The following is a 72089-nucleotide window of genomic DNA, read 5'->3' as shown; positions in this document are numbered from 1 at the left end:
AAGGTCATGATAGTACTCTTCATAGATGTTTAGAGTATGATAAAGCTCAAATCACATTATGTGAATTCCACAAAGGTATATGAGGGGCTCACTCTAGTGGTCCAACCTTAGCTAAGAAACTAATGAGGACTAGTTACTACTGGACTATAATGGAGAAAGAGTAGTCATACCAGTTTGTTAGGAAATCTAAGAAGTGTCATATTCATGGAGACCTTATTCATGCACTAGCATAGGAACTTCAACCAGTCACTACACCATGGCCCTTTTGTAAGTGCGTACTTGATCTCATGGGCAAGATTCATCCTTCAATGGCCATAAATTCATTATCACAACCATTGAGTATTTCAAAAGCTAGATTGAGGTCATCCCTCTCACCGAAGTCACCAATAAGTAGATTGTATCTTTCATCCATAATTATATCATTTTTTGATATGGTGTTCCCCTTTCCATCATCACAAACAATGTGCATCCCTTCAAAAATTAGGATTTTCATGAGCTTTCTGACCACTTCCATAGCCATCATCTTTTTTATACTCCATACTACCTCCAAGGTAATTGTCAAGTTGAGGCATCTAATAAAACAATTATTGGTCCTTAGAAAGGTAGTCGATGATGTTGGCCACAACTAGAACATCCAACTTAATCTTGCACTATGGAACTATCACACAAGTGTTCACACACCTATTGAAACTACTCCCTATATAGTTATTTATGGTGTTGAAGACATCTTGTCCATTGAGGTCGAATGACCATATTTAGAGGTCTCTCTACGTGAGCTTATCAATGACAAAGACTAGAGGGTCTTTCTCTTGTGATATTTGGAATTGTTAGATGAGAATCTATAAAATACTTTCAATCACCTAAAAACATATTAGTAGCATATGGTTCATAGTTACAATCACAAGGTGAAGTCTCACACATTTATAGTCACTATGATTAGAAATTTCATTTTTAGAACATGACTTTATTTGGCTTATTTTTTTAGAACATGGCTTTATTTGGCTTATTTTTTGCATTTGTAATGCTTGGATCTCTGTTTGGTTTTCTACATTAGTAATTTTAGTTTTATATATCCGAATTCAGGTGGTTGTAAATATTCAAAACAAAATTCCACTTTTTCTGGTTTTATAAGTAGTCATTTTACAAGCACTAAGTATAAATTTCCAAATCATCATTGTGTTGAGGGGTTCTTTGATTGAGGGAATTTTGGGGGTGTCTTGTGTCCTTGTGCTCCTCTCCTTTTGTGCTCTTTTAATTTTTAATTGTAGATTCTCCAAAAATTCCTCTTTTACTCCACATAATTATGCAGCTTGAAAAGTTAATGCGTGGGGTAAACTAATGGAAAAAGATTTAAAATATTATGTTCATGGAACAATTTTTGAACCCTCAAATCCTAATATTGATGCTAATATGAAAATTAAATGAATCATTAAGTTCTTTATGGCTCTTCGGGTCTTGAGAAAATATATATCTCGCTATTATCTTTCATATTGAGAAGTATAAAAGAATAAATAAAGCTTGAGATAAGCTTGGTCAATTGTATGGTCAAGTTGATGACATTAGAGGACATACACTCTAAAGTGATATCCTAAATTTACATCCCAATAATTTTGATACAATCCAAGACTATGTTACTAATGAAAATGAGCTGATAGTACAACTCAAGGATTGTGGCATTGAAATGAAGGATGCACAATTGTTCTTTTTTTAATTTCTTGGGGAAGCTTCCTTCCAAATATGCAACTTTTATTCTAGTTTCCACACTCATCAATTTATAATTGGAGGTGCCTATACTACACCATCCTTTTATTTATTCACTAATCTTTTGGTGCTTGAACAAGAAAAGTCGAACATAATTGGTATTATCAAGTCATATAAGTCGCATGCTTTGGTGGATAATTATGAGAAGGGTACCAACAAGAAGTAGAAGCAATCAAAACCAATGCCATAGAAGGATAGGGCATAATCTTCCTCTCCCCAACAAACAAATTCTATTTCCTCCCCTAGGAGAGAATTATCTAAGAAGGATAATATTTTTTGTATGTATTGTAAGAAGTCAAGATATGAAGAATATCATTTTTACAGTAAGGATATTGATGAATTGAAGCATCTTCTTGAGATTAATAGAAGCAATGTGCCTTTGAGAATGTCTATTTCAGCTTTTTCTTCCAAAGAAAAATAATTTGATAAGGGGAAGAGTCACACTTTTGGGACAAGTAAAGGACAAGCCCTTTGTGCTACTACAAGTCATGATTTAAGGAGATGGCTTCTAGATTCAAGGGCTTCTCATCATATGGTATCTTTATAGTCTATGTTCTCTTCATTTGACCCTTGTAACATACCATTGATTTTAATAAGATTTCATACATATATGAATGTAATTAAAAAGGGATCTATTGATATTAGGGTTTGGAACCTTAAATGATCTATTGTGTGTACCTCAATTGACAAACAATCTTATTTTCATATATATACAAGAGGCTAAGGCTCCACCACACTAGTAGAATTGGAAGGCAGAGGATTAGTAAAGATTTGAATATTTTGATTAGGAGGAGCTACGAATTTGTTTCCTTTGTCAATCACATCAATCACAGATATGGTATTATTATTAATAAAGTCTTGAATCCTACTCCTTAAGGAATAACAGTTCTTGATGTCATGACTAAATTGATGATGATATTGCCAAAAGGCTTTGGGATCATGATAAGGTAGAAAAGGTTTAGAATTATCAATTGGCTTGATGGGAGGAAGTTTCAACATATTTTCATTTATCAATTGTGTTGTATGCTATGAAAAGACCCAGAAACTGGAATAAAGTATTTTCTAAAGTATTTGGATAAAGCGGTCGCACCTAATGTCATGGTTGCCACTTGAGTATTGATGTAACCCATTTAATCTTCACAAAAGATTATTGAGCACTCGAGCATTCTTATCAACTAGAGCCATTGAGTGTAACCAAGGACTTTGGTACAACTATTGATAGGCATAATATTAGTGTCAACAATATCAGTTAGGCTAGGCAGAAAATGAACACCAATTTTATGACTTTGAACCATTATTTTTAATCCTTCAATCAATGTTTGATTTCCTCACTTTTTGGGTATTGTTGACTCATCCATTGTTGAATTTTTTTAAATTCAATGACAATGTTATCCAATTGATCAATGCAAACCATAGTTACTGATTCATCCACATTATGAGAACTATGAAAAGAATGAGGAAAATATGGCATCATTTGTTGGATTAGAGGAACCATCAATATTTTCATGAAACAAGTTATCTAAATTAGGCTCCATATTCTTAGTAATTAGACCTTGGGAGGCCTTAATTATACAACTTCTTCTCAAAGGAATACTATAGGTAGGACTAATGGTAGTAAAACTCATGCACAAAGTAGGGAAATTTGAATTTGAAATTAAAAATTATAATTAAACAATGTATTTTATTATAAAATTGATTGATTAACGAAGTATTTAAGCAATTAAATGTGTAAATTTGAAATAAAAATGCATCTAGATCATAAGATACATATCATAAATATCATATCTAAAAATTGATTTGAAAAATTATGCAACTCAAAAGTATATTTTAGAATTAAAAATTAGGGTCTTGGTGAAATCAACCACTAAAATTATGTAATTCAATTGAAAATTATATTTGTGAGTGCACCTTTGAATTTTAAATTCAATGAATAATCAAATCTGAAATAATTAATCCAAATTAGATGACCCCAAAGTTCAATTTTAGAATTAAAAATTAGGGTTTTTATGAATTTAACCTCTAAACCTGTGAAATTCAATTGAAAATTAAATTTGCAAATGTAAATTTGAATTTGAAAATACATGAACAATCATATCTAAAAGCATAAATTAGAAATTAATAAGCAAGTCATCAGGCTCACCAAAATGTAATATGGTGAAAAATTAGGGTTTCACCCAATGATGTAGCAAAACACCTAATTTTTGCTTAGGGACCAATTACATTAAAGAGGGGTGAATCCAATAGATCTAGCCTCAGTCCAACAAAGATAGGGCTAAGAATTCTGATTATACTCACTAGTGAAGAATTGATTCCCTCTTTTTAGGTTGAATAGTGAAAATGTTGAAAATAGGGTAAATGTGTTGAATTTAAAATAATTATGCATAAACAATGAGATACAGTTGTCGAATGGAGCTATGAACCTGGATCTGAGCAATATGTGAGTGTTTGGATCTATGTCCAAAAGGTCATCCTAAATTGTCAGGACCAGAATGTCTGTCGCTCTAGTTCTCCAAACTTTTCATCATCCAAAGGGGAAACTATTCATCTCTATGAATGATATCGATTCTGAAAATTGCATCTCTGTACCTATTCTTACACACAATAGAGAAGGTAAAATGGCTGGGAATAGGGGTTTGCCTTTTGTTAAACATCATTTTTTGAATTAACTATGAAATAGAATTAAAATGTAAATGATTTCTATAATGGAAATGATTTCCTTTTAAGGGAAATGATGAAAATTTCTAAGACACTAATGATATGCATTTTTATGAAGTTTTATTTGTATTAACAATGAATTAGGGTTTCATGTATTCATAAAACATAGAACATGAATGTCATCTCCAATTCTTGAATCTTGACTTTACTTGTAATCCAATTCTTGAAACAAGATTGATTACTTGCTCACTTAAATTTGAATGAATGCTTGATATGTGTGATTGATTGATTAATTAAATATTGATATCAAAATGAGAGGGACAAACCTCCTTTTATACATACTTGGTCAAAAAACATATTAATTTTTTGACATGAGCCGACATGGGATTTAGGCTCCCATCCATTTCAAGTTACAGTTGAGAGGCCCAAAACATGGGCCCTGGTTGGGAGACTAGAGTGAGGGCACTCTGATCTTGACTAATTAGGGATGCCAAAGTTTGGGCAAGAAAGTGTAGAGGTTGAAAATATTGAGTTTGGTGCATGGTGTGTGTAGAATCAAGACTTCAATCAGGCCTTAGAGGATGAACACCAAGGTGAGGGCCCAAATAAGGACAAAATTTTAAGGGATTATAGTTTAGGACACTACACGATATTCATGCCATGGGGCTTGGAATTGGTGTCAAAGAAGGAGGTCTTAAGAGGAATGTATGAATGTGTGAGGCCAGAATAGTATGGTGGGATGATGGTCATATTGGTGATAGTAGATCATGGTGTTGGTTTGTCAGTGCACCATGGAGACTAGAGGTAGTTTGGGTATGTTAAAACTAATGTACAACCATTTCTTATCTAGAGTGTGTTTGGGAATACTTGGATGAACATTGGGTGGAAGACCAAATGGGTTGGGTATCTTTGATGGAGTATTTGAATGCACAAGACTTGAAGCAAGAAAAAACATTGGTGGAGTGAGAATGTATGTGCAAAAAGAATCCCAAAGTTAGGTCAGGGCTTCAAGATCTGACAAGACTAGTGGTGAAGAAATAGAAGGAATGAATTATGGGGAGTGGCTACGCTTGCAAGTTTTTGTTGTGAATTTTTTATTTTAGGGTTTGTATATAATCCCTAGTATTCATGGGCTTTGTTTCATACAATATGTATGGGGGGAGGTTAAAACGTAATGTGGGTACTAGACAATGTCTCCAATTTTGATTATTCAGAGTCTATTTTTTTTGTCTAGGTAATGGTGGGAGTTAATGTAAGGGTTAGCAAGGGTGGTTCTATTTTTTCCATCTATTGAACTTGAATGTGAAATTAAATGATATTTTAATAAAATTATAAGGTTATTATCAATTAAAAAATAGTAATTTATTGTAGAACAGTTATTTTGGATATTGTTGGTCATTGTTGCTACTAGGATATGTTGTTGCCATTGATGTCAACATATTCTTGTGTATTGCTCCGGTGATTGCAGTTTGGGAAGATCTTATTATCCGATTTGTAGCGTTGTTTTATTTATCACTATTTTTTAGAATTTGATATATCCTCTGATGTATCCTGGTGTGATAAGATCTTGTGCTGAGATTTTACAATATTGCTTGGGATAATTTTGTATATCTTCATTTCAGATGGATCATGATTTTGTCCTCTACAAGTTATCTTTCTTCATGATAGTTGTTGATTAGTTGGATTCCTGACTTTCAGATGTTGATCGATGAAGATTTGATAAGGGGTATTGGTGAAGTTGTTCCTAATAATTATAACATGCTTTTAAGCATTTCCTAATCATGTCTTATTTGTTTTGGCAATCTCCATTTATCAATTTTACGAGTTTTTGGTGCTTTCTATAAACCAGTGATGATTTTCGTGTTATGTGATTTCACTGGTGGTGCAGCGTGTTGTGGTTGATCTTGTCATGATTTTTGGTGGAGTTGTGCATTTGGAAATTTGATTTAGGTCCATGCAATGCTATGTAAGTAATTATATTGGTCTGGTGATTGATCTTTGTATCATGTGATTTAAATTTGTAATTGAGGGTTGAGGCTTTAGCCGACCTTGTTATCAAGGTTAATGAATTGTATATATAGGTGATATATTCATGTAATTTAGGTGTCAATGTTGTGTTTTCATTATCAAAGAGTGGTATATGTGCGAACAAGTGATTCATCCTTTTGTATTGTGATTGTGGAGAGATTTGGTGTTGCAGAGTTGACATTTGTGATTAACTGGAACTATTATCAGGCATTTGGAGATGCTATTCTTTTAGTTCACTTCTTCTAGATTGTAGTTTGAATCTTAATGTAAGTCAGTGAGACTTTCCTGAGGGTTGTATCCTTCTAGTCCATTATATTTGAGTAGTGAGGTCTAGGTAGTGTGCCTAAATGCATGTGCATTCCCCATTGTAATATTTGAACATACTACTATAGAGTATCATCTTACTATGGGTAGGTTCCCACCATGGTTTTTCTCTTAACCCATTTTTCCATGTCAAAATCCTTGTGTTATGTGTTGTGCTTTCAATTTTCTTATCTATCCTATTATTGCAATTTATCAGATTTATTTTGTGATTAACTTTTCTTATCTAGTGAAGACTTATTCATCCCCCCACTGAGTCTTCATTCTTGGTTACTACTAATAATTGGTATCAGAGATAGATCCTCCGGTAGAAGCTTAGATATTTGAGGAGATCTAGGATGGAAACTCAAGGTGTTATCTTTAAGAAGGGCAATATGATGTTTGATGGAAGTAACTATGCTATATGGAAGCACCAGATGGAAGTTGTAGATAATATTAGAGCGAAGGAAGCATTTCTTAGTGCCTTGACTGATTCTAAGATGACAAATGTAATGGGACTTCAGACCACACATGAGATCTAGGAGAAGCTTGAGATCCTATATGAAGGTGATAAACAATTGAAATTTTCTAAGCTACAAAGTTTGAAAGGAAAATATAAGACATTGAAGATAGGAGATGATGCGAACATACACCCTTTCATGGCTAAGGTAAATGATCTTGTCCTAGGTATCATATGTACTTGTGGAACCATTGAGGAAGATGAAATTGTTGCTAAGGTGCTAGGATCTTTGCCTCTAACTTATAAATATAATATTGTTGCTATTGATGAGATCTGTAGTGTAACTACAATGACAAGAGATATGCTAGTTGGAAAGATTGTTGCATTTGACCTAAGTGAATTTGGAGAATCACATGGAATGTCTGAGAATATATTTATAGAATCTGCATTTGTATTCGATAAGAAGAGGTATGACCCTAATGAGTGCAGAATATCTAGATATTAAAGAGAGAGAAGAGAAATGAAAGAGTAAGAAAGAGAGATAGATGAGCTTGAAGCATTGATTGCCCAAAGATTTCATAAAGGAGCTGATCGTTATCATGGAAAGTTGCGTTTGAAATGCTTCTCTTGTAATAAGATAGGACATTTTTCTTCTATATTCCCAGAGAGAATGCTAAGTACAACAGACATGATAAATTTGATAAGTATGATAGGAATGATACATATGAAAAGAATAAGAAGTATGATAAGCCTTACAAGCCTAACCAAAAGTATAGGAATCAAAAGAACTATTATTATGTTGCTAACGAAGGTATTAAAAATCAAGAATCAGAAGTACATGAAGTTCTATTCCTTTCCATTAAGGAAGATGAACCTGTACCTATTGATTCCACTAGTTGTACTATTGAGAAAAAAGCTTTAGCTGCTAAGGTTGAAGAGAAAGATGAATGGGTAATTGACATTGGTTCTTCACGTCATATGACCAGTGATAAAAACAAATTTGTGAGTATGGAAAGATATGATGGTGGAATAGTCAAAGTTGGAGATGATGAATCCTGTGTGATCCATGGGAGAGGTTCTATTTCTTTTGATTATAAGAATAACATTGATGATCTCTTGTATGTTGAAGGTTTGATGCATAATCTTTCGATTGTTGGGCAAATGGTTGATAAAAGTTATGATCTACAATTCAAAGATGGAAAATGCAAGATCCTAAATGCCTCTGGTATAGAGATTGCATCTAAAACTAAGATTGAAGGTAACATTTTTCACTTGAATCCTGGTGCGAAATTTTTTTTGATTTATTATATTGACGAGAATTGGTTGTGGCATAGGAGAACGTGTCATGTAAATTTTGATTCAATGATTAAAATTAGTTCTACACAAGTTGTTATAGATATACCTAATATTGTTAAGCCAGCTAATCCGGTATGTAAGGAATATCAGCTAGGTAAGCAAACAAAGATTTATTTCAAGAGAAAATAGTATACATTAGATGGACTGCTAGATCTTGTGCATACTAACCTATTTGGACCTACAAATGTTAGAAGTGTGCAGATTGATAGATATTTTATACTACTAATTTATGATTGTTCCAGGATGATGTGCGTTGTCATTTTGAAGGAGAAATAAGAAGCATTGGACAAATTCCAGATATTAAAAGATAAGGTGGAGACTGAGTTCGGTTTGAAGATGATGTGTTTGAGATCTGATAGAGGTGGAGAATTATTTTCCAGTGAGTTTGATTCATTCTATAAGAAGCATGGGATTATAAGACAATTATCTGGTCCTACAACCCCTTAGCAAAATGGAGTCCTTGAAAGGAGGAACAAAACTGCTTTCGATGTTGTAAGGACTATGCTGATTGAAGGGACAATTCTAGAGATATACTAGAGAGAAGCTATTAGCATTTTTGTTTACACATTCAACAAAGTTCATATCAAAGGTGATACTGATAAGACTCCTTATGAGCTATGGTTTGGTCATCTTCCTACTGTGAGATATTTCAGAGTATTTGGTAGTAGATTTTATATCAAGAGAGATGAGGATATAAGAAAATTTGATGCTAGAAGTGATGAAGGAATTTTCTTGGGATATTCTACTAAAAGAAAAACCTATCGGTGCTACAATAAGAGAATGAGAAAGGTAGTGAAAATGGGAAATGTGAAGGTGGGTGAGAACCTTGGGAAGTAGATCAGAGCATGTGGTTATGATGATGGTCATCGTATTGTTTTAGCTCCCATTCAGACTGAAGAGCCTAAGAAAAATGATATGGTAGAGAAAGTTAACCCGGATGTTTCTATTGCCAATGAAGAGGTGCAAGAACCTGAAAATCAAAACAATTAGAAGACTCTAAGGTATGTAAGACTGAATCACTCTAAAAATCATATTATTGGTGATAAGAATAAAGGTTTAATGACTACAAAATGGTTAGCTACTAAAGAAGTATGTTTGATCTCTAAAATTGAACATAAAAATGTTGTTGAAGCCTGTAAAGAGGAAAATTGGATGAGAGCTATGGAAGAAGAACTAGATCAGATTGAAAAGAATAATACATGGGAACTTGAGCCTAGACCTAGGGATAAGAATGTTATTGGTAATAATGGGTATTCAGAAACAAATTGAATGAAGCCAATGAAGTTGTCAGAGATAAAGCTAGATTGGTTTGCATAGGATATTCTTAGAAAGAAGGAATTAATTATGAGGAGACTTTTGCTCCATTGGCCAGACTTGAAGCTATTCGGTTGTTGCTTGTGTATGCTGCTTATAAAGATGTCAAGGTATATCAGATAGATGTCAAATCTATCGTTTTGAATGGTGATCTAGAGGAAGAAGTCTACATTGAACAACCTAATGGATTTTCATTATCAGATGATGGGGACATGGTATATAAGTTGAATAAATTTGTTTATGGATTGAAGCAAGCCCATAGAGCCTAGTATGCTAGATTAGATAAGTACTTGTTGAAATTGGGATTTACTAAAGGTGTTGCTTACAACAACTGTACTTTAAGATAGAGAATGATAACATCCTGATTGTTGAAGTCTTTGTTGATGATATTATCGTTGGAGGTGATGATGACTTGAGCATGAAGTTTTTCAGTGATATGAAAAATAATTTGAGATGTCTATGACTAATGAAATGAAATATTTCTTAGGTTTGGAGATTTCACAGATTCAAAAACGTATATTTATATCTCAAACTAAGTATGTGACTCCAAACTGGTCAGAACTCCTTTGGTGACTGGTTCTAAATTGTCTAAGAATGATGAATCTCCTAAAGCTAATTAGAGCTTGTATAGATCTATGGTTGGTGGACTGTTATATCTTACTCAGACTAGGCTAGACATTATGCATGTTGTGTGCATGGCTTCTAGATATCAAGATGATTTGAAAGAGAGTTATATCACTATTGTGAATAGGATATTCATATACCTAAAGGGAACTATGGATTATGGTTTGTGGTATCCGAGGAATGATGATTTCATGTTGTGTGCCTACACTGATGCAGATTGGGTTGATGACGTTGATGACATGAAGAGAACTATCGACAGAGCATTATTTTTGGGTAAGAAGTTGGTTTCATGGGATATTAAGAAACAAGATTCAGTGTCCTTACCTACTGCTAAAGTTGAGTACATTGCTGCTGCTAGTAATTACACTCAACTAGTCTAGATGAAGCAAATGTTGGAGGATATTAGAGTTATTTATGATGAACCTACTATTATATAGTGTGATAATTCTAGTGCTATTAACATATCAAAAAATCCAGTGCAACATTCAAAGGCCAAGCATGTGTCAATCAAATATTACTACTTGAGAGGGCAAGTTAGTGAAGAAAATGTGAAACTAGAGTATGTATCTACAAAGGAACAAATAGTAGATATTTTAACTAAGCCTTTGCCTGCAGATACATTTGTCTATTTGAGAGACAAGTTAGGAGTATCCACCCCTCCTGATGAGAACTAGATGTATTGAGTTGCATCAATCTAATGGACTTCATAGTCTTATCCTTTTATCCAAATTGATGAGTTGGTATTGCTCCTCTTGTGGAGTAGTTTGTATTATAGGGGGAGAGATTCTTGTGATTCATGTTCCTATTTTGGAGAGAGTAGAGTTTGGTCTTTTGTTTTGAGATCTTTGGCATTGTTGTTGAAGGGGGAGAGAAATCATGTAAAAAATGGTTTTATCTATCTTGACGGTTTGCTAGTGATATCTTCTTCCTTTGCATTGATTGTTTTTCACATTCATATGTTGTCATCAAAGCCAAAGGGGGAGATTGTTGGTCATTGCTACTGTTAGCATATGTTGTTGTTATTGATGTCACCATATTCTTGTGTATTCCTCCAGTGATTATAGTTTGGGAAGATCTTATGATTTGGTTTGCAGTGTTGTTTTTCTGGTCACTATTTTGCAGAGTTTGGTATATCCTCTGATATATTCCGATGTGATTAGATCTTGTGCTGATATGTTGGGATATTTCTAGTGATGGTCTTATGTATCTTCATTTTAGATGGATCATGATTTGGTGATCAACAAGTTATCTTTCTTTGTGACAGTTATTGATTAGTTGTATTCCTGAGTTTTAGATGTTGATCAATGAAGATTTGATAAGTGGTATTGGTGCAGCTGTTCCTGATGATTCTAACATTCTTGGTGGTGTTTCCTAGTCATTCCCTATTTGTTTTGTTGATCAACATTTATCGTTGTACGATTTTTTGATGGTTTCTATGAACTGATGATGATGTTTATGTTATGCAATTTTCTTGGTTGTGCAACGTGTTGTGGTTGATCTTCGCATGATTTCTAGTGGAGTTGTGCATTTGGGAATTTGATTTAGTTCCATGCTATGCTATTAAATCATAATACTAGTCCGATTGTCGATATTTTTATCATGTGATATAATTTTGTAATTGAGGGTTGAGGGTTTAGCTGACCTTGTTATCAAGGTTGATGAATGGTATATATAGGTGATATATTCTTGTAATATAGGTGTTGATGTTGTGTCTACATTATCAGAGAGTGGTATATGTGGAAACAAGTGATTCATCCTTCAATATTATGATTGTGGAGAAATTTGGTGTTGCAGAGCAGACAGTTGTGCTTAACTGGAACTATGATCAAACATTTGGAGATGTTTTTTTTCAATTCATTTCTTTTGGATTGTAGTCTAAATTTTACTGTAAGTGAGTGAGACTTTCTTGAGGGTTGAAGCTTTTCAGGCCATTATATTTGAGCAATGAGCTCTAGCCAGTGTGCAGGAATGCATGTGCATTCCCCATTGTAATATTTTTACATACTACTCCAGAGTATCCTCTTACTATGGGTAGCTTCCCACCATGGTTTTTCCCTTAACCGGGTTTTTCATGTCAAAATCTTGGTTTTGTGCATATTACTTTCAATTTTCTTATTTGTCCTATTATTGCAGTTTGTTAGTTTTGTTTTGTGATTAACTTCTCTTATCGCATGAAGACTGATTCATGCCCCCCTCTCAGTCCTCCTTCTTGGTTGCTTCTAACAAGTTATATTTTGAATTTTTATTTTAATTTATTTCTCCATCACTCTCTATCTCTCTATTTACCTTTTCCCTCTTGTGAGATTTTGCAAAGATCTAGAGGAAATGGAAAGCACAAATAAGAGAGAACAAAATAGATGATAGGAATAAAGTGTATTCTATTAAGATGCAAAATATGATCAACTAGATCATCAAAAGATGTTCAATGATTGCCCATACAAACAATGTAGATGAGCATGCTTATATAGGCAAGGCTATGGATATGCGAGCACACAAACATGACATGTGGCTCAATAAGAAACAAGGGTAGGTAGGAAATAGGTGTGGGTAGGTAGGAGACACAATATAATATTCCACATGAGGTGGATCACCCACTGAATGCGGAGTGTAACAACAAGATAAGTCCATGAAAGGTGGAAATTCTCCTACACACACTATCACAATGTTGGCACAAACACCCAAGTGTCGCATACCCAAACTACTATGAAATGCATTTCCTAAGTAAACTTAAGTAATGTGTAATAATATCCATGATGAATAATTATTTACACCAACACCTCTTTCTCTCTATCTCCCTCTCAATCTTCACATTTCTCTCTCTCTCTCTCTCTCTCTCTCTCTACATTACCCTCTATTTCTATATCTCTTTATTTCTCTATCCTCTATCTATATATCTCTCAAAATCTTGTTCACACACTCCTTGTTACTCATCCCCATCTCTTTCTTAATATCTCTCACACTTTCACACACACTCCATGTTTCTCTCTCTCTATCTCTATGTCTATCTCTCCCCCCTCTCTCTTCTTCTCTATATTACCTCCTTTATCTCTCTCTAGCCCCCTCTAGCTCTATCTTCCCATCTCTTCCTCTCCCTCTCTATCTATATCTTATTATCTGTATCTTTTCATTATTCACCCTATCTCTACTATTATTTCTTTATATATATCCTTCTAGCTCTCTCTATATATCTCTTCTTGTATCTTTATCTTTCAATTTCTCTATCTCCCCCTCTCATTGTCTCCCTCTTTCTATCTCTATTTCTCCCTCTCCCTCATCTTCTCTCCTTCTATCTCCCTCTCTATCACTCCCTCCTTTTATATCTTTCTACTTCTCTCCTCTTTCTTCATTTCTCTCCTTTCCTCTCCCTCCCTCTGTACCTATTCATATATCTATCTCCCTCTCCACCCACTACAAACATAACATGATCCTGTTGGTAATGGAGTCTAGTTATCTTCTTGATTCATTTTTTTTTTAAAGTCATGTTTGGATCCCTATAACTAGATGCATAATTCATTTTAAGCTATCACCTCTTGATTGAGACCTTGTTTGCACAAACAACAACAATTTTTAAATGGCCTGTCAATTGAACCTACGCACTGGACAAAAGTATGCAAAATGCACCAAAATTTTCTCTAATTGATCTTCCACACCTCTTTAGCATACCTATTACACACCAAAGTCCAATTGCTAGTTATATATATTTTGATATATTAATAACGCATGTTAATATCAATTATGATTTATATTTTTAAAAATATTTATTGATATTTTAATATTCAAATAGAAATGAAAATATATTCTTTATATTTTAAAATATAAAAAAATGCCCTCACAATTATTGAAGATACATCGTAGAGATTCCTTGCGTCTATCACTAACCTCTTGTTTATAACAGGCTACTATTTTGTATATACGGAACCATTTGCTATGGAAACATGTTGACTGCAGCTATCATTGTCGTCCACCTGACCTGCTAGGACCTGTAAAGACCTTGGAATTTGTGGCACAGAAGCCTCCATCGTGCCTTCCAGTATCTTTATCACTTCACTCATGCTTGGCCTCTGATTCTCATCGTCTTGAATGCACAACCCAGCAATGACAGCAGCTCTTCTCACCTCTTCGGTATTTACCTCACTTGCTATTCTTGCATCCACAACTCCCAATATGTTTCCTCTCTGAATTTGAGATGAAGCCCAGGTAGGAAATTACATCCTACTGTCCTCTACTGTTAAATCCAAATTTCTTCGGCCTGATAGAATTTCCAAAAGCGTCATGCCAAAACTGTATACGTCCACCTTGGGAGTGATAGGAAGGCCAGAGATCCACTCGGGAGCCAAGTACCCACGAGTTCCTCTTGTGGTTGTCAGTACGCGGCTGAAATTTCTACCTACCAGCTTCGCTAGTCCAAAATCTGCCACCTTTGGGCTAAAGTCACCGTCCAGGAGAATGTTTACAGGCTTAATATCGCAGTGAATGAAGCGATCCCTGCATTCCTCATGGAGATAAACTAATCCTCGTGCAGTTCCCCGTATGATCTGAAACCGGGTCGTCCAGTCCAACAGCTTCTCCACGTCTTCCGACTTGGAGAAGAGGAAGGAATTTAGGGAGCCGTTGGGCATGTAGGCATACACAAGTAACCTTCGTGAATGTTCTACGCAGACCCCCACAGCCTGATCAAATTCACATGCTGTATTCTGCCAGTGGTGATTATTTCCGCACGGAATTGTTTTTCTACTTGCGTGGAACCCTCTAATCTTTTAACCGCAACAATCGTGTTGTCCGGCAGAGTTCCTTTGAACACAGAGCCGAATGCTCCGCTACCCAATTTATGCTTGAAATTCTCCGTTGCAATTCTCAGCTCTTTGTAACTGAACTTTTTGAGGGACATTGGCACCTCCTCTTCCACGTTTTTCTTCACCAGTCTTCGACGTTTCCACAGAATAAATGTTGTTAACAGGAGAGCTGAAACAACAAAAAAGAATGCGGCGGCCGAAAGTAAAATAGTAAGGCGAGAACTTTTGTTCCTTCGCTCTGACGTGGAGTGCCGCAACTCAGAAGAAGCCAGCCTAATGAAGACGGATTGGCCCCCTGATGAAACGCGCATTCCCCATAAATTGCCAAACCACAATCTACAGACGGGTTGATCAGAAATAGCGAGACCAAAGGCTGTGCAGGAGCAATTGTTGAGACAAGCATTCTGGCAGCCTTGCTGTGTCGGCTCGTTGTTGATTATGAGGGCTTCTTTTTCAGTTAAGTATTGGTTCTTGGCTTCGAAAAAGCCGTCGGTTGTGCCCTCTGTAGCAGAGCATTGCAGGGGTCTTCGCCGAGAGCACCCACTTGACCACCAACCTCGAGAGTCGTTGTAGGGCGTGAAGCCCTGGACACTGCTACACACATCATTCGCATTGCAAAGTCCATACGTTCCGCAGATTTCATAGTCACTGCATTGACCTCGATGCATCGACCACCTCATACTCCATCTACCATCATCCATCCAGAAGTACAGTTGTAATTCGCCGTTCTCATCTAACACGAATCGTCCCGTGAGGGTATGATCTATCGGGCTAATGCCAAAAGCAATGTATATTCTTGAAGGAGAAAGCCTCACAGAGGACGCTAGAACTTTCTTTTTGACTTGCAATTCGGGAACCTTAGTACAAGAATTCCCAGAGCATTCTCCACTGGACCAATATGGAACAGTGTTATTATAGAACATTATCATCTGTGTCTTTCCCGGAGACATGTCCATTCGGAAAGAGAAGAGCCCACTTGCAGGATCCAAAGTATTCTTCCAGGAAGTTATTGTCATGCCTTTCCACATCTTCATGCCAGGCAGCCATGTATCTGTCGGATGAGCGAAACTCTCCCGAACAATTGCAGATTTGTAGGTGTCCATCATAATAAAATTACCAGAGTCTGTTATTATAGCTCGTTATCCTTTCTGGCCAACAGCAGTTGACCAAACCGACCGGCCCTTTCCATCAAACAATCTGAGATGACCATTTTCTGAAAATCTGAGAACGCCGGGCATGTTTCTGACAGGATTTTCTCTGTTAGCCACCCAAACTGTGGCCTTTTGAGAGATTAGGGTATACCAGATGCCATCATGCCAATAGACCAATTATTTGTTCCTTTGGGACTGAAAAATCCCAAGGCAAACGTGCCATTCTTGGAAATAAGCGTCTGATTTCCAGTGAGCGAATCCCCCAATCGAAGCGTATCTCCACGATCCAAAATCACACCACTGGAATTATGCGCTGCAATACTCACAGTAATTACTAAGACCAAAAACTTAATCGTCATTGAAAAGGAGAAGATGGTCCTATGTTAGTGGTATATTTTCTAATTTAAATAGAAAATAAACATGCTACAGAATGGGCGACATGGCCAAAGTAGTGCCGTCAATCCTGCGTAAGTGAATTCAGGAATTTGAGTAAAGAAAGAGACAACTTGACAGCTCGCACAGACTCCGTTATTTCGCCATTCACAGGCTCTTTTTCATTAGTCATGATGACTGGAAGTCAAGTCTTTTTGTGCCGGGCGAGAGACGGACACGCTGCTTAGGCACCCTCCATCCGTTAGTTTTGCCAAATTTTTCGTTTATCATTACTAATCTCTTAAACTAATTTTTTTGGATTTCAAAGAACTAAACTTTAGAAGTTAATTAAACTTTACTACAAACAGAACAAATTATTATATCTTTCTAAAAAAAAAAATTTTAATTTTTAAATTTGTTATCATTATTCAAAAAAATATTAAAAACTAGTAAGTGCACCTTGGTGTGCAATGGGTATACCAAAGAGGGTGGAATGTCAATTAGGCAAAAAATCTAGTGTTTTTTTTTTGTATAAATTTGTGTAGTGTATGAGCTGAGTTAGTAGATCATTTAGAAAATGACACTGTTTGTGCAACAAGGATATCAATGAAGAAGTGATTGCTTAAAATCAATTATGCATCCACTTAAAGGTATCTAAACACAACTGAAACAAAATTTATGAATCGAAAAGCTAATCAGGGTCCATTATCAATAGGTTCATGTTGTGTTTACTAGGGAGAGAAGGAAGAGATGGAGAGAGAGAGAGAGAGAGAGAGAGAGAGAGAGAGAGAGAGAGAGAGAGAGAGAGAGAGAGAGAGAGAGAGAGAGAGAGATGACGATATCTAGCAAGAGATGAAGAGAGAAACAAATAGATAGAGAGGTAGAGCTACACACACAGATGTAGATATATGGGAAGAGAAAAAGAGAAATTTTCACAAATGAGAAGAGAAAGGGAGAGAGGGATAGATAAATAGATAGATAGGAGGGATAGTGAGTGACCAAGGGATGAAGAGATGTGTGTGTGTGTGTGTGTGTGTGTGTGTGTGTGTGTGTGTGTGTGTGTGTGTGAGAGAGAGAGAGAGAGAGAGAGAGAGAGAGAGAGAGAGAGAGAGAGAGAGAGAGAGAGAGAGAGAGAGAGAGAGAGATGAATGTTAGGGTTAGGGTTCAATTTTGCTAAAGGTTTGGGTTCGATTTGGTATAGGGTTTCAGTTTAATTTGCTATATGATTAGAGTTCAATTCTAATTACAATTCAATTTCTTTTAAAGTTAGCATTAAATTTGTGTTAGGGTTCAATTCGATTTAATCAAGTAGAGTTTATTTTAGTTTAGTATTAAAGTTAGGTTGAATTTTGTTTATTATTGATGTAAATATTAAAACATATTTTTAACATAATTTAAATATATTATTATTCTTATAATAGTATTATATTATAATTATATTAATATATTTGTAAATTATAATATGAATCTAATAATAGAATTAAAAAATATAATAATATAATACTGGTTGAATTTATGTCGGGAAAAAAGATGGCTCTGCATCTCGGCGATCATCATACTCATCAGGGCAAGGGTTGCAACTTTGCTGGAAGGCCTCCATCCGACAGGGATCCGTCTCCACATAATCAACTGTGGCAACTAGTGAAAGGCAAAAGAGCCGCTAGGGCAAAAAGAAGGGAGGCTAGGGCTCCTCTAGTGCTGTCAAATGTGTGGGTGATCCCTATCACCTCACGAATCCCTAGTTGCATCACCAATGCTAACCACATAACACTAGGATTTTGGCCGACAACATCTGGTCTTGGCCGCCCCCTTCAAAAGCCATAGTGAATTTGTTGCCCACATACCTATCATATGGAGGGTTACAGAAGACCTGGGAAGGATGGAGGAAAGGAATTGCCATACCAATACCCTAATTTAATTATCTCGAAGTCGGCTTCGAGGATGGGGAACTCACTTCACCATGAAAGCAAGAATGCTATCAAAGCGACAAGGAGCGAGGATGCCCTAACATTGATAGATCCCAACTCGGATTGTATTAAGATTTTGACTCACAGGGAAGCCATGGAATTGAGTAACTACTGCAGAGGGCATGAGCTCTTTGCAAAATGGGGAGGGAATGATCAACCTCTTGCGGGAATAGTTGAATGGTGGAAAATAACATTCCATGGGCAAGTAGGTACCACTACCTTAGCTAATAATTTTCTGTACTTTGAATGTTACAAAAAATCTCTGAAATCCAAGCTAATGCATGAAGAATATATTTTTTACAAATGTGCAAATTTCAATTTTATTGAATGGAAACCTAAATTCGATGCTAATAGATATGAATTCAAAACAACATCGAAATGGGTATAAATTCATAATGTTCCTATTGAATTAATGCATACCAAAATTCTTATAGAAATTAGGGATAAATTGGGCAAATTCATAGCCATAGAAGAAAATTGGTTGGATAAATCCGATAAAAAATTGTTAATAGAAGTAAATAAGGGCATGGAAAATCTAAAAAATATAACCGTAGATACAGTAGATGGTAATTACACCCTAAAACTGTTATGTTATAATGGCCCAGTCTCTGAAAATTTAACATTCTGCAAAAGATAGAACCCTAATTTACAAAAGTCTCAGGCTAAGGTAAGAGACAACTACAGAGTATCGAAGCACATAGTAGATATTCAATTTAGCAATGATAGGGGTGTATTTATTATAAACATTGGTCAGCAAGAGACTTTAATATCACAACACCCCGTCCTTCCTCGGTCTTACGTAACATTCCAGACAGAGCTGAACATAAAAATGAAACCCTTGCTTATGCTAATGAGGAACGAATCCAAACATAATTGAACAACATCATAGAAAACCTAATGGGGAAATTAGCTGAGGAATTTTTGGAGGAGGTATTCATTGATACTCCAACTAATGGGGCAAATAATGCCATCATCCCCAATCTAGAATATGATTAGACCCCCCTCAAAACTTGATCATTAAACAACAACCTGACTCAAGTTACTCATGAGGAAAACATCACATTTTTTGCCACTTTGGAGGAATCCCCTTTTGTGGAAGGATTGAATGCAAATGAGGAGAGAGAATTCATTATTAATGAATTGATCAGTATGTAGGAAGGGGAAAATAACATAATATTAGACAACAACTCAATCAACCCACAAAACAAAGGTATCCTCTAGATGGGAGATGAGAAACTAACTCCAGACTGTGGCAAATCCATTATCAACAAAAGTAGTCAGAAGTCTTTTTTAGACAAAAGAAAAATGGATGGGGATGCAGAGGGACACACCAAAATCACAACCTTGTTGGGTCAGAGAAAGTCCCCCCTTTCCCCCATAAAGGAATAAATATACTAACATGGAATGTTAGAGGTATGGGGGCCCCTAACAAACAACACTTGACTAAGGGAAGCATATTGAAATCTACTATGGACCTAGTTATGCTACAAGAAACCAAACTGGGTAAGACTGATATGATCAATTTTAGTAAAAAATTCACCCAATGGCCGATGGAAATGGTGGAGTCTATAGGGGCATCAGGTGGACTGGAAATAATGTTGAAAAAGAACTCGGTTGCATTTACATGACATACCAAGATGCAAAACTGGATGGCTAGTAAAGTAAGAGCCCTTAGCCTAAATCTTGATTTTATCATCATTAATGTATATGGCCCAATTCCAACAAATAAAAAGAGATTAGTTTCATGGGAAATTGAACACTTCTTAAACAATCAAGATGAGAAACACATCACCATAGGTGGTGAGTTCAACACCATATTATACTCAACTGATAAAAGCAGTGGGATAAAAACCATAAGACAACCACAAAGAGACTTCGCAAACTGGATAAATAACAATAACCTTTTGGAAATCAAGACTAAGATGGGTTTTCACACATGCAATTACAGAAGAAAAGGATTCTCCAACATTGCAGAAACACTTGAGATATTTTTCCTTGAAGGAGACTTGACCAACCTCAAAACAAAATTTAAAACTACTGTATTGTCATGGTCAGGCTCTGATCATTACCCGGTACTATTAGAACTTATGAGGGAAGCAAAGAAAACTGGGTACCCTTTCAAGTTCAAAATGGTGTGGTTTACACATGAAGACTTCCTCCCCAACATATAGAAATGGTGGAAGGAAATTGTCTTTGAAGGATCTAATATGTATTGTCTTGTCTCTAAGTTGAAAGAGATTAAACACAAACTGTTCAAATGGAACAAAAAGAAATTTAAAAACATCTTCGAGGAGAAGTCAAGAATCGAAAAAGAGTTGGAAACAATAAATAACGTTGTGATGCAATAGAGGATGACCCTTAAAACATATGAGGCTGAAAAAAAACCTTTTATGTGAATATGAAGGCATTATGGCCAGAGAAGAGATATACTAGAAACATAAATCTTGAGAGACATGGCTAGAAGATAGAGACAAAAACACTAAATTTTTCCATAACAATGTCAAAATGAAAAGGGTAGTAAATAAGATTACTCAGATCATCAATGATAGTGATCAGATTATTAAGAATCAAAATCTGACCATAGAAGATGCTACCACGTACTTTGAAAATATTCTCAATAACTAGGACCACTCGGACCTTCCTAACAATAGAACCTTATTGAATAACATACCCAAATTAAATAACAAAAGATTATAATCAAATTTTAAACTCCAAGATCACCCATGAAGAAGTCAAAACTACTCTGGCACAATTTGAAGGAGATAAAGCCCTTGGACCGGATGGCCTCCCTGCTAGTTTTTTTCGGAAATGTTGGCACATATTAGGGGACGAGGTTATTGATGCCTTGGAATCTACCCAAAATGCAGGGAAGTTCCTAAAAGAAATCAATAATACCTTTCTAGCCTTACTCCCAAAGGAGAACCCCTCAAAGTGGGAAGAATTTAGGCCCATTTCTTTATGCAACATGAATTACAAACTGCTAGGAAAAGTCATGGCTAATAGACTAAAACAACTACTACTTGCCATAATATCAAAAGAACAAACTGGCTTTGTACAAAATAGATCAAGTTTGGATGGGATTATAATAGTTTAGGAAGCTATCCATTCCTGTCAGTTTCAAGGGCAACCTAATATTCTGATAAAATTAGATATTAAAAAGGCTTATGACAAGGTGGATTGGTATTTCCTTTGTAGCTGCATGAAAGCCTTAAGAAGAAGCTATAAGTGAGATAAAATTATTAAATAGACTAATTATACTTAAGCTAGGTGTGAATAAGTCAATCTTAGAGAGGTGATTAGCTAACTAGGTGCATGATGACTCTATTAATACTAAAACCCCCTTAAGTACAACTTGGGGAGTAATATGCAATACGATGAGTCCTGCCTACTAGGCCATGTTCAGTACTCACATACAATTTTTTCATAAAATGGAGATGAAGTAGAAAAACTAGTAAAAATAAAACTCCTCAAAAAGATAAATGATGTATGAAATGAAATATACATCTAAATAAGACAAGTAAAATAAGAAAGGACCCATGATGATCCCCCAGGGACTACCACTATCACAAGGTATTAGAAGATTCCCCTAGTAAAAGATAACAAAGAGAAGGTTATGTTACCCCCAACAAATGTGAAGTAATTAACTCCATGTGAGGAAATGCTTCCTCCAAAACTTGATAAGATAAGAGAAACTATGCATCCTCCCCTTAATATTATTCCTATAGTATTTGTAGATGCTCAACACTAGATATTAAATATGATCCAAAAATATTGAACAACATTTCTCTTATTGAAAAGTGTAATGTAAATTGTATCCCATGAAATTTCACATCACGTACACCTTCCCCTTTAGTTATAATTAAGACACTTACGATCTCTAACCTTAATCTTGGTCCACAACATACCTTATCAGTCCACATGTTTGATTTCTTGATTATTAGGTTTTATTTTTACTCAGATGCATGCACACTACATAGCCCATGCAATGTGCATGAACAAACAAAACCCCATGATCGTGTTAGCCATTGGGACATTAAACTTTCCATGTTCTGATAGTATAATTCCTCTACTAGCTTTCATCAACTTATGGAGTCATTTTCCTTTGTCAAAAGATCTCCATTTTAGCTCTAAATCATCTTTTTAAACTTCATTCACAATGTTCTTTCATTCTACACCTTTGTTTTGGTACTCTCTCATTCAGGACTTAGTCACACAAGCACTCTTACTTGGCCATATACAAGAGATTTTTCCATCATTTTCATTGTTACAATGGTATCTTACTACATTTGTTGTCACCATATGAAGAGATCACTATCATCTTGTGGACTCCATTGTCACTTCTCTATTGCACTTGTAGGTTGCCCAATTTATTTGCTTGAGGAGTGCTAATTATTTGCAATTATTGAGCATATTGTCTTACTATTCCATTTATTTATTTTATTTTATGTTTATTACCATTATCTTTGTCTTGGTTTTTTATGGAGGTGGGAACACCAAAGTGGGGGTTTGACTTAGGCAAACACCTATATAGATGCCCAACATATTTCTTTGGTCTTTTGTATGTAGGTGTAGTTGAAGAAGCCACTTCGAAGAAGTCAGTGAACATTATCTATATTTCTAGTGGTATATGAATCTCCCTTTGTCATTTTAATTATTAGCCTTATTCACTACTCTCACTTTAGTCACTTATTCTAAAATGTAATCACATTTATTATCTTTTGATATTCAAAATTTTATATAGGTTATTTTTTGTTTCTTTGTGACAATCCTAATTTTCTATTTGTACAATATGTTAGGTGCACCATGTTGTTGTCCACACCCATGTACTTACCTTAGATAGAGAGATTTATAGGTTGTCTAAGAGACCTCTATGATATTTTGTTTTTGTTTTTGAAGTCCCCAAAACTTGGATCTTTTCTATACATGGTTAATAAAAATATTTGGTAAATTAGAAGGTAACCCTGAAGGTTCTAGGTACTTGAAGACCTCTCTGAGTGGAGGGTAGAAATTTTATTCCTAGAAAGATTGGATTACCTTTGTAATGGTTTACTTTTCATAATATAAGTAAACAAACAATACTAATAATGTGTTCAAGATGACTTACCATTATTGATATAACTATGTATGAAGTATTATGAATATCTCTGAATTCTACACATAATTGAAAGATTAATATGATACCCATGGTAGGAGATCCATAATATCCAACCTAATTCTATGACTTTACAAATATTAAGATGATGGATTAGGTACAATATAATATTAATGAACATGGACAATAGATGTATGGTGATAATTAGACCTATATGAATATGATATTGTAATCTACATATGATGTTGAGTAAGTCAAATTAAACTCATGGTGATTTGTAAAATATATTATGACATAAGTCGATATAGGTGAGCCATGAGAAAGATCAAAATATGACAATATAGTGACAACTATGTTTATGTAACTATCATCAAATAGAAGATCAATGTGCTTAGTGGCGCAATTCAAATCTACAAGGTAGAATTTAACAAACAAAGTAGATATGTTTGGTAGATATGCATCCCAATATGGTAGATATGAAAAGACAAATATGAAGATCCTAATGAAAATAATCAATAGAACTCATGGGTGACTGAACATTACATTCAAATGTACTAATAGATGACATGGGAGATGGAATCTCAATATAGGCCATATGTAAGCCATGTGACTACATTTTTCATCACCAAATGATGGTGTCTCACAAGATGTTTGAACAAGATTGAATGGAATTAAAAGTGCAGGTGCTAAAAGAAAAGAACTTGATATCTTGAGGCCTTGTTTATAGAACCCTTTATATTTTTCAAAAAATCTAAAAGTATACAAATTTTCTAGGTTTTTTCCACAATGATCATATTTTATTTTCACCATGATTACAAAATCATTGACTTAAATGTAGAAAAAAAATTAAATTCCCCCTTGATTAGAGAGCCACCACTGATTTGGGCACTTTATAACTTAGAGTATTTTAAAATGAAAATAGACCCAATTTGTGGGACATGGGAAAACATGAATTTTCATAAAAAATGGTACTAAATTTTGAGCTACCAATCAAAAGTAATTACATAATCAAGTTACCATAAACTAGGCCTATTTTAAATTCTACTACACGAAAAGTTGAAAAATAACAATAAGGTATGAGAATATCTAGTTGTGAAACTACTAATTTGAATAGAGATATAATGAGCTTTATATCAACAATCCACAATTGAAATTTTGACTCTCCAATTGCAAGTTATGGAAAAATGAAAAATTCCCCCTCCTTTGTAAGATTTAAAATACCTAGATAATTAACATAGAATTGACACTTTTATGACATCAATTAGATAGTTTAGAAAAATGTGACTGAGTTGATCAATTTGTTTTTATACAAATAAAATAATTATAATAGATGTGAATATGAATTGTTGTAAACTAATAGTTACAATAATCATTGACATCTAATGCTAAGAAATATATACCAAAGTAAGGAAAAAATCCCCCAATTTGGAGATTTGGTGGATAGCTATAGTAGTGGTCCATAATATAGAAACACCTCAAAAAACAAATTTTTTTACCCTCAAATCGATTAATTTTCATAAGAAGATACTTTTTATATGCTGACATGTAGGTATTGACAAATGAAGGTGTTAAAAAGGGATTTGATATGACCTCAAGAAAAGAGGAGATCTTGATTTTGAATGGGTTTGATGGTTTCATAGAGAGAAAATGAGCCCACTTGTAGGTTCACTAGAAGCCAATATAGGATGGACTATTTAGATATATTGGAGGAAGGTTGCTAGAAGAGGCCATCTCTACTCATGATACTGTCACAAGCAATAATGATTTCTAGGATTATTCCTATAATGGTAAAAAAATAGGGTTATGATTAAATTAAGATAATAGAACCACTGAATGACCTAATTAACCATCACATTAGGGAGGAGAGGATTATAATAGATCTAGCATTGAAAGACTAAGATTCTGATCTGATTCCAAGTTCCTTTGTAAGGGGTTTATCCTCCTTAAGTTGAATTGTAGAAGATTAGGGTAATATAGTAAATTGTTGAAGTAATCTAATAGAAATAGTAAGATATAGATATTGTATGGAGCCACCAGCTTTTAATTGAGAAAAAGAATATGTTTCAAATCTATTTCTTAAAGTTTGGGCTGATTCTCAGGAAAAGTTAGTATCAATTCACCATGGTCCTCTGAATTTCTCGTTGTCAAAAGTTGAACCTATTTGCCTCTATGAATTATGTCGATCCGCCTCACTACAACTCTATACCTATTCTTGGACATAGAGAAAAGGGGAAATTTGTTGGGAATGGGGGTTTTTCTTAGGTCAAACCCAATTTTTTGAATTAACCATGAAATTGAATTGATAAATGTAAATGATAGACTACCATAAATAATTTTATTTTGAAGGAAATGCTAAAAATGGTTGAAACACTAATGATACACCTCAATGAATTTTTATTTGTCTCCATAAAGGAATTATGGTTTCATGTAGGTTGTCTTTATAAAATATAGATCATGAATGCCATGTCCAATGCTTAAATTTTGACTTCACTTGTGCTCCAATGCTTTATGAAATACTGATTGCTTGCTCACTTGAATTTTCTAAAGTGTAATCGAGATCTTGAATGAGGTTAGGAATTGAATTAGGGTAAAAATAAGAGGGGTAAACCTCCTTTTATAATTCCTTATCAAAAATACAATTGAATTTCTATCACAGGCCGACATGGGGCTAGTTTTGCCACTCACCAAAGATGACTGTTAGAGGGGCCCAATTTGTGGCTAATTTAATCTATAAAAATGATTAAATTGTGAAATAGATGGGTTGTGTGAGAATAATTAGTATTGCAATTGGGCCTTGCAACATGGAATTCCAAAGTGAGGTCTAAGTGAGCACAAAATTATAGGAGAAATAATAGGCATAGGGTCTCTAGGCTTACTCAAAGATATGTTCATCTCATTTTTCAATTTTTTATAAGATAGAAAAAAGGGCATCATTTCGAGGCTTGAGAGGCTCGGGTTTTTTAGGCCAAAAGTAATCAATGGTGAAATTACCATGTATCACTATGGGTTGGTAAAAGCTATAATTAATTGCTATGATAGTGCCATTATGAGGTAATTTTAAATATATATGAATAGTAGAAGGGATAGCTTTCATGAAAGAGAGCCAAGGATGTCCCAACTTCACACGAAAATGATCCGATATCAGAATGATAAAAAAATTCACATATAAGAACCAAGTACAAACCTTAATGAGGAGAGTAATAGAGCCAATAGTAGGGCAAGATAAATCATCATGTAACTTGACCATAACATCTAATTTGTAATATGTTACTTGATGCAAAAGTAAAATGTAAAGATATTCTTTAGTTACCACATTCACCATACACACTAGATCAATGACCACCCCTTGTGAGATTTTGTCATTGATCTTCACAGTGATAAACAATGGGCCATCAAGTGCAACAATAGCATCACTAGGATCACTGAGCACCCCTCATGAGAGTTTTTCTTTTCACTTACTTGAGAATTATGGGTCTCTATTGCATTTTTGTTCAAGTTATGTCAAAGAGGGCTTGATTTTTTGTAATGATATTGAATAGTTAGTGAAAAAATATGACTTGTTGAATGGCAAGGGATGGGTGGCCAGGATTTTCCCAAGCAAGTTCTCAAAGAAGAGGTCTCATTATGTAAGCCTATACAATGCTATGAAAATAGGAATTGAATCAAACAATTGCATGATTTTTGAGAATGAGCTAGGGCTATTCTTGGAGCTGATTTCTTCGCCAGAGGCAACCTAGTTCTCAGATCTTTTTTACTTTGTTCATCATTTGGTACTTCACTAACCTCACCACAAGAGGGTTGAGAAGTTTCTTGCCATGGAAATGACTGTACGGGTACCGAAAGGGTTTTTTGTGTGCTTCAAGTTTGGAGATAATGCTCATTAGGAGAAAAATGCATGGCATGAGGTGACAGGAGAGACTTCACCAGAAACTTAGAGTTTCATGCAATATCTTTGATTGTTGAACGGAATGTATCTTTTTGGCTTCATTTGCTTAGATAAAGAATTTTTCTATTGTTAGAAGCTTTCCCTATAGTTATAAGTTTCTTAAATGTAGCTCGTATAGGGTATGTAATTAGAACATTCTAGGTCTGCAAATAGTTTCTTAGATCGAGCAATGCTCTTTGAGTTAGTTTTTTGTGGTTTTTGTTGAAGTCTTCAACCTAAGCTATGAAATGATTTAGGTCATTTTTGATAATATTTTCTGCTATGTATCTTTTATTTCTTATCAATAATACAAATTATGCATTCTCACTTTGCCCACACACACACATATATATGAATTTCTTATTTTATTTCATATAGAGATTACCCAAGCATCCACTTATCTTTGTGATTGGTTATTGTAGGATCGGATTTTATTTAAACTTTAAATAAGAAGTGTTTCAAATTAATGACATTTGGTAATAAACTCAATTATGATATTAAAAGAGTGTCTATGTATTAAAATAATTTTCATTGATAACATATCCATACACAAACTTTGCTAAACCAACAATATGTGATGTTAAATTTTGTGATACATTATGTTTAGTGTATATGTGATGTTATGATAAACCAACAATATACCAATAAAAAATTGATACATTAGATTTTATAATGTTTACATTCCTTTATTGCTAAGGGGTAAGTTGATGAAAGCTACACTTAACTATTATTAGCAACATGACTAAATACAATTAGAGGGAGAATCAATAAAGATGAAAAGTAATCAACAATAAAAATGACATATGATATGATGTAGATGAAATGTGAAAGGCTTAGAAGACAAACAAAGACTACAAAGTTACAGCACTGCAATACTCACAGTAATTGCTAAGACAAACGCTTAATGTTCACTGAATTGTTGCGTGGATGGTGGGCTATGTTTGTTTTATTTTCGACTTTGAAAAGAAAATAAACAGGCTACGCAATAGATAATGCAGTGACTCCCGCGTAGATAATTTTAGAAATTTCACTGCTTCGAGCACTAGAATGCCGTCAATCCAACGTCCAAGTCTGAGAGATAAGCACTAGAATCCCATAATAACTTAAAAATCTAAAATATTTCAAAGCATTGCATTCAACGAAGCACTACGAGGAATCAAATAAAGAAAGACAACAGATTTGACAGCGCACCGACACCACTCCGTTCTGTCGCAATTTTAGCGTTCCTTCTAGTTAGTCTCGACGACTGCGAGTCAGTCATGTTTGCCTCAAGGTGTGAATTGGTTAACTGAAGTCTTTTGTACCGGACGGGAGGCTAACATTAAACTCAATCATAACCTTAATTTGACCCTTACTTGCAATCTTAGTTCTAATTCTAATTCCAATTCTCGTCATAATCCTATTCCTAACTCTAAATACAAACCTAATTTGAAGCTTAATTAGTACTATCTTATCCGGATTCTAGCCTTAATCTTATAATTAGACAATAAATCTAACAAAACAAGTAATTATAGAATAATATGAATTTCAAATAATTTTCATTTTCTAAAAGAATTATATATATATATATATAATCTTATTTATATGTAAGTAATTGATATATAAGATCCAACAATGAAAAAAATTAGGAGCATTATATGATCATCGGAAGGAATAAAATTAAATTAAAATTTGAGATCCAAGTAAAAGAAACCAACAAAACCCATTTCACATACAATCCTTATCCTAGATTTTTGTATTATTGTGCATAACTTGTAGATACAATCATGAAAATCAAATATATAGACATAATTGATTAAATAGTTCATGGAAAAGGTCATGGATATCAATTGTAATAGATAAACTTGACAAAATCTACAAGAACGAAAAACTAAGTATATTGATTTGTTGGAATCAAGGAACACTGAGAGGGGGAAAAGGGGGAGGCGGAGGGGAGAGAGTGGGGGTAAATTAGTGTTCTGCAATTTTTAACATTCTTAATCTATCCTTTAAACCACTTGACACAAATGAATAAAAGTAAAGTGTAGAAACATAAAGGAAACAACAATAATACCATAACAACAAGTTTTTTACATGGAACCTAGTTAAGGAAAAAACAACAGTGGGATTCAAACCCACAATATTAATATGCTTTGTTAGAAGTGTAAAAATAATACATAAGGGGAATGCACATGCATTCATGCACACTGCCTAAAGCTCATTGCTCAATTACAATAAGAGCTACAACTCAGAAGGTTACAAAATGACTACAAGAGGTACAAGAAGGTTTGAAATAGTGAATAACATCAACAAATGCCTAAGTATAGCTCTGGTTAAACACAATACACATCATGTTTATCTAGTCTGGTATTCTGCATTATACCAAAGCACAAATCTTTTAATTATGTATTTGAAATTGTGCACAATTACTCATACACATATCACACATATCCACAATACCATAAATGGTCAAATCAATCGCTCATATATATCCACAACATCAAATTAGATATGTTTCATATCAACCCAAAAACTACATAACACATAATTGAAATGTGTTACCTAAGGTCAACTCAATCCAATCCGAAAAGCAACCAAATAGACCAAAATGAAATGTCCACACACTTCCCACAGGTCGGCTCAACAACCTTGAACACACAAAAAACCACCAAAATCTATCTGCAAGATCTGCACAATGAATATCCACATTCTATTGCTGATAAAAATTGTTTTACTAGAAAACTATCTACCGAATCTTCCAACTTATCAAAAACTTATCACCGAAGGCCACAATCCTTGAATAATGCATATTACACAACCACCATGTATCTCTGAGATCCATGACACGAAACACTTAACACAATTGGTCTGCTAACCAAAACACTATACACTCGGTTGTACTCACGGGACCTCAATAATTCTTCTGATATTAATGAATCATGAATTGCAGATTGGATATCTAACTTGAGTTGTCATCAATGACGACCTGTGATCATCAATGGAATATCTCATGCAAATATGATTACCATGAATACCATGAATTCAACATTTTTCTTACATTCTATACAGATATCTTTAACGTTAGAAATTAAATTGATAAATTATATATAGACCTATTCATCATAATAAATATTGTACTATGAAAAAGAGTGCAATTTTAAATGTAAAAAAAAAACATAAACATTTTAGTTTTTACATCTACCTAATGTGATATATGTAGACTATATCTACTAATTTACAATGTATTAAAAGCATTGTGCTGTGAGAAGAGTAGAACACCTTATGCACATACACTAAAGTAGCAACCATGGGAAACATTATAGCTTGAAACAAGGCCACAAAAAAATAGCCATTTCCATGTTGCATTTTGTATGAGCTTCTTTATCTTCATATTTTCAAAAGGATTCTTGTTTCTTTTTTTTTTAATTCTACCAAGATAAAGTATGTATAGCTTCACAATTAAAATCCATATAAATGATGACAACTAAATAAATAATTCTTGTGCTAAAAAATAGAGATTGAACTAGAACACGCCCTCTAGATTCATTGTCATGCAGTTGGGAGCTTACGGTAGTTCTATATTCTAGCATATATGTTAGAGAGTCTAATTTGAAAAACACACTCACAAGATGTTCAATATTTTATATTTCCTATATAATAAATTTAGAGAGTGATTTTTTAATGAATACAATATTTTCTTTAGAAAATAATTGGAACAAATAGAGATATTTAACTAGCCAAAAGAAATGAAGAAGCATATAGTAATAAGAACCATTATTTCTATTATGAATAACAAATTTCAAATTGTATATTATATTAAAAACCTTGTAAAGACCTATAACATATACTTCCACAGGGTTGTATTTAGAGAATATAGGAGATACTAGACAAGAGAAATGATATATCTAATTGACCTCTAACAACATGGTTCTAGATACATCTATATAATCCAAAGTATGATCAATATTATTGTAGCATGTAAATTCTTTACCTTAAAATTTTCATGCTCTACTTGGAAATTGATTTAGTTTGCATTGATATAGTTCATTTTAAGAAAATTTATGCTCTATTTTAGTCTAAAATTTACCAAAAATTCTACAATTAAATCATTGTTAAGCATGAAATTTGAGACTACGTCTTCTGCTAAGGGTCTCGACACTTGGCTCTTAAATTTTTAGGCCATCTTTTGGTTAGACCCAAGCACCCTCCTCCCCAATCCAACCAAAAGGGGTTCAAATTTGGGGTATTGTGAGTGTCATCATTTTTCTTTTGTGATCCAATCTTGATATTTGCATTTGATCATTATGTTTTGGCCTAAACCTGAAATAACCTTGTGATTTCTGTATAAAGAATTCTTTTTACCTTTCCTATCGACTATTGTAGTATAATTCAATCTAATCCAATATAAAACAATCCTTCAAAAAATGAGCTATCAAACTATAATGCAATAGACTAGAAGTACTCTACACTCGACTAGTGATTTGTGCTTCTCATTTATTGCTTTCATTATGTTATTGTACTAAAAATTGTAGGACTTTGAAAAGAGAATTTCATCACCACCTTTATGTGGAACTTCTTGCAATGGTTTCATACCTTCTGTATTCTTGTTATTTTTGTATCTATCATTTATTTAGCCTATTTCCTTGTGAGGCTATGTACTATATCTGATCATTTTGTTGTGTCTAGGTAGGAACCCCAACACAAGGTTTGGCATAGGCAAGACATATACATCACAACAAATTTTACACATTTTTTGTTTGTACAAGTAGAGATTCAAAATTTTGCTAAGACTTAGAATCCATTTATATTAGTCTTCCCTTTTCAAAACATAATCTATCTAATCAAATGAATCACACTTTTTGTACATATCACTACATAGTTGGCCATACCATTACCAAATATAAGACATTTAATCTTCATAATGATGGTATGATTCACATTAAAAGTGATAATAAGTTTCTTTTTTCTACTATCATCATCGATTAAAGTTCCTTGGCTACTATATTTTTCCTCAATATGTGACATTTGTATCTCTTTATGGGCACTCACTCACACTCATGGTGGCATGTTCTTATGCATTGCAATCGTACTTTATTCTAGGTAGCAAGATAACACTCTCTCCAGTATGGTTTTCCTTGTCTTCACATAGATGGGAATAGACAACTAGTGCTTGAGAGGTGTGTATGTTTTCTTGAGGATCCCTTCTCTTTGTTTTGAGAAGTGTGTATACTTGCTCAAAGACCACTACCCTTATTGTAAGATACAACCCTAATGAGGATCTCTTCTTTGTTTGGAGGTGTGTATATATACAAATAGGAGAACAACACAAGATAGAACATGAGAATTTTTTTTGTTAACAAAGCTAAAGAGACCTTCATATGGGAGGTTGTCATAATGCAATATTTCATCCCCAAAATATAAGGGAAACATAACATAGAATAATTCTCCAAAAAAAAAAAAATGTTATGATTAATCGCCTCAAGAAGAGAATGTAGCTAAAACAAGGAAGAAATCAGATGATAATGTTAAATCATAATTATGATCTAACAACTTGTATTATGCTAGATGATAATTTGTGTAAAAGATAAATTGGATAAGACACACAAAATAAAGGTTGCATTATTTTAGGTGGAACAATGATATAAAAGATAAATTTGATAGGTGACCCAATGATATGAAAGATAAATTTAAATAAGTGTTGTAGAGGGAAAAAATAGCTTACTATATAGCTAGGGATCATGCAGATGATAATATTAAAAATTGATTATGATATAACAACTTGCATTGTTTTAGATGATCATTTATTAAAAATATAAATTTAATTTTCATAGAGGGAAAATATAGATAAGTTTCATGTATGAATACACAAGTGAGAAGAGAATATGACCCCCTTACAATATTAGCGTATATGGTGTGTAGATATTTTAAATAAAATAAGACGATAAGAGAGAAGAGAGGAAATACTTATAATGGATGTACACGTCCAAAATAAGTTATCTTTGCCACCATAAATATTTATGAGAACAACCATGATGAAGGCATTTATGTTGTTACCATATAGAAAATTATTGTTTCTTACATATAATATTTGTACCACAATGAATGATAATGAAAAAGAAATGAAAGCTAAAAGTGCCACATGGTTGGTAGGAACACAATAGAAGAGGTCTAGAGGTGTAAGAACTTTGTGATAACATAATTATCATGTAGAATGAACTAGATAGATGTGAATCTTAATATCATTTTTTATGTGAAGACGAAAAAAGGTCATTAAATAATAGAAGAGTGATATCAACAAATTCAAGAAAGTATATTTTATCTTTCAAGGCTCAATACTCACTCATGAAATTCCAAGAACTCGATGATATGTACAAAAAAAAAAAAAAATTAGTAACGTTTAAGAGGAGGAAGTGTAGTGATTAAGTGAGCTTTGAGAATCCTCAACAAGATATGCTCTTATTTAAATAAATAATAAGATCTCTTATAAATCAAAATTTCTCTCTAATTTATAAATAAATAAAAGAATCCCCATGAGTACAAATAAAAAATCAATTAAAAACCTAAAGTAAAACACATGTTGTTCCATCAAAGAGAAAAAATCTACAAAACTACACAATATATAATTATATTGGTGTCACAAGCACACATGGAGACCATAATGAGGTTTGTGCTCCACTGAATCTCGCCCACTTAATAAATAGAATTTTTTCTTCATTTTAACAACTATGAGACTAGCTTCTTATTCAATTAAATAAGAATCAACTTGCTCCTACAAACAAGAAAAAACCTCGCGAATCCAAGTAGACATTATTTTAGGAGGAATCTAGGTTCAATTTCCACATGAAGATCTTACAAGAAAATTGGAATAAGGTAGCGCAAAGAGCAACAATGTAATAAGACAAAGCGAGTCCATTTTGTAATTTTCTACCTCTATCCACCTTGCCTCTTTGGACAAGAAGGAAATGATCTCAAACAAGATGAGTAATATATTTATATATGTTTCTTTTATATCATTTACAAATTTTACCTATTTATTATTATATATGTATTTGATCATATAATTAAAATATCTTATGGTTTTAAATATAAACATAAATGAAGACATTGAATAAGCTAAATGACATTTTTTATTTACATGATTAAACAAATCCTTTATCACATTTAAACACTTTTATGTACATCATAAAAATTGTTAAAATTTATAAATCATTAAATAATATTTTATCTATGAAAATGAGTAATCATTGCTTCAAACACAACTAAGTAAATCTAGAGTGATATTTTCTTTATGAAACAAATAATGAGGAGAGTAGGAGCCATATTTAATTCAAAGTAAACATGATAGAAAAATGAGTTGAAAGCCTTTAATCTTTATAAAGCCTATAATATTACATCAATAAAACTTGTATTTTGTTACAAAATGCAGTTATTGCTTTTAAATTTCTAACATTGTTCTAAAAAATAAGATTGTTTATTAAGATTTGTATATTACAATCAACATAATCTTAATATAAATATATTTTAAAACATGAAAAAAGACATATCTTAAAATATAAATGAGAAATAAAAAAATATTTTTTTTTAATCGGTAAGGGGCACTTTTTAAGGTGTTAAACATTATTGTTGTTCAAATATGTGAACACACCAATCCAGTGAAATTACCAAGCCTGAACACCAATCCAATGAATGTACCAAGCTTGCGAGCCTAGATCTCAACAAAAATTTGAACCTTGATGACGATTTCACCAAACAACTGCTTATAATACATGGATTACCTTAAAAACTAAATTAATTAATTAATTCAAAAAAAAATATTAAAAAGACTAATAATATACTTTTATTTTAAATTTTACATATATATGAAACGACTTTAATAGATTATAAATTATATCCTTTCTATATATATAAAGCATGAAAACACTTGAGAAAATATGCAAATAACTTTTAATGTACATAAATGGACCAAGATATAGGAAATATTTCGTAACCTCCATTCCTATTGTTCTCCTATTTAAAAGATGGGGTTCTAAATTAGAAAACATGGCAACAAGCTTAGTTTCTCCCACTATAAAAAAGGCTACTATTTTGCTGGTACGGAATCACCTGATATGGAAGGATGTTCACCATAGCTATCGGTGTAGTCGTCGTCTACCTGACCAACCAGGACCTGTAGAAACCTCGGAATTTGTGGCACAGGAACCTCAATCGTGCCTTCCAATATCTTCACCACTTCACCCATGCTCGGCCTCTGATTCTCATCATCTTGAATGCACAGCCCAGCCACCACAGTGGCTCTTCTAACTTCTTCGATATTTGCCTCGCTTGCTATCCTTGCATCCACAATGTCTCTTATGTTTCCCCTCTGAATTTGAGATGAAGCCCAGGTAGGAAAGTACAACCTACTTTCGTCTACCTTCAAATCCAAATTTCTTCGGCCAGATATAATTTCCAACAAGGTCATGCCAAAGCTATATACGTCCACCTTGGAAGTGATAGGAAGGCCGGAGATCCACTCGGGAGCCAAGTACCCACGAGTTCCTCTTGTGGTCGTCAGTACGCGGCTGAAATCTCTACCTACCAACTTCGCTAGCCCAAAATCTGCCACCTTTGGGCTGAAGTCGCTGTCGAGGAGAATGTTTTCAGGCTTGATATCGCAATGAATGATGCGATCCCTGCATTCCTCATGGAGATAAACTAATCCTCGAGCAGTCCCCAGTGCGATCTCAAACCTGGTCTTCCAATCCAAAACCTTCTCTGCGTCTTCCGACTGAGAGAAGAGGAAGGAGTTTAGAGAACCATTGGGCACGTACGCATACACCAGTAGCCTTCGAGAGCCTTCTACGCAGAATCCCCAGAGCCTAACCAAATTCAGATGCTGTATTCTACCGGTGGTGATTATTTCAGCACGGAATTGTTTTTCTGCTTGCGTGGAACCCTCTAATCTCTTAACCGCAACAGGCCTGTTGTCTGGCAGAGTTCCTTTGAAAACAGAGCCGAATGCTCCGCTACCCAGCTTATGCTTGAAATTGTCCGTTGCAATTCGCAGCTCCTTGTAACTGAACATTCTGAGCGACAGTGGCACCTCCTCTTCAAGATTTTTCTTCGACAGTCCTCGACGTTTCCAGAGAATAAATGAGGCCGACAGGAGAGCTGAAACAACAAAAAATGATGCGGCGGCAGAAAGTAAAATTGTAAGTGCAGGGGTTTTGTTGCTTTGCTCTGATATCAAGGGCGGGAACTCAGAAGCAGCCAGCCTAACGAAGACGGATTGACCCTGAGACAAAACGCTCATTCCGAATAAATCTCCAAACCACAGTCTGCAGACGGGTGGATCGGAATAAGCGAAAGCAAAGGCAGTGCAGGAACAATTGTGGAGACAAGCTGTCCGGCAGCCTTGCTGTTTTGGCTCGTTGTTGATTAAGACAGCTTCTTTTTCAGGCAAGTATCGGTTCTTGGCTTCCAAGAAGCCATCGGTTGTGCCCTCCGTGACAGAGCAATGCAGGGGTTTCCGCCGAGTACACCCAGTTGACCACCAACCTTGAGAGCCGTGCTTGGGCATGAAGCCCTGGACACAACTACACACATCATTAGCATTGCACAGTCCATATGCCCCGCAGATATCATAGTCACTGCATTGACCTCGGTATATTGACCACCTCAGACTCCACCTACCATCATCCATCCAGTAGTAAAGTTCAAATTCGCCATTATCATTTAATAGTAACCGCCCCGTGATCATATGATCTATGGGATTTAGGCCAAAATAAACATATATTCTTGAAGGAGAAAGCCGCACACACGAAGTTTTAACTTTCATCTGACCTTCCAATTCTTGAACCTTAGTAAAATAATTGTGTCCAATGTATCCAATGCATTCTCCACTGGACCAGTATGGAACGGTATTGTTAAACAACATCATCAACTCCGTCTTTCCTGGAGACACGTCCATTCGGAAAGAGAAGGGCCCACTTGCAGGATCCGAAGAACTCTTCCAGGAAGTTAGTGTCATTCCTTTCCACAGCTTCGCGTCAGGCAACAATGTATCTGTCGGATGCGCGAAACTTTCCCAAACAATCGCAGACTCGTTGTGGGCTCCCAGCACAATGAAATTACCAGAGTCCGTTATTACAGCCCGCGATCCTTTCTGGCCATTATCACTCGACCAAACGGAACGGCCCTTTCTATCCAACAATGTGAGATGACCGCCTCTCGAAAATTTGAGAACACCAGGCATGTTTGTGACAGGATCGTCTCTGTTAGCCACCCAGACTATGGCCTTCTGAGAGGTTGGAGCATACCAGATGCCAATATACCAATTATTCGTTCCGCTCGGATTGAAAAATCCAAATGCAAACGTTCCATTTCTCGAAATTAGGGTCTGATTTCCTGAAAGGGAAGAACCCACTAGAAGCGTGTCTCCGCCATACACTTCTACTGCACTGCAATAATTCGCTGCAATAATCACAGCAACTGCTAGTAACAAATACATCTTCGCCATTTCTTAACAATTATATTTTCGAATTTAAATAGAAAATAAACAGGCTACCAAATGAGCGACATGGTCGAAGTAGGGCAGTCAATCCCGCGTTAACGAATTCAGACATTGACTGCCTGTAGCCAATAATTTCAAACGTTCAAGTCTATGAAATTAGGATAGTGCCCGACTAAATTCTAGATGACCCATGGTTTTTCATCAATAGCTTTTTTTTTGGTCATTTTCTTCCGAGTTAAACAAAAGATCATGATAGTAGGCGTAAGATTTTCCCGGTCAGCTTTGAAAGATTAATTTCTTTTCCATAGAAATGAGCATTCACATTATTAAACAAAAAAATAATAATTTAATACTGAAGTGCACTTAATAATTATTTTACACATTAATGCATTATTAATAAAATAGAAAATTTTCTACTGTAGTGAGTGCACTGAATAGTTAATTTACAGTCATAATTATTTTCTACTGTAGTGAGTGCACTGAATAGTTTTCTTTGGCAGGTTGGCAATGGGCGACACATAAGATTTTGGAAAGACCCTTGGGTTTCTATTTCCCACTTGGAGCTCCACCTTGTTTGATCGACTATGGAGAATTCTTTGGTTGATAAATATGGGGTTTTTTGGGTTGACTATTTGGTTCTTGGTACCTTTCTGCCTGTTTGGAGATTCTCCATGTAGGATTTTGTTCCCCCCTCACAACTGCGATTGTTGAAATTCTTAGGATTCTCAACCCTCTAAAATTGTTTAGAGAGAAATTTGTTTATAGCTTAGTCAAGGGCCCCTCTAAGGATGGCCAATACACTAGTGAATTTGGATTTGAGCTCATTTCTCCTTCTCCTTAGCCATCGTTTAATTGGTTGTCACTATAGAATTCTAAAGTTACCCCTGAGATCTATTTTTTCTAGTGAATGGTCTACCACAGGAAGTTCCTAACCATTGATAATCTCTAGAAGAGGCAGTTCTATTTGGTGAGTAGATATTGTAAAGTTGTGAAAATTAGGAATTAGGGTTTCACCAAGTAAGTCCACTAAATAACCCAACTAACACCACTACATTGAAAGAGGACTGAACCCAAATAGATCTAGCCTCAATCCAAATAAGGAAAGGGCTAAGATTCTTATTGGATTACTGGTTAGTATTGGCTATTCTCTTTCTTAGTTTAATTTGGATTGTAATTGTGAAATTAGGGTAAAAGTATGAATAATAAAAGTGAATTATCGAAAATAGACTGTTATAGATATCCAAAGAGGCACAAATCGAGATCTAAGGAAAAAAAGATGTTTAGAACCTATTCCTAGAAGTTTGGCTTGATTTTTCAGGACCATGTAGCACAAATCTGCCCTAGTCATTTGAATTTTCCACCATCAAAAGCTAAACATATTCATCATTGTAGCATCCTAAAATTGTACCATTGTACAATTTTGACCGCATTGGGTCGCCACCTTAGCATTTGCACCCCTTGGCCTGATTGGGACCCGATCATGCTCATGCCTCTCATGAATTGCAAATCATTTAAGGGATTTTCTCATGCATTTGGCATATTATCCTAGCCCTAAAAATGCGGTAGGACCAGGGTGCCATGACTTTGTCTCCCTTAAACTGGGCCCCATTTGACCCCTTGGTCCTATTTCAAATTTGAGTAGGATCTCTTGCTCTATGTTCGCTCATGTCAGGAAATTAGTAATTTATCTGATGGGAAAGTATAAAAGGAGGTCTTTCCCCTCTCATTTCACATCTAACACATCTATGAATCATCCACAAGTATACAAACATGAAATTGCGCACATATGAGATAAAGCAATCAAGCATTCAAGAGCAATTGAGCATTAATCAGTTTTCATTGAAGCTTAGGAGCAGCAAGAAAGTCAAGAATCAAGCATTGAGGTTCACATCATCCATACTATTTTGTTGAAGACTTCATCAAGCCCTAATTCCGTGTGGAGACAAACAAAACTTCACAAGGAGGTATAGTACTTGATTTTTAGTCATTATTCAACATCTCCCTCAAAAGGAGAACCTTTCAGTACAGTAATTTCAATTATCTTTATCTCAATTTCATGGTTTAACCTAAGGAAATCCCCTATTCCCAACCTATTTCCCTTTCTTTTTGTGTATAGGAAATAGGTACGAAGTTGTACTCTTGATAATAGGCATTATTTGCCAAAATGAATCAACCCTCTTTGGCATGTGAAAAAGTAGGAGGACCATGATGGCAGGCACACTGGTCCTGATATTTTTGGAGCTTTTTCAAGGATCAGATCCAAATTTGCATATATTGCTCACATTCAGGTGCACACGAAAATACCACATTTGTAGTTCATTGTTTTCTTAGTTTTACCTTCATTTTTTAGCACTTTACCTTAATTCAACATTTCAACTCACAAAAGAGGAAACCCCTTGATCAATCCAATCAATATTCGGTCTTAGTATTTTTTTTAATTTTTGACTAAATCTATTGGATTCTCCCTCTTTTCAATGTAATGGTCAACCCAAGCAAAAATTAGTGGTTTTCATCCCTCTAATGGTGGAAACCCTAATTTTCACCATTATAGTCACTATTAAATCTACCAAAATTCTTAAGTACAAATTTTGTACCTATTCCACAAATATTAAAAGGATAGGAAATAGGTTGGAAATAGGGGTTTGTCTTAGGTCAAACCTTAATATTGCAATTGACCAGGAAATTCAATTGATAAATTATGTAATGAAATATTGTAATAAAATACTTTTCTTTTGAGGGAAGGACTGCAATGCTTGAAACAACAATGTATACCTTGATGAAGTTTTGTTTGACCTTCACACAAAGGTTTTAGGGTTTCGTGTAAAATGTCTTCATAAAACATTGACCATGGATGCCATGGCCCATCTTCAATACTTGAACTTGAATTCACTTCAGCTCCAGTGCTTGATGAATGATTGATTACTTGCTCAGTTGAATTGAATTTTTCTAGAGTATAATTGAGAACTTGATTTCGATTAGGTTAGCTTAGGATTTAAAATGAGAGGGGTAGACCTTGTTTTATACTTGACTGCCAGTAAATGAATTAAATTTACAAAGTAGGCTGACATGACAACAAGTTTTTTGCTCAACTGAAATGACTATTGTACAAGGCCAAAAAATAGGTTTTGATTAAAAGAAATCAGGACTCAGCATGAAAGGAAAAACAGGAAATTGTAAAAATGTAGGATTGGTAGGGGGTGTGTGTTGGCTTGATGATGATGTTTTGATGTAATAGGTTGATTGATGACTTGTTTTATGTTGTTATTGATGGTAACTATGTTTTGGTAGTCATCTAAGTCTTATAAGCCAATCGGTAAATCATAACCAATAGAGGAGATAGTTTATTAGTGAACCAACAAATAAGACTTCAACCGGTAAACAAGAATAGAGTTGTATTCAAGCAATTGGTATGAACGATCAATGAAGAGTTAGGTGATGCAGTTTTGTAGGAGTGTTGGAGATTGTATCAAGTAGCTATGTTTCATACTGTAGTGACAAATTCAATAGGATGAGGAAGTTATGATGTGTAGAGCAGTCAATAAAGAAGAATAACTAATTGGTAGAACAAAGTCACTAAGATCGGTAAACTGATACACATAATGTTTTATTTTTGGATTTTTATGTTAGTGGCAGACATAATTAAAGTGCATAGTGCAAGATTGACCAAATTCATTGAACGTAGGAAATTGTTCCAAGGTTCTTAGCCCACTAAGTTGATGCTTATAAAAAGTGTGATGAGTTATGAGATGATGTATGAGATCGTGAGCGAATATTGTGAGTTTGTTTGTGCGGTAATCTGAGAAGCTCTATATTGGTGTGTTGTTGATGTATTAGGTAGAACTAAAGAGGATCTTATCAAGCACATAGGTGCTACATGAAGATCATTTTACTATTATTTTCCTAACAATTGTACCAGTCAAATCTCTTAACTGGGTAGGTCCTAATACGCCTGAAATCATAAATCCCCTAATAGGGTAGCTCATTAACTTAAGTCTAAATCCTCTTGCAAGGTTGGTCCTAACAGGGTAAAGCTTTTAATAGGGTTGAGGTAGATCCCTTAACCAGGTGACTCTCAATAGTGTCTTCTCCTAACTAGGCATATTTGTAAGACCTTAACTGATCAAAGATTTCTATTCTATAGATTATGAATCTTGTGGGTATTAACTCCCATGGTAGTTTTTCACTTTTGGATTTCCACCTATAAATATTGGTGTTATGTGGAGGTTGATATATTGGGTGTTAGCTTATGTGGTGATATTTCTTCTATGTTTATTAAACTTTAAGTTATTTAAAGTGGCGATTAGATTTGTCTTATTGTTTTTGCTTGCACTAATTCATGCCCACCTCTAAGTTCCTTATATGTTTATCAATTGATATCAAAGCCTAATTACCTTAAGGCTTAACCTCTTTTGAAAGATCCCTAAGAATATCATGCTGGATATGAGTTATAGAAAGCTATCAAACTAACTTGTAGAATCTAAAGAAGCGCTAGATACATTGAAAGGAAAGTATAAAGCCTCACTTGCTAAGAGAAGACAACTTTCAGAATAATTGATGGAGTTTACTGAAAACAATTTTTTAGATGAAGTAAACATGGATTCATTAGTTATTGAAGGTGAAAAAATGAATGATAAGAAGGCAATTCTAAGGAGAGAGTTGGAAGCCCTATCCATCAGGATAAGTCAAGAGCTTGGAGCAAGGAGGACAACTAGAGACAAGTTCAAAGAAAAAGAACATGAGATCTTTCAGCTGAACCAGGAGGTTGGAACCCTGTATGCTCATCTTCATGAGGAACAAGAAGGAAAAGAAGAAATAAAGGATGATCTAGACATGGCAATGTCTCTAAGAGAAATTTTGATGAAAAAGAGAAGATATTACAAAGGAACTTGCTGATGCTAATGAAACACTTGCAAAGTTTAACAAGAGCTCTAATATGCTTGATGAGAAAATGTAGTCACAAAGGTAGAATGGAGATACAAATGGGTTGGGATACACTACTTTTGAGAAAGGTGAGCCTTCTAGTACAAAGGACAACATTGAAGAAGGTAAATATGAACCTAAGATCCAGAAATCTACTGGTAAGAAACCCTACAAACTGTTGGCATTATGGATGAATTGATTATGTGTTGCATTGATGTTTTGTCATTGATCTCAACACAAGCTATTATGGTTGGTTACTGACAGACAGGTTTTGGTTATCGACAAACAGGTTTTGGTTATTGGTAGAAGATCTAGTGTTACTGATAGAAGAGACTATTTGTTGGACACTTCTGACATGTTTGGATCAATGGAGTATGTTTGACTTTATGTTTTACATGATTCTGGAGCATGTTTTGGGTAGTTGGTATTGAATTGGTAATTGGATGCTATCACACACTCTTGTAAACCCTTACTAGCATGGGTTTAAGGTTTAACCGGCAGAGCTTTCATTGAGAAATCTAGACAGGATGCATAAGTGGTGTTGGTGCCGCTTCTAGATGGATTTCAGGATGCTGAAGACATTCTTTGATTGTGCCTCAATTGATTGAAGATATTTCTTAGGCATGATGGACCCAGATTAGATCCGGTTCCTATCTAGGTTATGGATCGGTATCATGTTAACGTGTTCTTTACAAGTTACCCGAATGATTTATGGATTGGTTATTGTTGTTCTCATCTTAAGACAACATGGCATATCATTGTAATATGGATGTATGTAATGATCTTATTGTAATATCTTTTAGGTGGCCGACCTAATTGGTTTAGGCCTTAAGGTTGGTAGAAATTGATGTAAGATCTCATTGTAGATTATATCATGGTCATGGAATGTAATATCATAGGCAAAGGAGATTTGGTCGATCATAGGTGATCAAATTGGGATTAAGGAAGAGGTCAAAGGCCTTTAGTATTGTTCTTAACTGGGACTATAATCAAACATGGTAGATGCTATCTCTGGAAGTTCATTATTTTGTATTGTTGTTGATTTATCTTGAGGTGGTTATAACCTCTCTGTACTCAGTGAAACTCTTTTGTAATGAGCAGTACACTCTAGGAAGTGTGCCTTCCTGCATGTTGAGGCCCCTCATTGTATCACATACTTTCTGAAGAAGTATCATCTAACTATGGTAGGCTTCCCACAATGGTTTTTTTCTTTTCGGTCCATGTGCAAATCATGGTGTTATGTGCTATGGTTGCATTGTGTTGATTATTTGTTTCATTGTTAAGTTGCTTTGTTTACCAATATTTGTTTCTTCTATTTCAATAATTAATGTTTATGTGATCCGGTTAAAGGTTATAAAGTGGTTTAATTGATATAATCCGTTAACAACTAATTCACCCCCCTCTTAATTGTTCACCAGTTATCTTACCAATTTGTATCAAAGCTTTTGTCCTCTTTTGCAGATGCTTAACCACTTGAGGTAGATCCTATGGTAGCTATCACTTCAAATCCACCGACAACTATTTTCAAAAGATAAATTCCTAAGCTTGATGGAACAAATTATGGGATATGAAAATTCGAATGGAGACTCATCTTAGATATCTTGGCAAGGATATTTAGGAGATCACTGAGAAAGGATACCCACCTTATGATATGGCATCTAGCAATCCTGCTCCTGCAGACCTGGACAAGAATATTGAAAATTATTGTAGAGCTAGAGAAGCCCTCTTGTGTGCACTTATGATTAGCAAATCATGGGATTGACTAATAAATCATCGACAATGGTTATGTGGGATGAATTGAAAACTCTGAATGAAGGTGATCCTACTATCAAAATTGTTAAACTTGATGGTTACCGGGTAAGGTATGAAAACTTGAAGATGGAAGATAAAGAAAGAATTGTTGTGTTTATGGAAAGAGTAAATGAGATTGTTATGGGAATTCAATGTTGTGGAGGATCTCTAAGTGAAGATGAAATAGTTTCCAAAGTATTGAGAGCCCTTCCACTGGCTTACAAGATGAAGGCAACTACAATTAATGAGTTGAGAACAATGGCAAACACTTCAGTTAACATAGGCATTCTAATTGGGAAATTATCTGCTTTTGAGATTGAAGAATTTGGACCTTCTAGAGCTGCAAAGTCTGAACTTTCTTTTCATGAATCATCATTATCTACCAGCAAAAGTGATTGGAAAGCCTTATATGCAAAAGAATTGAAATATATGAGGAAAGAAGATGAATAATTTGAGCAACTTGAAGCCTTATTTGCTAGAAGAGTACCTAAAGGACCGACAGTATGTAAGTATGAAGGAAAAGAACCTTTGAAATGTTTTGCATGTAATAAGATTGGTCATTTTGCATCTAGATGTCTAGAAAGGAATACAATATTTTAAGAAAGAGTTAAGAAATCATTTAAGACTAATCAGAATAGATTTAGATTCAAGGAAAGCAAACAATGCTACATAGCAGATGAGGAAGGAGTAAGTGATGACTCTAAGGATGAACTAGCAGTAGACTCTGCTAGTGGATCTGGAAATGGAAAGGAATGGGTGGTCTATGCTTAAAAGGAATATGAACTGGAACCGGCTATGCTGAATGAAGAAAAGGCCTTGGCAGCAAAAGTTGAAGATAAGGATGAATGGGTAATTGATAGTGGATGCTCACATCATATGACTGGAGATAAAAGAAAAAATTTGTCCCTAAAAGAATACAATGGAGGTCAAGTCAAATTTGGAGATGACAAAGAATGTATGATCAAAGGTAGAGGTATTATTTCTCTGGATGGCAAGCATATTACTAATAATTTCTATTATGTATAAGGTTTAAAGCATAATCTCCTAAGTGTTGGTCAATTGGTGGACAAGGGTTTCCAACTTCAGTTTAAAGATAGAAAATGTAAAATCATTAACAAAACTGGTTTGGAGATTGCAACCGGTACTCAGACTAGAGGTAATATCTTTCACTTGAACACTAGTAATAAGACATGTTTGATTGCTCATATTGATGAGAGTTGGCTATGGCATAAAAGTTTGTGTCATGTTAATTTTGATTGTATCGTTAAGATCAATTCAACAAAGGCAGTTAGAGATATACAAGATTATGAAGCCTCAGAATCCGATATGTAAGGAATGTCAATTGGGAAAGCAAGTTAGAACTTATTTTAAGAGCATACATGATAAATCTAATGATGTACTTGATTTGATTCACACTAACTTATGTGATCCACCAAGGACTAGAATCTTTCAAGGTGATAGGTATTTCATGCTAATAATTGATGATTATTCTAGAATGATGTGGGTGACTTTTCCTAGGGAGAAGTCTGAAGCCTTTGAGAAATTCAAGATCTTTAAAGCAAAGGTTGAAACAAAAACTGGATTTAAAATCAAATGTCTAAGATCAGATCAAGGTGGTGAGTTCACTTCTCATGAATTTAACAGTTACTATGAGACAAATAGAATTAGGAGACAATTATCTGCACCTCGGACTCCTCAGCAGAATGGAGTAGTGGAGAGGAAGAATATAATTATTTTGGATGCAAAAAGATCTATGATGATGGAAGCCAAATTGCCTCACATCTACTGGAGAGAAGCAGTGAGTACAATAGTCTCCACATTCAATAGAGTGCACAACAAAGGTGAAACCGGTAAGACCCCTTATGAATTATGGTTTGGACATACACCTATTGTTAAATATTTTACAATTTTTGGAAGTAAATTCTATATGAAAAGGGATGATTTAACTAGGAAGTTTGATCCTACATGTAAAGAATGAATATTTCTTGGTTATTTAATTCAAAGCAAAGAATATAGATGTTATAACAAAAGATTACAAAAAACTATGCAGAGCACTAATGTGAAAGTGGATGAGCAATATAGAAATCAATCTATATCATGTGACAGGGAACTGACAGTGGAAATGATCATAACTGAACCGACAATGCCTCAACCGGTAGAAGAAATTGAGACAGTTACACTAGTACAATCAAAAAATTCAACTATAATTGATGATCAAAGCAGTGAACCTGAAGTTTAGAAGACACCAAGGTATGTAAGCTTAAATCATTTTGGAGATCAAATCATTGGAGATAGGAACAAGGGAGTTATGACAAGAAGAAGACTGGAAAATGAAGAGGTATGTCTTATTTCTCAAATTGAAACAGCATCTGCTATTGAAGCTTGTAAAGATAAAAATTTGTTAAAGGCTATGGAAGATGTATTAGATCATATAGAGAAGAATGAGACTTGGACTTTAGTTCCCTCGCCTAAAAATAAGAATGTTATTGGAACTAAATGGGTTTTTAGGAATAAACTGAATGGGGATGGTCAAGTTATAAGAAACAAGGCTAGATTGGTTTGTACAGGATATTCTCAAATGGAAGGACTTGATTATGGTGAGACATTTGCACTTATAGCTAGAATTGAAGCTGTTAGACTATTTCTTGCCTATGCAGCTTATAAGAACTATAAGGTTTATCAAATGGATGTTAAATTTGTATTTTTGAATGGTGAACTTGAGGAAGAAGTATACATTGAACATCTTGATGATAGATTGGTTTTACTAAAGGCAATGCTAATAGTAATTTATATTATATCACTGATGATGATATTCTGATTATTGAAGTATTTATTGATGATATCTTTTTTGGAGGAGAAGATAAATTGTGAATGAAATTTTCTAATAATATGAAGAATGAATTTGAAATATCCATGATTGGTGAGATGATATTTTTCTTAGGTTTGCAGATTACTCAAGCTGACTAAGGCATTTTTATCTGCAAAACTAAGTATCTAAGGGAATAGTTGAAGAAGTTTGGTATGGATAATTCCAAACTGGTAAGTACTCCTATGATGACAAGTGAGAAATTACCTATCAAAGATACATCTACACTGGTAAATCTAACAAGGTATAAGTCTATGATTGGTGGCTTGTTATATCTAACTCAGACTAGACCGGATATTATGAATGCAGTAAGTATTGAACATTTCAAGATATCAAAGTAATCCTAAAGAAAATCATGAATGTGCAGTAAAAAGGATATTCTGGTATTTGTAAGGAACAACAGAATATGGCCTATGTTATTCTAGAGATGATGATTTCAATTTATGTGTATATACAGAGTCAGACTAGGCAGGAGATACTGATGACAAGAAGAGCACTTCTGGTGGAGCTTTCTTTCTTTGAAAGAAACTGGTTTCATGGATCAGCCAAAAACAGTCATGCATTTCTTTATCTAATGCAGAAGCTGAGTATGTTGCAATAGCACCTAATTGCACTCAAGTCTTATGGATGGAACAAATATTGAAGGATATCAAAGTAAATTATAGTGAACTAGTCGATAGTTATCTACTCTGATAACTCTGCAACTATTGACATGTCTAAGAATCTAGTATTTCACTCTAAAACTAAGCATATATCAGTAAAGTATAACTTTCTAAAGGACAAGGTAGAAGAAAAGGAATTCAAATTGGTTAATGTGAACGTTAAAGAGAAGATTGCAAATATATTCACTAAACCACTTTCTAAGGAATCATTTGAGTATTTGAGAGATAGGCTAGGGGTGAATTAGTTGTTAACATATTATATCATGGTCGTGGAATGTAATATCATAGACAAAGGAGATTTGGTCGATCATAGGTGATCAAATTGGGATTAAGGAAGAGGTCAAAGGCCTCTAATATTGTGCTTAACCAGGATTGTAATCAGACATGGTAGATGCTATCTCTGGAAGTTCATTATTCTGGATTATTGTCGATTTATCTTGAGGTGGTTATGACCTCTCTGTACTCAGTGAGACTCTTTTGTAATGAGCAGTACACTCTAGGAAGTGTGCCTTTCTGCATGTGGAGGCCCCTCATTGTATCACATACTTTTTGAAGAAGTATCATCTAACTATGGGTAGGCTTCCCACCGTGGTTTCTTGCTTTCCAAGTTTTCCATGTGCAAATCATGGTGTTATGTGGTATGGTTGCATTGTACTGATTATCTATTTCATTGTTAAGTTGTTTTGTTTACCGATATTTGTTTCTTCTATTTCGATAATTAATGTTTATGTGATCTGGCTAAAGGTTATAGAGTGGTTTAATTGATATAATATGTTAACAACTTATTCAGCCCCCCTCTCAGTTGTTCACCGGTTATCCTAACACAAACTAGTATGTTTTAATTGTCATAAACTAGGACATATTGCTTATGTTTGTAGATCTAATTCTTTTGACGGTTATAGACCTAATTCCTATCAAGGATACCAACCTAGAACCTTTATTGGATATTGTTACACTTGTAACATGTATGGACATAGAGTTGTTGAATTTAGGTATGGAGAAAATAATCCAACACTCCACATGAATTAGCGATCTGGTGGAGATTGGAAAAGAACTTTTAATGACCGAATAAATGAAAATTGGTAGGGATCTTATGCTAACCGGTCTAGTCCCTATGAGATGGAAATGAGAATGAATGTGATTTGCATAGTCTATCATAAATACAGTCATGTAGCTATGAATTGCAGAAGAAGGAATGGTAGAGGCAATGTTGGACCCTAGAGAGCATCAGGTATGGCATGTTTTCATTGTCACCTATCGATACACCTTGCAAAGTTTTGCTGACCAGAGTAGAGATGAACAAGATCTAGAAAAAAAAGAGTGATGAAAAACCATTGGAAGATCCTAATTCTTCACCTAGTGTGGAGAAATCATAACTGAAAAACTAAGTTGTTAAAAGGCTTAGCGAGAGCTTAATGTCAGATCCATTTCTGAACTCCCCTATATGATATGCGGTAAGATAAATCTACATATCTTGATGCATTATGATATTCTAAAGCTTTTTTATGATCAAACAGGTAGGTTTGATGTGATATGAGAATAGGTAGTATGTTGAATGGTGTTTTAGGGTTTGTTTGTTTATACAACCAGGAATAGCATTTAATGCGACAGAGCAAATAAAATGAATTTTTGAATATCATTTGTCACTTTTAATTCTTAAGAGCACTCAAAGAGAGATAAGAGTATAGAAGAGATTGTGTGAGCAACATTTGATTAGATTAACAAAATATTTGGAGTGATCTATGATTGGTAATCGGTGAAAGTGTATTCTCAGTGTTGAAACCCTAGCTGTGGAAGTGTTGAAAGGTATTTAACTGACAAATCATGTTATCTGTTTCTAAGTTTGAATCTTTGAAGATGGATGCACCACATCTAGTAGATGTTACAGTCAGGCCTCATCTATAGTTTAAGAGGCACCCTTTTAAATCCACCAAAATCGATCCCATTGAAGCCCTATCTAGAGTCCCATATGGAGTTGTGAATGTAGAGGATATTAGATCATACATTCATTATAAGTTGGAAGATCTTGGAATTTTTGCTATATTTGATCAATATAGGAGGGTTACCGATAAAGGTTTTCACCATGCACTGAATTCTATTCATGATTTTGAAAATGATCTTGTGAGATATGTTTTGAGTCATCTGCATAACCAGCTTATGGGGCTTGATCGACCACATAAGTTCACCAAGGAAGAAATTTAGGTAGTAATTAGATTGTGTTCCACCAGTGAAGTTCTAGTACTGAGATCAGTTCCTAAGAATGATGTTGCTGATCTAACCAAGTCACGATGGGATGGAAGAGCTATGAATGTTAATGAGATTGATGATCTCATAGTAAAATTTTCTTCAATGGTCATAGGATACCAGGTATATCATTCTAACAAGATGAACAATATCCCTGCTACAGCCATCCATACTGCTTACCGGACGATCAAAGAAAATGTTTATTATGATTTCTTTGAGGCATTGAGAAGTCAGTTGGTGCTCAATCTTGAGTCCATCAAAAAAGACAAAAGACCAAAGTTTAAATTTGGACAACTAATTGTTGGATTGTTCTTCTATTTTCAAAATTTCTTTCCTGGTATCGGTGATGTTTAGTTGTCTAAGGACACACCAGTATTGCTACAGATAAAGAACAACATTGGGATGTTAGGTAATGATTTTGGTAAGATTGCTTAGGGTTATTTCAAATATTTTTAGAAAAAAGATGCATGTACGAGAGAGGATACAGACATAGGTTGTTAAGAAATATGAGGATACTATCTATTTTTTGGTTGACACAGACAAATGTCAGATGGAGGCAGTTTATCCCACGATAACTTGGGTGATGCCTATGGGCTATGAAGTTGAAGAAGATATTTTGATTTCTTATTCTAAACACTTGCTAGCACAACTAGTAGATACTATTGCTGAGAGGTTTGGAACCTATAAGGAGAAATCTATTTAGGTGCATTTTGAGCTTACCGAATTGGTAATTGCTAAGAAAGTCAGAAAGGAAGTTGAGCAATTTGCTAAGCAATAAGGATTTACTAAGGAGGCAATAGCAGAGGCTAGAGATAAGTTTGAAGCTAAACAAGTAGGAGCATCTAGTGCCCCAACTGGTATCAAAAAAGGTATGAAGACAAGAAGTGTTGAGGTCAAGAAGGAGAAACCTGTAGAGGCAAAGAAGGAGAAACCTTCCAAGATACAATTCAAGAGAAATGATAAAGTCATTAAGCCCCCTGTACCTAACGTACCGACAACTGATGATGAAGAAGAAACTAAATCAGAAGGTGAGAAGAAATCTCTAAGATTTAGTGGAAAAATGTCAAAGGTTGTAGGAGAATCTACTATCAAATCCGTCAATAAACCAATAACTAAGCTTACACCTTTTGAAAAGATGTTAATGCATATTAAGGAATATGGTGTTCTTAAGGGTTTGGATAAACTGTATGATAAGTTTAGTGAGGATGAACAAAGGTAGATAGAGGATGCAGTTGTTTTTATGATGAATAAATATAGTAAATCCCTAATTGAATTGCCAAGGAAGACTTCAAATTCTTTGTATGATAAGCTTGATTCTAGATGGTAGGTAGACATAATACATGATAGAGAATTTATTATTAAAAACTTGCAACATGAAGCCACAAAGGAGGAGACAGATGAAATTCTTGCAAAGGATAAATCATCTTTTAGATCTAACAAAATGTTGACAAGACTATTAATTGGTGAGACCCAATCAGTTCATATGGAAACTGAGTAGATATTGAAGAAGTTACTTGGTTTGATACTTGATGAGGAAGAAGAGTAACTGGAGAAATTTAAGGTAGAAGATATTCTGAACAATGTTGATATCAATGATTTTACACCTTATGAGATTGTTATGGAAAACCAACCAGTAGATGAAGAATCAAAGACAAAACTGGTAAATGTACAAACTGAAACTGTTATAGTTTCAGATGATGATACATAAGTTAAGGTAATTGGGATTGAGAAGGAAAAAAAAGATCACACTAAGGATATATAGAATGAATATGTTCAGATGAATGAACAAAAAGAACAAGAACCAAAGAGAGGAGAAGAAAACAGACTGAGAAATAGCCACTGGTAATCACTCAAATAGTTGATACATAGACACCATCGGTAATAGAAAAGGAGACGACAAAAGATAAGAAAGAAGAGGAAGAACTAAAACCATAACCTAAAGTGATATCTCTATCATGTACCTCTAAGAAGAAAATTGATAATGATGAGGATGATGATGCATTAAGTATACAAGGACCCATCAATATGGATGCATTGAGTTCAACAAAACTAATGGATATTGCAATTGCCATGCAATCTAGAGCTAAGAAGAAAATAATGAAGGATTAGCAAAAAGAAGCTCAAACTATATAATGTACAGTTGAGATTTTGTCTAGACTGTTACTAGAGGCAGATACTAATAGATTGTCTACATTGATTGATAAGTTAGGTCAATTGGGTGCTGAAGCTGGTGAACAAATGCAATTTTTTAAAGATGCAACTTATTTGAATGTGGAAAAGGAGTTTAAGAAGAAGAGACTAGAGTAGTTGATGAATGATGTTGATAAAGACAAAGTTTCTCTGATGGTTAATAAAGATCATATTAAAGATGCAATTGAAACCAGAGGTAAAATTATTTCCACTGTTGCAAAATTTCCATTATTTTGTGATGATCTGATGAAAAGGAAACATGAAGCTGAAAAGGAACTTGAAGTTATAAGTCAATCATTTAGCCCCCTAAATGTTTCTTCTATAATTTATGGTAGATCAGCTGTTGAACTTCAACATAAGCTAAAAGCTTATGAGAATGAATAGGTCAAAAGGACCAAGTCATTGTAGGAGCTACAAACACTTTTGATCTCTAAGGTTTAAATTTTGTAGAGAGGCTACAATGAAACTGAATCTATTCTAGCTACACCTGAAATAAGTACAATTGATGCCATGGAGGAGATGGCTTGCCAGATCTGAACACATGTTGAGATAACCGACACTCTTTTGGAAACTTGGCATAATGATTTGAAGCAGTTAAAGTCTCATTTTGCAGATGCATATTCTAAGATGGAATTGTATAACATTTTGAACTCTTATATCTATATATGATAATGCAAATTTTGATGTATATTGTATTTATCTTTCATAGATTTGCTTACCTTTTCCATTGTTGTCAAAGGGAGAGTAGTAGTATAGTCAAAATTTTGAATTGTAATGGGGAGTACTAGTATATATGTTTGTAAATTTTGTAAAATAATGTAATTTATAAGGGGGAGTATGTGTCATGAGTTGAGTTAATTTTTGTATTGCACACTTAGACAAAAATTTTCCTAAGTGTTGCCATCAATGCCAAAGGGGAGATGGTTGGCTTGATGATGATGTTTTGATGTAATAGGTTGATTCATGACTTGTTTTATGTTGTCATTGATGGCAACTATGTTTTTATAGTCATCTAAGTCTTTTATACCAACCGGTAAAGCATGATTGGTAGAGGAGACAGTTTATCAGTGAACTAATAAATAGGACTTCAACTGGTAAACATGAACAAAGTTGTATTCAAGAAACTGGTATGAGCAATCAATGAAGAGTTAGGTGATGCGGTTTTGCAAGAGTGTTGAAGATTGTATCAGGTAACTATGTTTCATACCACAATGATAGATTCAATAGGATGAGCAATATATGATGTACAAAGCAGGCAATCGAGAAGAACATCTAACCGGTACACATAATGTTTTATTTTTGGCTTGTTATGTCGGTGGCCGACATAAGTAAAGCGTGTAGTGCAAGATTGACCAGATTCATTGAACCTATGAAATTGTTCCAAGGTTGTTAGTCGACTAAGTTGATCTTTATCAAAAGTGTGATGAGCTATGAGATGATGTATGAGATCATGAGCAAATATTCAGAGTTTGATTATAAGGTAATCTGAGAAGATCTATGTTAATGTGTTGTTGATGTATTGAGAATAAATGAAGTGGATCTTATCAAGCACAAAGGTGATACATGTTGATCATTTTAATGTTGTTTTCCTAACAGTTGTAGCAGTCAAATCCCTTAATCGGGTAGGTCCCAACTGTTGGGAATATGGAGGAAATGATTATGTATTGTATTGATGTTTTGTCATTGATGTCAACACTAGCTGTTATATTTAGTTACCAGTAGAAGATCTTGTGTTACTGGTAAGGGTTTAAGGTTTTACTGATAGAGCTTTTACTAAGAAACTTTGACAGAATGCATAAGTGGTATTGTTGTGGCTTCTAGATAGAATTCAGGATATAGAAGGTGATCATTGATTGTGGATCGATTGATTGGATACATCACTTTGGTGTGGTGGACCCAGATTAGGTCCGATACCTATCTAGGTTATGGACCGATATCATGTTAACATGTTCTGTACATGTTACCGAGATGCTTTATAGATTGATTAATATTGTTTTGATCTTAAGCCGACATGGCATATCATTGTAATATGGATGTATGTAATAATCTTATTGTAATATCTTTTAGGTGGCCGACCTAATTGGTTTAGGCCTTAGGGCTTGTATAAATTGATGTAGGATCTCATTGTAGATTGTGGTGGTGAAATATGTTCATGGTCATGGAATTAAATATCATATGCGAAGGAGATGTGGTCGATCATAGGTGATCGAATTGAGTTTAAGTATGAGGTCAAAGTCCTATGGTATTGAGCTTAATCGAGACTATAATCAGGCATGGTAGATGCTATCTCTGGCAGTTCATTCTTCTAGATTTTTGTCTAATTATCTTGAGGTGGTTATAACCTCTCTTTAGTCAGTGAGACTACTTTGTAATGAGAAGTACACTCTAGGCAGTGTGCCTTCCTGCATGTGCAGGCCCCTTATTGTATCACATACTTTATATAGAAGTATCATCTGACTATGAGTAGACTTCCCACCATGGTTTTTTCCTTTATTGGGTTTTCCACATAAAAATCATTGTGTTATGTGGTATGATTACATTGTGTTAACTCTTTGTTTCATTATTAAGTTTTATTGCTTACTGGTATTAGTTTCTGCTATCCTAGTATTCAATGTTTATGTGCTCTAGTTAAAGGTTATAAAGTGGTTTGATTAATATAATCTATTTCCAACTGATTCACTCCCCCTCTCAAATGTCCACTGGTTATCCTAACAATTTGTAGCAGAGCTTGGTCATAGGTGTGAATCACGTAGGACAAGACAAGTGATGCTAGGAGGGAGATTGTTGGTAGTGGGCCAATGTCCCTGGTGGGGATTCGTGACATGGTTTAATAGCCTCCTATGGATTCTATAAGTCTAGTGGTTATATCGAGCATTGACAGGTCGATCTTTTTGAGAAATGGCAACCCTAGATTGTAACAAGTGGTATGAGAGCTTTGGTCCTCTTTTAAAGAAGCTTAACCGCTTGAGGTAGATCCTATGGCAACTAATACTTCAAATCCACTAGCAACTATTTTTAGAAGAGAAATCCCTAAGCTTGATGGAACAAATTATGGGATATAAAAAATCCGAATGGAGACTCATCTTAGATGTCTTGGCAAGGATATTTGGGAGATCACTGAGAAAGGATATACACTTTATGATTAGGCATATGACAATCCTCCTCTTGCAGGCTTTGACAAGAATATTGAAAATGATTGCAGAGCGAGAGAAGCCCTCTTGTGTGCACTCATTGATCAACAAATCATGGGGTTGACTCATAAATCATCGGCAAATGTTATGTGGGATAAATTGAAAACTCTAAATGAAGGTGAACCTACTGTCAAAATTACTAAACTTGATGGTTACCGGGTAAGATATGAGAACATGAAGATGGAAGATAATGAAATAATTGCTACATTTATGGAAAGAGTAAATGATATTGTTATGGGAATTCAATGTTGTGGAGAATCTCCGAGTGAAGATGAAATAGTTTCCAAAGTCTTGAGAGCCCTTCCATTGGCTTACAAGATGAAGGGAACTGCAATTAATGAATTGAGAACAATGGTAAACACTTTAGTTAATAGAGACTATTGGTATTATGTATATGTTGCATTGGTTTTGTTATTGATGTCAACACTTATCAATACTTATCCTTCTAGAGATCTTTGGTTATGTTCATCGACAAGTTCAGTGAATTATGCACAGTCATCGATATTTGGTTCACCGATAGGTTATATTGTTCACCGACACTAAGGATGACTTGTTATCATCTGGAGATCACTTGGTTATGTCGAAGAAATGGTTTGGACACTTGGTTTTGGAGATTTGGTTATTGGTCTAATTGACTTGACATATTTGCTATTACCAGCAAATTGGTCTAGGTTATGGACCAGCACATGCTATCTATTCTAGATCAGTACGACACATTATGGAGATGGTTTAATCAATTAGTATTGTTGTTGAATTGACATGATGCATCACATCTTGAATTAATTGTAATTGATTTTATTAAAATATTCCTAGTGACCTGACCTACACATTTGGTCTTAGGTTTTGGTAGATATGTAAAACCTCATTTATGAGATTACAGTAGGGTATGTATTATGGTATGGTAAGGTTGTGATATTTGGTATATGCAAATACAAGAAGAGATACTCACATAGACATCAATTGAAGATTCAAGGAAGGTTTAAAGGAGATAATCAGAGTTTAACCAGTACTAAATCCAACATTGGAGATGCTACTTTGAGCAGTACATTATCATTGGATTTAATCATCCAATTGTAGTCAATGAGACTCCTAGTCTTGTGATTGAGAAGTGAGCTCTAGGCAGCTGACCTTTTTGCATGTGCAGACCCCATTTGTATACACATACTATCTGTAGTAGTATCATCTAATTGTGGGTAAGGTTTCCCACCTTGGTTTTTCCCCTTATAGGGTTTCCATGTACAAATCTTTGTGTTATGTGTTATGGATGTTGTTTCTCTTTCTGTTTCATGCATTAAGTTTCACTGTTAATCTGTTTACCAACATTAAGTTTAGTTTACCAGTATTAATTATCAAGTTTGATTAAGTTATATTAAGGATGAAATTATTAGACAACTGATTCACCCCCCCTTCTCAATTGCCTTTGGGTTCTAACAATTGCTATAAGAGCCAATTTCTCTTTTTGTAGAAGTTTAACAACTTGAGGAGATTCTATGGAAACTAACTATTTTAGGAAGGACAGTCTGAAACTTGATGGAACTAACTATGGTATATGGAAGATCAGAATGGGGACACATCTAAATTTCATTGAAAAAGACATATGGGATGTTACACAGAATGGTTATGTTGGTCCTACACAGAGTCAACCTAATCCACCTACATTGGCTAAAGATCAAGAGAATGATTGCAAAGCAAGAGAAGCACTTTTGAGTGCCTTGTTAGATCAACAAATCATGGGATTATAAGACCAATCAACTGCTAAAGATATTTGGGATAAATTGGAGGCATTGGATGAAGGTGATTCCATTGTCAAAATTGCAAAACTTGAATGCTTCTGGGTCAGGTATGAAAATTTGAAAATGGAAGAAGATGAAAGAATTTTTTCTTTTATGGAAAGGGTTAATGAAATTGTTTTGGGAATACAATGTTGTGGAGGTTCCTTAAGTGAAGATGAAATTGTTTCTAAAGTTTTAAGAGAATTTCCACCAGCATACAAAATGAAAGTAACTTCTAATAATGAGTTGAGAACTATGCCTAATACATCAATATCTAGAGATACCTTGGTTGGAAAACTTTCAACATTTGAGCTTGAGGAATTTTGTCCTATTGCTAATATTAAGACAAATTTAGCTTTCAAAGCATCATCAACTGTAGCATACACATCATCAGCTGATAAATCTAATTGGAAAGAACTCTATGCAAGAGAACTTGAAGACATCAGGAAGGAAAATGAAGAACTAGAAGAACTTCAAGCACTATTGGAAGTAAGTATGAAGGCAAAGTACCTTTTAAATGTTTTAACTGCAATAAAATTGGTCATATGGCATCTAGATGTCCCAAGAGACATGCAAGATTGAGAGAAGAAGGTAAAAGAACATATAAGCCTAACCCTGAATATTAGAGATACATATTTAAGAAAAATAGAGATAAATCATGTTACTATGTTGATGAAGGAGTTACTGATGATTTTGATGAAGAACCAGGAGACAATGGATGGGCTTTTGTTGCAATAATAGAAGATCAATCAGAACCTATTGTTACACAAATAGAGCAAGCCCTGGTAGCTAAAATTGAAGAAAAGGATGAGTGGATTATAGATTCCGGATGTTCACATCATATGACTAGTGATAAAAGTAAATTCTTATCTTTTCAAGAATACAATGGAGGTCTAGTGAGATTTGGAGATGACAAAGCTTGTTTGATTAGAGGAAAAGGCACTATATCTTTTGATGGTAAGCACAATACTAACAATGTTTATTATGTTTAAGGTTTGAAGCATAATCTTTTGAGTGTTGGTCAATCAGTTGAAAAAGGATTTTAGTTACAATTCAAGAATGGTAAATGCAAAATCATGAATAGAACTGGTTTGGAAATTGCAACTGGTAATCAGACTAGAGGTAATATCTTTCATTTGAATAACAATGAAAAGACATGCTTGATTGCACACATTGATGAAAGTTGGTTATGGCATAAAACACTTTGTCATGTGAATTTTGATTGCATTGTAAATATTAGTTCATCTAAAGAAGTAAGGGATTTACCTAAGATTTTAAGACCTCATAATCTGGTATGTAAGAAATGTCAAATGGGAAAGCAAGTTAGAACAACTTTCAAGAGTATTTCTGAGAAAAACAATGATGTTCTTGATTTAATTCATAATGACTTATGTGGTCCAACAAGAACAAGAAGCCTAGAGGGAGATAGATACTTTATGCTAATCATTGATGATTATTCTAGAATGTGTTGGGTTACATTTCTCAGGGAGAAATTTGAAGATTTTGGGAGATTCAAATTATTCAAAGCTCTTGTATAGAATGAAACCGGTAAGAAAATCAAATGTTTAAGATCAAATCAAGGAGGAGTTCAATACATTTTGTGAAGTGAATGGAATTAGAATACAACTATCAACACCCCTAACACCTCACCAAAATGGAGTTGTGGAAAGGAACAATAGAACTATTCTGGATGCAACTAGTGTTGGCATATGCACACTCCAATGAGACATTGAAGGTGATTGAAGGTTTTATAATTGATTGCAACCTTACAATCCTATTACACCAACAAGGCATTACACCGGCATCAGCAGAACACACTCTACAGGATTTTTGATATATTATATTTTGTTTGTTATTTGAAAAAATTTGTAAGCCGACTTGATATCATTGTAAAATGACTTATATATATAATAAGTCATTGTACGACATTTAGTAAGAAGTAGTGGATAAGGTAATGAGGCATAATTAGGTAGACCTATTATGCGAAATATAGGTTAAGGGGTATATGTAAAGAACAGAGTAGAAACCGGTACTGAATCTAGCATTGAAGATGCTATTGTAAAGCGGTACAAGTTATTGGACTTGTATAATCCACATTGTAAGTCAGTGAGACTTCCCATTGAGTAGTGAGCTCTAGGCACTTGGCCTTCCTACATGTGCAGGCCCCCTTTTTGTAAGTAAGATTCTCTAATTGGCTAGTAAGAAAATATTATAGGTCACAAATCCCACCGAGGTTTTTCCCACACCGGGTTTCCTCATTAAATCATTGTGGTATGGTGTGTTTCTTATGTGGTTGCTTTCATTTTTGTTTATTGCATTATTTCTTGCATATCGGTGTACTGTTATAATATGATCTACATGTTTTAAGTTAAGAAATTCTATTCACCACTTAGATACTGATTCACCATCCCCTCTCAGTATCTGTGGGAATCATAACAATTGGTATTAGACCTTGGTCCTCTATTTTCAGAATCCTAACAACTTGAGGAAGATCTTGACACCGGTAGAGATGGAAAATTTGATGAAGCAACTTGAAGCAACTCTCTCAGACTATGATGTAGAGAAATTGAAAAACATCAAACTTGAAGATGATCTAAAGGCAGCTTAGGATATCATTCAGGCACTTCAAGAAAATCTCACCATTGCAAGAAACAAGAGAAGAGAACTTTGTGAAAAAATGCAATTTGAAAATGATGAAAAGGAAACTCAATGATATGATAGGCAAACTCAAACAAGAGAACATGACAACAAAGAATGAAATCTAGAATATGACTATGAGGTTTTGTAAAGAAATTGAAGATAGAAATAAGAATGAAGAAGATTTGACTAGAAGATTAAGTGATGCAACAAATGAGAACACCAGACTTAGCTATGAAAATGACCTATTGAACACAGATTTGATGCATACTTAGAATGATTCAAATGAACTCATGAGACAGAAAGAATTCCTGGAAAGAGAATTGGATACTACAAATCAGCACAAAGATAAATTCAAGAAAAGCTCAGAAGAACATGGTAACTTGTTGAAAAATCAGAAACCTAATGGTGACACTAATGGGATTAGTTTTGAAGTTGGTGAAAGCTTCGGTACTACAAACACTCAGGATCACAACAAACCGATAAGACAACCTAATGCTTATAAATTCAATGGAAAATGCTTTAACTGTAATAAGTATGGTCGTAGAGAAAATCAATGTAGATCTATAAATTATCAGAACATCAACACACCCACTCGTCAATGTTCAAAATGCAACAAAGTTGGTCATAACTCTGAAAAATTGCAAAATGAATGTAAGATGTTATGTTTGTGGAAGATATGGACACTTATCTAATCAATGTAGAAATCAAACCAGCATAGGCTATGGCAAAGCTATCAGAAAAATAATGTAACTTGTTATGCATGTAACAAGATTGGGCATATTGCAAAATTCAGCAGAAGTAAAGGATCACCGATAGACAAAAAAAGTCCTAGCTTGAAAGGGAAATAAAAAGTTGAAGAGCTAAAGCAAGAATTCTCAAAACAATGGATTAGAAAAGCAGATCTAAACATTTTGAATACTCCTCCACCGGCAGAACAGAGTATTACTCCACCAATAGGACAGAGTAGTGCTCCACCGGCAGGAAGTTCTTCATCGAATTGAAGAAAGTTACTTTGAGGGTTTGGCAATCTAATGACACATGTGCTATTATTCCCTCGGTTAAAGATGAGAAGTTGAAAGATACTTATATACCGATAGACATGTTAAGTGATTACTTAATCGACATGCATTAAATGTGGTAGATGGCGAAGTAAACATTATAAATTAGTGGTTTTAGCTCCATTTCACTTCATTGTGAATTCAAACACCCGAAGAGCACGAAATCTCTAGAGCAAAGGTATTCCCAAGCAAAGAAGCAAAGGATTTCAACACTCATCCATCCTAAGGTAGAAAAAGGTATTTATCATCATGGCATCCACCTCTGCACTTGAATATATAGAAAACCCTACTGTAGTCGAGGTTATAAAATGCCCTAGGCCCGTATTTCAACCAGTTCCCAAAGTAGCAAAGAAAGACGATACAATAGGTACTTTTTCCCAAATTCCTAAAGGAGTTGTTTATGCTGAAGACCCCAGAATTTGTATCCATTGCAACATAGAGGAATTAGGAGATGAAGAGATTAAAACCATGTTTAAATTTGTCATATGTGATGAATCCGGCAATGTAAAAGATGAACATAAAATTATTGAAACCCTAGGATTTATAGAAATCCTTAGCATTCCTAAATTTCCCAAGGATGTGATTAGGATAGTTTTAAGCAAGGTTCATGGAGAATTTTTCTGGTTAGATGCAATTCATAAAATTACCAAGGAAGTTGTCAAAGCAGTGACAGGGCTACCATCAATCGGTAAAAGGCCAGACAAAACCAAGAAGGTCTCAAACGACCTAGTTACTAAACTAACTGGTGCTACATCTGATAAAAGGTCCTTAAGAGTCAATGATGTAACCGACACCAATGTAAGGTTTATCAATATGATATTAGGGTATAAGGAAACTCATGCAAATAGACTTAACTTAGTTTCAAGTTTATGCATTAAGAGTGCTTATGACATGATCACAGATAATGCAAAGATTGATGTATGTGAGTGGTTGAAGGATGAGTTAATCGACAACCTAGTCAAGATTAAGAAGGATAAGAAAGGAACTTTTAGGTTTGAAAATCTGCTAGTATGCTTGATGCTACATATAACCAAATAGGTTCCTAGTATAGGCTACAAAGAACTTGGATTTGATATACCAATAGGTAAACAACTAACAGATCTATTCAACAATATGGGGGAAGATAAGCAACAAAATATTCAAGACTATTTTCAAGCACTTAAGGCCAAAATGAAGAAAAGAATCAGACTGTCACAAAAGATTGTTGACAAATACAAAAAGGAAATCTATTTTGTGATTAAAAGGGATGAGATCTGGATGGAAGCAGTCATCTCTAGGATAGTTTGGGTAACAGAGATGGGTTATGAGACATATGACCTTATCATTGAAACATATGCTAAAGCACTCCTGGAAGCACCCAGGGAACCAAAGGAAGAAGTCTTTAGTAATGTTGAGACCATAGAGAGTCGAATACAATCCCAGAAGAGAGTGAAAAAGGTTGAAGCAGTTGTGAGAAGAGGATCTAGACAAGCAAAGGCAATAAAAAGAAGATGTACTTAAGAAAACTGGCATCACTAAGGATGAGTTAGCAGCTCAACAACTTGAAACTCACCTATAACCAATAGGCACACCTTTAGAGAATGACATGCCTGCAACCTTCAAAAGAGTTGTAAGGAAAAGATATCCCTCACTGGCAACCACACCCTCACCTAGGAGGACAAGACATAAACAACAAGTAGTGAGATCTTCGGTTAAGAAAACTACACCTAAGAAAAAGCTGACACCTAAGAAGAAGAAGAGGACTCAACAAGACATGGCCCCTCTTGACAAATTGCTAAATGAAATTACAGAGGAAGGCAAGCTAAAGAATGTAAAGAAATTGTATGATACTTTTACTATAGATGAAAAAGAACAAATAGAAAATAGTGGTATACTGCACATGGACATGTACAAGAAGTTTTTATTGGAAGTAGTTGATGAATCCTAATGAATTCTTTAATAGATTAGAAGCAAGGAGACAAGTAGTAATAGAACTTGACAAGAAAATCAAGATAGAAAAGCTACTTGCTCTGTACCCAATGAATTCACCTAAATAAATTGATGATTTAATTACTGAAGCCAATCGGTCAGTATTTTCTACTACACACTGGCACATTGCATTAATGGTTGGAAGGATCAATGAGGTAAATGAGGACATAGAAAATTCATGGGACATATTCCTAGTAGGAAAAGAAAAATAGGAAGAATACACGAGCCCCAAACCAATAAAGGTATATCAAAAGGTAAAGGACAAGGGTAAAGGTATAGTTGGTGGACCACCTAATATCAAAGTTAAAGACAACTTACCCCCACTTGCTTTGATTACTCCACTGGTAACAACAACAACAACTATAGAAGATCAATCGATAGTTGAAAGTATGGATGTAGAGGATGTCAATCCTAATCCTAAAGTCTTATATATAGTAAATGTTGATACACAAAAGATCAACATTGTGGTAGACAAAGATACAATAGATAAAACTACAATGGCTAGTGACCAACCAGTAGCTGAGCAAACTGATATAACACAAAAGAAACTGGTAGATGATAACATAGGAGAACAGGTAGAGACTCAGACTCAGACTGAGACAGGGAAACAAGTAGAAACTAAAATAGAGCAATAAACAGGGCAATAGACTGAAACACCAATAGAGACACAAGCTGAGCAACAGGCTCTGGAACAGAAACAGGAATAGAGTCATGTGGAAACAAGGAAACTGACAACTAGAGAAGAAGATAAACCATTGCTTAAGGAAATACAAACACAAACAGACCTACCAGAGGTCAATACAAGCTTGGTTACTTCCACCACCAGTGGTATTCATAATATAGGTTCCTCATCAGCAGGATTTAAATCAACTAATGTGATTGAAGTACTCTTAGATTCAATTAAGAGGATAACAGATTGCAGTTCACAAGCCTATAAGGTTATAGATGAAACCATATCAATTTTGAAAAGGCTAGCTCCTAACTATAACATAGACAATAAAGATTCATTGAGTCAAATTGAAATTTTGTCCAAGTACATCAATGAAAACACAGTGACAATTGAGCAAGTAAAGGAAAAGGCATTGAAGGATAAAATGGAAATAGAAAAAAAAAAATTCTTTGAAGATCAGATAAAGAAGTGTACCAGAGATTTTGACACACTTCTACCAGAACTTTGCAACTCTTTGAAGGAGTTAAAAACTCTATACAAAGATACTTGCAAGACAAACTTTTTGACAACAAACATTGATAAGAAGATGAGCAAGATACAGGATGAGATAAATAAACTTGCAAACAATTTTGTTAACTCACCAGATACACTATTAGTTTTTGAGCAATAGATAACAAATTTTGAGGATGAATTACTAAAGTTGGAAAGAGAAAAGGAGAAAATAGTGAATAAGGAAAAGAGTTTAAGGTTAAGACTAAGTCCAATATTGGACTATCTAGCATTCATGTGGAAGGAGATATCTGAGGCACTTGTACAAGGACAGAGGACACCGACAGAGCATATGCAGCACCTCACCGATATAGTTCAAAGGACTGAGATAACTATCAAAGACAATAAAAAGTTTATGGAGAGTATAAACTTAAGTTTGGCAGATCTATTTCAAATTGTAACTACCCAGTTACAAGGTTGAAAATACAAACTCTACTGACATCTTGACAACCTTTGTCATTGATGCCAAAGGGGGAGTAGTGGTATGAGAAAATTCAAAATCACAAGAATCATATGCTCAAGGGGAGCACACATTTTTGGTAATATTTTTGGACACACATTTTTGGAGAACACTTTTTTGAAATTTCTCATGAGTGTTGCCATCAATGCCAAAGGGGGAGATTGTTGGCATATGCACACTCCAATGAGAGATTGAAGGTGATTGAAGGTTTTCTCATTGATGGAAACCTTGCAATCCTATTACACAGGCAAGGCATTACACCGACATCAGCAGAACACACTCTACACCGGCACTCAGAACAACGACACTGGCACAAAGAAAGGAAGTATACCGACATAGAGGCCGACATGAATTTTGATATATTATATTTTGTTTATTATTTGAAAAACTTTGTAAGCCGACTTGATATCATTGTAAAATGACATATATATAAGAAGTCATTGTAGGACATTTAGTAAGAAGTAGTGGATAAGGCAATGAGGTGAAATTAGGTAGACCTATTATGAGAAATATAGGTTAAGGGGTATATGTAAAAAACATAGAAGAAACTGGTACTAAATCTAGCATTGAAGATGCTATTGTAAAGTAGTACAAGTTATTGGATTTGTATAATCCACATTGTAAGTTAGTGAGACTTCCCATTGAGCAGTGAGCTCTAAGCACTTGGCCTTCCTGCATGCGTAGGCCCCCTTTTTGTAAGTAATATTCTCTTATTGGCCAGTAAGGAAATATTGTGGGTCACAAATCCCACCAAGGTTTTTCTCACACTGGGTTTCCTCATTAAATCATTATGTTATGGTGTGTTTCTTATGTGGTTGCTTTCATTTCTATTTATTGCATTATTTCTTGCATACAGATATACTGTTATAATATGCTCTACATGTTTTAAGTTAAGAAATTCTATTCACTAGTTAGATACTGATTCACCCCCCCTCTCAGTATCTATGGGAATCCTAACAGCTAGAAGCATGATATCAAAAGCAAATCTACCTCATGTGTATTGGAGAGAAGTAGTGAATACATCGGTTTTTACTTTCAACAAATTTCGCATCAAAGATGAAATTGGTAAGACACCCTATGAATTGTGGTTTGGGAATATTCCTACTATTAAGTACTTCAGAATATTTGGAAGCAAATGCTACATTAGGAGAGATGAGTATATTGGTAAATTTGATCCTAGAAGTGATGAAGGAATATTTCTTGGTTATTCATCTAAGAGCAAAGCATATAGATGTTTTAATAAAAGATTGTAGAAAATCATTGAGAGTGCAAATGTGAAGATAGATGAACACTTTAGAAGAAATTCAACATCTATGGATTCTAAACTGGTAGTTGAGATAATCACAAATGAACCTATATAGAGTGCACTGGTATAGAATGTTGATCCACTCACACTGGCATCATCAAAAAATTCTACAGTGACTAAAGAACAACAACAAGTGAACACACCCAGGTATGTAAGATTGAATCACTCTAAAAGTCAGATAATTGGGAATAAATATCAAGGAGTTATGAAAAGAGGAAGATTGGAAAATGAAGAGGTATGTTTAATTTCTCAAATTGAACCAGCATCTATCATTGAGGCATGTGAAGATAAACATTGGATTAAAGCTATGGAAGATGAATTAGAACAAATTGAAAAGAATAATACATGGACATTGGTTCCCTGGCCTAAAAATAAAAATGTAATTGGAACTAAATGGGTATTTAGAAATAAACTTAATGAAGATGGTAAGGTAATAAAAATAAAAGCAATATTAGTGTGTAAAGGGTATTCACAAAAAGAGGGATTTGATTGCAATGAAATTTGCACTGGTAGCTAGAATTGAGGTAGTCAAATTATTTCTTGCATTTGCAGCACACAAGAACTATAAAGTATATCAAATGGATTTTAAATATGCATTTATGAATGGTGATCTTGAAGAGGAAGTTTACATTGAACAACCTGATGGGTTTTCATTGACAAATGATAAAGATATGGTTTGCAGATTAAGGAAAGCTTTATATGGATTGAAGTAAGCTCCTAGAGCTTGGCATGCTAGATTGGACAAATATCTTATGAAGCTTGGTTACACTAAAGGTAATGCTGAGAGAAACTTATATTTCAAAGTGACCAATGAAGAAATTTTGTTTATTGAAGTTTTTGTTGATGACATCATTTTTGGAGGAGAAGATGGATTGTGTAAAGACTTGTCTAAAAAGATGCAAGAAGAATTTGAAATGTCTATGATTGGGGAGATAATATTCTTTTTCGGATTGCAAATTTCATAGACTGATAAAGGTATATTCTTATATCAATCAAATTACTTGAAGGAATTACTGAAGAAATTTGGTATGGAAAACTCTAAACCGGTAAGTACTCCTATGACTACAACTGATAAACTATCATTGAAGGATGATTCAACTCCTATTAATCTGAAAAGATACAAATCTATGATTGGAGGTTTACTATATTTGACACAAACAAGACTTGATATAATGAATGCAGTGTATATTGTTTCAAGATTTCAGAGTAATCCTAGAGAAAATCATGAATCAGCAGTTAAAAGGATTTTTCAGTATTTACAAGGCACAACAAATCTCGGTTTATGGTATCCTAAAGATGAAAATTTTGATTTATGTGCATACACCAATGCTAATTGGGTAGGAAATATAGATGACAAAAAGAGCACCATCGGTGGAGCATTCTTTCTTGGTAGCAGACTGATTTCATGGTTGAGAAAGAAATAGAGTTGTACATCATTATCAACAACAAAATCGAAATATGTTGCAGCAACAACTAATTGTACTTAGGTATTATGGATTAAGCAAATGTTGAAGGACATAAAGGTAAAATGCAAAGAACCATTAATCATCTATTGTGATAATTCAGTAGTAATTGATATATCTAGGAATCTGGTATTCACTCTAAAACTAAACATTTTTGTATCAAATACAATTTTTTGAAAGAGAATGATGAAGCAAAAGAAGTGAGATTGGTTTATGTGAATAATAAAGAGCAGATTGCAGACATCTTTACTAAGCCTTTTTCCTAAGGAAACCTTTTAATATCTCAGAGAACAACTTGGGGTTATACCCTCACTAGTAGAGACTTAGACAGTTGATGCTTAGCATCAAACAGACATAATTTATAGAGAAATATTTTTCTAGCTTTGATGGAGGAGAGCTACTTCTCAGGGGGAGTAGTTGGATAAGTTGGTTATAACAATTGGTTCTATGAACTGGTTGTATCTGGTATTTATGGATAAGTTGGTTATAACAATTGGTTCTATGAACTAGTTGTATTTGGTATTTATATTGCTTTGAAATTTGATGTCAAAGGGGGAGAGATATCTATGGAAAAAAATAAAAACATTATCCTTTGGGAGAGATTTTTACTCTCTGCATTTGTATTTTGATTTCTGGTATTGATCTATTCTGGAGATTGTTGGTTTTTGGTTTTTGGCATTTTTGCTTTGGCACTTAGATGTTTTTCCATCTTGTGTTGCCATTGATGCCAAAGGGGGAGATTGTTTGTATTATGGTTATGTTGCATTGGTTTTGTCATTGATGTCAACACTTATCAACACTTATCCTTTTGGAGATCTTTGGTTATGTTCACTGGCAAGTTCAGTGACTTATGCATAGTCATTGGTATTTGGTTCACCAGCAGGTTATATTGTTCACCAGCACTGAGGATGACTTGTTATCATATGGAGATCACTTGGTTATGTTGAAGACATGGTTTGGACATTTCGTTTTGGAGATTTGGTTATTGGTCTAATCGGGTTGACATATTTGTTGTTACCAAAAAAATGGTCTAGGTTATGGACCGATGTGCACTATCTATTCCAGATCAGCATGACACGTTATGGAGATGGTTTAATCAATTAGTATTGTTGTTGAGCTGATATGATGCATCACATCTTGACTTACTTGTAATTGATTTTATTGTAATATTCTTAGTGAGCCGACCTACACATTTGGTCTTAGGTTTTGGTATATATGTAACATATCATTTATGAGATTACTGTAGGGTATGCAATATAGTATGGTAAGGTTGTGATATTTGGTATATGTAAATATAAGTAAAGCTACTCATGCAGACATCATTTGAAGATTCAAGGAAGGTTTGAAGGAGACAATCAAAGCTTAACTGGTATTGAATCGAGCATTGGAGATGCTACTTTGAGAAGTACATTATCATTGGATTTAATCATCTAATTATAGTCAGTGAGACTCCCATTCTTGTGATTGAGCAGTGAGCTCTAGGTAGCTGGCCTTTCTACATGTGTAGACCCCATTTGTATGCACATACTATTTACAGTAGTATCATCTAATTGTGGGTAAGGTTTCCCACAATGGTTTTTCCCCTTACAGGGTTTCCACGTACAAATCTTTGTGTTATGTGTTGTGGATGTTGTTTCTCTTTCTGTTTCATGCATTAAGTTTAACCAGTATTTATATTAACTGTTAATTTGTTTATCGGTATTAAGTTTAGTTTACCAGTATTAAGTATCAAGTTTGATTATGTTATATTAAGGATGCAATTATTAGACAACTGATTCACCTCCCACCTTCTTAGTTGCCTCCAGGTCCTAACAGAGACATTTTGATTGGGAAATTATATGCTTTTGAGCTTGAAGAATTTGGACCTTCTAGAGCTACAAAGTTTGAATCTTCTTTTCATGCCGCAACATCTACCGACAAAAGTAATTGGAAAGCGTTGTATGCAAAAGAACTGGAAGATATGAGGAAAGACAATGAAGAATTTGAGAAAGTTGAAGCCTTATTTGCTAGAAGAGTATGTAAAGGACTGGTAGGAAGTAAGTATGAAGGAAAATAAACTTTTTAATGTTTTGCATGTAATAAGATTGGTCATTTTGCATCTAGATGACGAGAAAGGAATGCAAGATTTGAAGGAGTTAGGATATCATTTAAGCCTAATCAGAATAGATATAGATTCAAGAAAAGAAAAGAATGCTACATAGAGGATGAGGAAGAAGTAAGTGATGACTCTGAGGATGAAGTGACAATAGACTCTACTAGTGGATTCAACAATGGAAAGGAATGGGTGTTCTATACATTAAAAGAAGATGAACCAAAACCGGCTATCAAGAATGAAGAAAAGGCCCTAGTACCAAAAGTTGAAGACAAGGATGAATGGGTAATTTATAGTGGATGTTCACATCATATGACTGGAGATAAAAGAATTTTTGTCCCTACAAGAATACAATGGCAGTCAAGTTAGATTTGGGGATGATAAAGCATGTATGATCAAAGGTAGAGGTATTATTTCTTTGTATGACAAGCATAATACTGATAATGTCTATTATGTAGAAGGTTTAAAGCTTAATATTTCAAGTGTTGGTCAATTGGTGGACAAGGGATTCCAACTTCAATTTAAAAAAAATTGTAAAATCATTAAGAAAACTGGTTTGGAGATTGCAACCAGTACTCAAACTAGAGGTAATATCTTTCACTTGAACACTGGTAATAAGACATGTCTGATAGCTCATATTGATGAGAGTTGGATATGACATAAGAGGTTGTGTCATGTTAATTTTGATTGTATTGTTAAGATCAGTTCATTAAAGGAAGTTAGAGATATACCTAAGATTATAAAGCCTCATAATTTGGTATGTAAGGAATGTCAATTTGGAAAGCAAGTTATAACTTCTTTTAAGAGCATACATGATAAATCTAATGATGTGATTGATTTGATTCACACTGACTTATGTGGTCCAACAAGGGCTAGAAGCTTTCATGGTGATAGATATTTCATGCTAATAATTGATGACTATTCTATAATGATGTGTGTGACTTTTCTAAGGGAGAAGTTTGAAGCTTTTGAGAAATTCAAGATCTTTAAAGAAAAGGTGGAAATGGACACTAGATTGAAAATCAAATGTTTGAGATTAGATCAAGGTAGTGAGTTCACTTCTCATTAATTTAACAGTTATTGTGAGACAAATAGAATTAGGAGATAGTTATATGCACCCCAGACTCCTCAACAGAATGGAGTAGTGGAAAGAAAGAATAGAACAATTTTGGATGCAACAAGAACCATGATGATGGAAGACAAATTGCCTCACATATACTAGAGAAAAGCAGTGAGTACAATAGTCTACACATTCAATAAAGTTCAAATCAAAGGTGAAACCGATAAGACCCCTTATGAATTATGGTTTGGACATACACCTACTATTAAATATTTTTAAATTTGTGGAAGTAAATGTTATATCAAAAGGGATGATTCAATTGGGAAGTTTGATCCTAGATGTGATGAAGGGATATTTCTTGGATATTCAATTTAAAACAAAGCATATAGATGTTATAACAAAAGATTGTGGAAAATTGTGGAGAGTGCAAATATGAAAGTGGATGAGCAATATAGAAATCAATCTATATCATATGACAAGGAACAAATAGTAGAAATGATCATAACTGAACCAACAATGCTTCAACTGGTACAAGACACTGAGATAGTTACATGAGTAAAATCATAAAATTCAACTATGACTGATGATAAAAATAGTGAACCTGAAGTTCAGAAGACACCAAGGTATGTAAGGTTAAATCATTCTAAAGATCAAATCATTGGAGATAGGAACAAGGAAGTTATGAAAAGAAGAGGACTTGAAAATGAAGAGGTATGTCTTATTTCTTAAATTGAACCGGCATCTATTATTGAAGCTTGTAAAGATAAACATAGGTTAAAGGCTATGGAAGATGAATTAGATCAAATAGAGAAGAATAACAATTGGACTTTAGTTCCCTGGCCTAAAAATAAGAATGTTATTGGAACTAAATAGGTTTTTAGGAATAAACTAAATGAGGATGGTCAAGTTGTAAGAAAT

General features: G+C 34.5%; 3 protein-coding genes across 3 annotated transcripts; all 3 read right to left on the bottom strand.

Annotated features, from left to right (window-relative positions):
• Positions 1 to 14397: 14397 nt before the first annotated feature.
• LOC131859238 (G-type lectin S-receptor-like serine/threonine-protein kinase At2g19130) lies at positions 14398 to 15117 on the bottom strand. The gene is made up of 2 exons (XM_059212820.1): positions 14725 to 15117; positions 14398 to 14673 (listed from the first exon to the last, which is right to left on the bottom strand). The coding sequence occupies exons 1-2, from the start codon at positions 15115 to 15117 to the stop codon at positions 14398 to 14400; spliced, it is 669 nt and encodes a 222-aa protein (XP_059068803.1).
• A 32-nt stretch (positions 15118 to 15149) lies between these two features.
• On the bottom strand, positions 15150 to 16394 carry LOC131859237 (G-type lectin S-receptor-like serine/threonine-protein kinase At2g19130). Its single transcript, XM_059212819.1, has one exon. The coding sequence runs from the start codon at positions 16392 to 16394 to the stop codon at positions 15150 to 15152; it is 1245 nt and encodes a 414-aa protein (XP_059068802.1).
• A 19463-nt stretch (positions 16395 to 35857) lies between these two features.
• LOC131859236 (G-type lectin S-receptor-like serine/threonine-protein kinase At2g19130) lies at positions 35858 to 38275 on the bottom strand. Its single transcript, XM_059212818.1, has one exon. The coding sequence runs from the start codon at positions 38273 to 38275 to the stop codon at positions 35858 to 35860; it is 2418 nt and encodes an 805-aa protein (XP_059068801.1).
• Positions 38276 to 72089: the final 33814 nt, after the last annotated feature.

Source organism: Cryptomeria japonica, chromosome 10 (genome assembly GCF_030272615.1).
Source record: "Cryptomeria japonica chromosome 10, Sugi_1.0, whole genome shotgun sequence".
Lineage (NCBI taxonomy): Eukaryota > Viridiplantae > Streptophyta > Pinopsida > Cupressales > Cupressaceae > Cryptomeria > Cryptomeria japonica.
The sequence above is the reverse complement of the archived record's forward strand: the minus strand, read 5'-3'. Positions and strand labels throughout refer to the sequence as shown.

Coding starts and splice junctions, on each gene's coding strand:
- LOC131859238 (XM_059212820.1), bottom strand. CDS start 15,117: ATGCCCAACGGCTCCCTAAATTCCTTCCTCTTCTCCAAGTCGGAAGAC. Junction 14,674..14,724: donor GAAGAAATTTGGATTTAACA/GTAGAGGACAGT, acceptor TCTCAAATTCAG/AGAGGAAACATATTGGGAGT.
- LOC131859237 (XM_059212819.1), bottom strand. CDS start 16,394: ATGGACACCTACAAATCTGCAATTGTTCGGGAGAGTTTCGCTCATCCG.
- LOC131859236 (XM_059212818.1), bottom strand. CDS start 38,275: ATGGCGAAGATGTATTTGTTACTAGCAGTTGCTGTGATTATTGCAGCG.